Raw genomic sequence first — 71,678 nt, 5'->3', positions numbered from 1 at the left:
CGTCCAACCATCATTCCAACCAACGCAGCAACAGCGACGAAAATGGGCAGGGAAGAGGAAGAAAAAGTGGTGCACTACTTCTACAGTTAGGTTAAAAAGGGGATAAGGGACCGAATTAGGTTAAACACTTTCAATTGCCACATCATGTAACCGTTAGACACTCCAGTGTGGCAATCATTTGCCAAGTCACTCATGCCAGGAAGTCAGTTGAACGAAAAATTCAAGAGGGACCAACTTGGTGCATTTTTCCAATCTCGAAGACATAAATAGTGTAATTGAAAAGTCATAGACTAAATCGGTGCATTTCGTAAATGTCAGGAACTACTTTAGGGTTTAACTCGAATGAATTAAGATAATTTATTGTATTGGAGATTGTAATCCATTTAATTATAGTAAAAATTACATCATAATTTATGGTAGACACTATATATAAGTCTTATTATACATAAAAATTGAACTAAGATATATGGCTATATTATCTTTTTCTCTTATCTCTATTAATTTCGGATCGATACAAGACAAAACAAAATAATCTTTTATTTTATTGATTTACTATACTAACAATTTTAAAGTATCATTTTTTTACATTTTTACAACTTTTTGCTTTAATTTTTTAAATAAAAAAATATTTTTAAAAATTATTTAATTTTATTAATATTTTTTATGTGTTGTCAAAGTTGTATAATCACCATAATAATAATAATAATAATAATAATAATAATAATAATAATAATAATAATAATAATAAATAGAATTTCAATTTTTCTTAGTAACTCTAATTTTTTTAGCAACTCCAATTTTCTTTTGTTTTGCTGGATATAGTGAGAAGTATGCTTAGCAATTTCAATTTTTCTTTATTCTTGTGGAGTGAAATCCTTAAGATGGTTGCGTATATAGTAAATAGAGTTTCAACTAAGGTAGTTGCTAAAACATCATTTGAATTATGGAAAAGTTAAAAATCTAGTTTGAATTATATATGCATTTGGGATTGTCCTGTTGAAGTTCAGGTTTATAATCCACAAGAAAGAAAGTTAGACTCAAAGACAATAAGTGTTTATTTTATAGGTTATGCACAAAAATCTAAGGTTATAGATTTTATTGTCCCTTCCACTCAAGTAACATATTTGAATTTATAAATACAAGATTTTTAGACCATGATATAAAAAGTGGAAAAAATTATTCCCTTAAGGTTGTTGAGAATGATAATATTTGTCAAACTTTTTCATATACAAGATTGATTATTTAATACAATGTTCATACAGATAGGGTCAATGTAGAATAATCTATTACTGATGTTCCACATCATGAAGATAATGTTCTAGTAGATCATATGATGGAGGATCAAACTCTTTATAATGAAAATATTGTTCAAGAGCAATCTCAAAAAGAGAGAGAACCTATTATGCGACTACCTTTACAAGAGGTTGATGATGCAACATAACAAAGATCAACTAATAAGAAAACATGCAATTTCTAGTGATTATGTAGTGTATCTTGTTGAGTCTGACTATGATGTTTGTGATGAAAAAAATCTGACAATGTTTTCACAAGCAATAAAAAATTGTAATTTCAATTTATGGCTAGATACTTTGAAAGATGAAATGAAATTTATGGCGGATAACCAAGTTTAAAATATTGTAGAATTGCTTGATCGAAAAAATACCATTGGTTGTAAATGAATTTTTAAGACAAAAAAAGGATTCATAAGGCAATATTAAGCAATACAGGACTCAACTTATTGCCAAAAGGTTTATTTAAAGGGAAGGGGCTAATTATAGAAATTTTTTTTCTTATATTTCCAAAAAAGATTCTTTCCACATCATTATGACATTAGTAGTATACTTTAACATAGAATTACATCAAATGAATGAAAACAACATTCTTTAATGGAGATTTGGAAGAAGTTTATATGACTATATAAGACAACCCAAAAATTTTATTTTAAGCATCGATAAGAAGTTAGTTTGCAAGTTTAAGAGAGTAACGTATGGTCTTAAACAGATTTTTCGACAATGATATTTAAAATTTGTGTCCTTAATTCTAATCATCATAAAAGACACTTTAATTCTATTCTAATTTAACGATTCAAAAATTAAAAATTATTGACAATAACTAAAGATACATAAATTATTAATTTCATGAAATAACTAACCTTCTAATCTTTAGATTTTTCAATAGTTGTCCATAAGAGAAAAGTTTAATTCCACTGCATCAAGTTGTAAATTTCAAAAACATATTAATCAATTATAGACATTCTAAATATATTATTTAACTAATTAATCAATGTTTATTTGTAGCTAAATGAATTATATATTTGTATGTCCTTTATGGTAAATTTTTTGTTGGAGATTTTTAAGGACAACACGTATAAGTTTCACAAAAGGAGTAATAATTTTTAGACTAAATTTTGGGATAATAATATAGAGATAATTTTTTTTGTATATTTAGTTATTATTTACGTTTAACTCCGCCTATGTTACATTTGCGGTACATAGCCAGTCCCAAGCCCGGATGAAGGAGGAGGGTTGTGTTAGGTCTTCGACAACCAACATAAAAATATAACCCCCATGACATGAATCAAAGACATTATTACGCTAAAGCTAGGTCGTTGTTCGGAAGCAACGCGCTGTATGGCTCGAGTACGGTGTCAAATGAGTAAGAGCCGCTACATCGATGCCCAGATGTAGTGTTAAATGAGCAAGGGTTCTTGGGTTTTACTGAATGGACGAAGGTAAATAAGCTAGTTCACAAAGTAAAAGATAAAGGTCGGAGCGACAGAAGATTGAGATTTGGGATATGGAACATAGGCACTCTAACATGAAAATCCATGGAGGTGGTGGACACTATGACAAGGAGGAAGATTAACATTATGTGCCTACAAGAAACAAAATGGGTTGGTGCGAAGGCTAGGGAGTTGGATACTTCTGGTTTCAAACTTTGGTATACAGAAAAAGTGAAGAATAGAAATGGGGTTGGAATTATTGTGGATAAGTAGTGGAAGAAAGACGTAGTGGATGTCAAGAGGGTGGGAGATCGGATCATCTCTATCAAACTTGTGGTGGAGGGAGGTGCTTTCCATGTGATTAGCGCATATGCACCGCAAGTGGGTTCGGACGAATAACACAAGATAAGGTTTTGGGAGGATCTAGAGAGTTTAGTTTAAGACATACCTTTGGGAGATAAGATTTTCTTAGGAGGAGATTTAAATGGCCATGTTGGGAGAGAAGTGACTGGATATGGGAATATTCACGGAGGCTATGGTTTCGGGGTGATCAATGCTGAGGGTAAAACTATTTTGGACTTTTCTTCAACCTTTGATCTTCTCATCACAAATACATGTTTTAAAAAGAGAGACAAACATCCTATAACCTATAAGAGTGGCATGACAAGCTCTCAAATTGACTTCTTCCTGTTGAGGAAAGTCGACCGGAAATTTTACATTAATTATAAAATTATCCCGAGAGAGAGTTTGACAACACAACATAAGGTGCTCATCATGAATTCTCGCGTTGAGCAAAAGTTGAGGAAAAGACATCATACGAAGAATCCAAGGACAAGGTGGTGGCAGATGAAAGGTGAGGAACAAAGAAGTTTCCTAAGACGGGTAGGAGAATAGGCAAAGTGGGATGAGAATGGAAGCGCAGAAGAGATGTGGAGGGAGATGACAGAAGTTATTAGAAGAACAGCAAAAGAAAGCTTTGGTGAATCTAAAGGAATATGACCAAGAGACAAGGAGTCCTGGTGGTGGAATGCGAGTGTACAAGATAAGATAAAGATAAAAAGGGAGTGCTTTAAATAATGGTCTTTATGCTGCAACGCAGATAATTGGAAAAAATATAAGACGGCTAAGAAGGAGACAAAAGTGGCTGTAAGTGAAGCAAGAACAAGAGTATATGAGGGTCTCTACCAGTCTTTGGACACAAAAAAAGGAGAAAAAGGTACATATAGAATTGCAAAGAGCCGTGAAAGAAGAACGAGAGATTTGGATCAGGTTAAGTGCATAAAGGATAATGATGGAGATGTGTTGGCTTAAGAGGAGAAGATTAATGAAAGGTGGAAGATCTACTTCTACGAGTTATTTTATGAGGGACAGAAGATTCTTCCGAGCCTTGGTCGATTATGCACAAGGGAAGAAGCTCAAAATTTGACTACTATCGAATGATCCGAGACTTCGAGGTAAAAGCGGCTCTAAAGCAGATGAAAAATGGCAGGGCAGTAGGACCTGATAATATCCCGATTGAGGTTTGGAAGGGTCTTGGAGAAAAAGGCATCAACTGGTTAACCAAGCTTTTTTATGAGATTTTAAGGTTAAAGAAGATGCCTGATGAGTGGAGAAAGAGCACATTGGTACCTATCTACAAGAATAAGGGGGATATATAAAGTTGCGAAAACTATAGAGGGATCAAGCTTATGAGTCATACCATGAAGTTATGGGAAAGGGTGATAGAACGGAGGTTGAGAAAAGAGACACAAGTAACAGAGAACCAATTTGGATTTATGCCAGGCAGATCTACTACTGAAGCGATATAGCTATTATGAAGGATGATGGAGAGGTATAGTAGTAATAAAAGGGATCTACATATGGTGTTTATTGATTTGGAAAAAGCGTATGATAGAGTACCAAGAGAGGTCTTATAGAAGGTTTTAGAAAAGAGGAGAGTAAGGATCACATATATTCGTGCAATTAAAGACATGTATGATGGGGGCACAACTAGTGTGAAAACTCAAGGTGGTGTGATAAAAGAATTTCTCATTGGTATAGGATTACACCAGGGATCATCCTTAAGTCCATACCTTTTCACATTAGTCTTGGAAGTACTCACAAAACACATTCAAGAGCCTGTGCCATGGTGCATGCTTTTTGCCGATGATATCATCCTTATGGGAGAGTCAAGGGAAGACCTAAATAAGAAGTTGGAGTTATGGAGAGAAGCTCTAGAAGTATATGGTCTGCACATAAGCCGTAGCAAGACGGAATATATGAAATGTAAGTTCAGTCTGAGAAGGAAAAACCCTAATATAAAGGTGAAGATTGGAAAAAATATCCTACAAAAATTTAAAAGTTTTAAGTATCTTGGGTGCATCATACAGGATAATGGAGAGATTGAACAGGATGTAAATCATAGGATCCAAGCAGGTTGGTCAAAATAGCGGAGTGCATCTAGTTTTATATGCGACAAAAAAGTGCCTTTAAAACTTAAAGGTAAATTCTATCGCACCGCTATAAGACCGGCTATGCTTTTTGGTACGGAGTGTTGGGCGGCTAAAGGGGAGAACGAACATAAGCTGAGTGTGGCAGAGATGAAGATGTTGAGATGGATGAGTGGTCATACGCGATTGGATAAAATAAGAAATGAAGATATAAGGAAGAGAGTTGGAGTAGCACCCATTGTGAAAAAGATAGTTGAATCGCGTCTCAAGTGATTTGGACATGTGAAAAGAAGACCGATAGAACATCCAGTCAGGAGGGTGGATGAGATGGAAGATGGACAAGGGGCGAAAGGCAGAAGAAGACCTAAGAAGACCATCCATGAGGTGGTTAAACGAGATCTACATGTAAACGGTCTCTCTGTAGACATGATACATGACAGAGCACAATGGCATCGTTTGATTCATGTAGCTGACCCCACTTAGTGGGACAAGACTTTGTTGTTATTGTAGTTATTATTTACATTTGCGTTAGTAGGATAGTTAGAGTATGTATTCACACTCTCATTAATATAATTCATTTTTGTTAAAATTAGACCAATTTAATTAAATTTAGTTGCCAATAAAACAAATGTATAGCAACACTATAATTAAAAAGAGTTACAATACTAATATTACAATAATAAGCTAATAGTTCTTTTACAAATAGAAAACTTTAATTGTGTTGGACAAAATTTACCAAAAACCTATGAAGTACGGACACTTTCTTGATTTGTTGTGTTCACATGTCGGATACATTTTGGACACGACATCTATTGACACTCGTTCGACAGGCGTGTCTTCTGTGTCCAAAACGTGTCTTAATAAAAGATAAATTTTTTTCTTTGGACACATTTAGACACACCTAAATGCCATCACGTATCAGCGTGTCGATATATCTAACCTTATTCTTAATATATATTCTTGAAATGAGTTTAAAAATAGTATATATTATTAATTATTAAAATAAAATATTAAAAATAATTAAAAAATTAATTTATATTTTAATATCAATAAAATACTAAAATATAATTATAATTTATCTAAAAAATACTTTATATTTTATAAATATATCGTATTTCTGTGTCATTTAAAAATTTTAAATTTGTGTGTTCCTATATTCCGTATCTAAACGTATTCCGTATCCGTATTAGTGTCCGTACTTCACAGCCAAAAACTAACGTAAACACCACTCATAAATAGCACAAAACAGTAGCAGATCTTGGCAATGTCTAAGAACGTAGTACTAATAGTGGTAGTCATAAAAGACGATCCAAAAAATTATGTACACTACTAAAATTATCTCTTATTATTATTTCTGTTCCTGTTACTCGCTGTCTTTAAAGAGAAGGTAAAAATAAATTAGTAATTTCAAAAAATTTACAACTAATTAGTACATTAAAACATTTGTGTTTTGGATCAACCGGTGAGTCGGGATCGATATATGCCTTTGGTAGAATTTGCTTATAACAATAGCTATCATGCAAGTATTGGAATGGCTCCATGAGGCTTTGTATGGAAGAAAATGCCAGTCTCCATTATGTTGGTATGAGGCAGGAGAAAGGAGTTTGATAGGACCTGAAATGGTAAGTGAAACCACTGAGCAAATAAAGAGAATCTGGAGTCAAATGCTTGAAGCTCAAAGCCGTCAGAAGAGCTATGCAGACCGAAGACGGAAGCCTCTAGAATTTGAGGAAGGAAAGCACGTCTTCTTGAAGGTTACTCCAACCACTGGAATAGGGAGGTCCATCAAAACCAAGAAGTTAAATCCCCGTTACATTGGACCGTTTGAAATCCTGAAGAGAATTGGACCAGTGGCGTATAGGATCGCGTTACCACCACATCTTTCGAACCTGCATGATGTGTTCCACATATCGCAGCTTTGTAAATACACTTTTGATCCTAGTCATGTCCTAGAGTCGGAATCAGTCCAAGTGAGAGAAGATCTGACACTCCCAGTAACTCCGGTCAGGATTGACGATACAAGCATCAAGCGTTTACGCGGAAAGGAGGTTTCTTTGGTGAAAGTAGCTTGGAGTCGGGCTGGTATTGAAGAACATACCTGGGAGCTTGAACCAGAGATGTGGAAGGACTACCCACACCTCTTTTCAGGTAACTCACTCTGAATTTTGAGGACAAAATTCCTAATTAGGTGGGTAGGATGTAAACCCCGCAAAAATGGGTAAATTATTAGTTAATAAATTGAATTTTAATTAGGAAAGCTAAAAATACAAAACTAATATCAAAATAAGATAGAGCTCGTCGAAACGAAAATTTTGATACCAATTTCGAAAATTTGGCCCAAAAACGGACCGAAAAGGCCGAATCGGTTGAACCGGAGCCCAAACCGGGCCCGTGGGTCCAACCGGACCCAAACACTTAAATGAAGCAGCAGCTCTTTTCTTCCTCACAAGCTGCTGTGACGCCATTACAGCAAGGGGGGGGAGAGGAGATTCACAAACCCTCACCATTCCTTCCAACTACCATAACTTCCTCATCCGGGCTCCGATCGCCGCACCCCACGCGCTCAGCGCGTCGAGCTCTACCTTTCTATTCAAATAATTTTACTGGTAAGTCTTCTATTAAGTTCAGAATCTCTATCCCTCTTTCTTGGTAAACTTAAAAAACCTATGGTAAATCCTGCCCAAATTTTGTATTCTAGGTTCAAATTAGCTTCCGGAACTTGTGGGCTCAAGCTATTGAGTATATGGGTATGGTAAGAGCATCCTAATCCTAGCTCAATCTTGTAATTGTGATAGAAAACTGAATTGGAACATATATATATGTATTAGGTGTAGGTTAAGTGGGTGTTATGCATTGGAATTGAATTGGGATCACTTGGAGGTTTGTTGGTGACCAAGGCTTGCTTTGGGGCTGTTTGTTTGAGCTTGGAGGGGCTGTAGTTTTGTGTTGAGAGGCTGCCTTGGATGAATTAAGTAATCGGCCAAGGTATGGTTTAAGTTTCGCACGTTTAATATTTATGGTGTTGTGAAAACTTAGGTTAGAAGAACCATAGGATAAGTTGAATTGTTAATGGAATTTAATGAGTAGCTTGGTATTGTTGTTATTATAATTGTTGGTGAACATGTATTGGGAATAGGAGGCCTTGAGGTTATTAATTTTATACCCTTGGACTTGCTTATGATGGGTTGTGTTGGTGTTGGTATAGATTGATGATTATGGTTGAAGTTTGTTCTTAATATTTATGATGGGTTATTAATTTTATCGCATGAAGCCAAAAGGATGAATAGAATCGCAATTTAACAAGAATGCGCAATAACAATGAAATATTTCAGAAGGAGAGTCAATTTACATTGTTTTTTTTATTTTTTTTTCTAGAAAATCTGAATCAAAAAACTTCGATAAGAATCATAAGAAAAGTTAACATATTTAGCCGAAACAAAATTAGGCCGAATAAAGGACTTACAAAGTTTACAAAAGAGAAGATAACATAATTTAAGACAATGTTTACAAGTATTTGAAGAAATGGTTTGAGTCACCAACAAACAAGATTGAGACTGAGAGACAGAAACTAAGAGACAAATATTGAAATAAATTTCTATTCTGTTTGGTGCAAGATGGAAGACAGAAATTGAAATAAGAATGAAACTCTAATTTAATTTGTACAAAGAATAAAATTAAAATTAATTAATTAAAATGAGAATATTTTAGGTATAAAATGTTATTAAAATTTCAGTCTTCATCTCTAAAAATTTTAGTCCCTGTGTCCTTATTTTTTGGAGGTATTGAAATATCAAAATTTTGAAGACAGAAATAGAAATTTTAGTACTAACCTATAAACCAACAAATATAATATTAAATTTTAGTATCTCAATCTCTATCTCAATATCTCATAACAAATGCTATTTAACCGATTGATTGAATATTTAGATCATTTATTCAAAGAAAATATATTTTTTTAGAAAAAGATTTCAAACTTTTTACCTTTTAAGAAAAAACAATTAAAAGTCTGGCGGCATTTTCGTCAATTCAGTCACTTCCCAAACCCTATCTCAACCGTCCACATTGCACCCATCTGATAGTGTAAAAGCACGATCCGCGTCATTCAATTTGATTGGCCACAACTTCAGTCGCACACAACGTGCTATATATAAATGTCCCAACCGCCTAAACCTTCATTCATCCTCTAATATTCTCTCGCTAACCGTTCAAAGGATCACTCTCTTTCCGTTAAACCAAAGCATCAAATCTTCGTTAATGGCGGGTCGAGGCAAAACATTAGGATCTGGCAACGCCAAGAAGGCCACCTCTCGGAGCAGCAAGGCCGGTCTTCAATTCCCTGTTGGTCGTATTGCCCGGTTCCTGAAGGCTGGAAAATACGCCGAACGTGTCGGTGCCGGCGCCCCCGTTTACCTCGCCGCCGTCCTTGAATACCTAGCCGCCGAGGTAATTTTGCCTTTGCTTGGTTTCAATTAAGTCTTTAATTTCTTGGCTTACCTTGTTAATTTCTAGGGTTTTGAGATTTGTCGAAATTTCCAGGAATTTAAATATTGCAGATTTTCATCTTTTCAATTCTTTCCTGATCGGGTTTTTCCTTTGATTTTTCATATGTATTTGCAACTTCGATGTTAAATCTAGGGTTTCACGATTCAACGTTAATCTTCTAATTCCGGTTAAGACATTTCCTTTTAGGCAATGTTTAGCGTGTAGGATTTTTTTTTCCTAAAGAGTAACGTTTGAGAGTCAATTTTTTGGAGCTAAGTTGAGGTCATTTTTTTAGATTATTAACCATGTTGGTCAACTACAAGTTTGTTATATCTTAAGTTTACTTTTAAATTAGGCTTAATGTTTCAGATTTAGGACTGAGCTCGAATTTATGAATATTTGGGTTTCTGAAGTTGTTAGATGTTATTATGGCATTTTCAGGTTCTTGAGTTAGCTGGCAACGCTGCGAGAGATAACAAGAAGACTAGAATTGTGCCACGTCACATTCAGTTGGCGGTTAGAAATGACGAAGAGTTAAGCAAGCTTCTTGGAGATGTCACAATTGCCAACGGTGGTGTGATGCCCAACATCCACAACCTCTTGCTTCCTAAGAAGACCGGAACTTCGTCCAAGGCTGCTGGCGATGATGATTCTTAGAAACTTTTTTGTCGCATTGTGTTGTTGCTTAAAAGATTAAGTTCTATTTTCCCCTTATTACTTTTAAATAGGATTTTATGCCATATTCCTGGTGGTTGTTTCATTAGTTGTAGCATGTAGTTAGAATTTTGGTAGTTATGTGAATATTCATCATCTCTCACATGTTTCAATTTGATAATAGATTGTTGAAAACTTTAATTTCTTATGTGGCAGTCTTAAACTTTACCATAATTTTGTCACTTGTTACTGACAAACCACCACTATCTAGTGTTAGCTTCATCCGTGATGTTCTAGTGAAAAAAAAAAAAACAGTCTATTTTAGATCTTGGATTGTGTCTACACTAGCGTATGTAAGGTTTATCTGGGAGCAAAGGGTATGATAGATGCGGTTGTGATGTTTTATTTATTGCTTTGTTGTGTATGTGTGCGTGTGTTTTTTTTTTTTTTTTTATTTAAAGATTGTTGAAACAATACTAAAGTTCGAGAAAGCTTAGCTCAGGACATGCTCCAAGCGCCCTTCTTTGAAATGAGCATCCTATATTTGGCTTACTTGGATCATAACCACCAATTTGATGTCTTACTTTGTGGCGAAAGCAGGCTGGTTTTGCAGAGAGGAACACGTGTATGGAATCTGTTTCACCGATAACCGTTTTGCAACCATTTCCAAGTAAGTACAAGACTCCTAAACAAGAAGGAACGGAACCAGAATAATCCTTAACCTATATTCCCCTCAATCCCTCAGACACCCAAAGTCAACTATGTTTCGCGAAGGAAACACGGTAGCATTACAGTTAATTTTAACGATACTTGGAGGGGGTAGAATTCCAAATTCTTCCTGGGTTCTGAATTTGATAAAGACATCGGAGGTTGTTGAGGTTACACTGCTCGGAAATGGTGTTTGCATTAAGCGCCACTTTGGCATTCATTCCATTCATGAGAGGGGTTGAAGATCTCTTGGTTTCTTTGGTACCAAAATCACCAAATTCCTGCAAAAAGAGCAACTCTTCTCTCTCTTCATGAGCTCCCGGAACTAGTTCGCACTATTACATCATGTCGCCCTACGAATAACTTCAGGGTCTAGAAATCCTCAAATTTCTTGCGCCTTATTACACTCAATAAGACAGTGTAAGACCGTTTCTGGCTTCTTACATCTGAGGTAGAAGTTTGAGACAAAGAGCCTTCAGCTATGGCCAAAGAGCATCAGAAGGTAGGACTTCATGGAGACAGCCAAACTAGTAATTTGATTTTTTCTGGAATGTTAGTTTGCCAAATCCAATTCCAATTAGCATTTTGATTCCACAAATTTTCGCTCCAAAATCCACTATTAACCGTATCTATTAGAATACTGTTTCGATGAGGCTAAGTTCCACCTCCAACCGGGTTGGGAGCCATCTGAGTAGAAGGATTGAAACTAGAATTTTTCTTTCACCTCCCTGGTAATTGGGGTGGCCAGATTATCCAAATTCTAAGCTAAATTTTTAGACATGATTAACAGAAAAATCAATGTTAGATATGTGTATGTAAGGGATGTCATCACAGATTCTATTTTGGGGCATCCAAGAGTCATGCCAGAGAGATTGAGTTAAAGGTCCTATGTCACAAGGAAAAACCCTTAGTATTAATACTCCAGCAATTAGATGCATTTCTGGGAATAATCAGCTCCTGTACAATTGTGTAAATATTTATTCGCCAGTAACTGGACCCATAGCTTTTCCAGATGATTTAAAATTTGCCAAACCAATTTCCTAACGATAACAATATTAGCACAATTAGCATCTCCAATGCCAACAGCTCCAGCTTTCTTTGGAGAGTCCACGGTTTAATTTCCCATTTAAGAAGAGGAAGCCCTTTATCATTCTTTTCTCCTGTCCATTAAAATTGATAGCTGATAGAATTAATTTTGTCACGAACATAAAAGGGAAGAAGACAAATTTGCGTCTGATAGATGGGAATGGAAGAAATAACTGATTTAATTAAAAAATTCCGCCTGACTTTGTTCAACAAATGGCCCTTTCAACTGGCTAATCTGTTATACATTTTTTCAATAATCTCTTGAGCACCTCTTCTGGACACTCTGCCATGTCCTATATCCACCTTGAGATTTTTCCCAATATCGTTGGTGAAACGAATACTGGACACCCCTGTAAAGTGTAAAGGATAGTGTTAGTTGACTTAGATATTTTTGGTTGTTGACTTTCAGTTAGCATTGGCTAAGTCTGAGTCTTGCTGTATGTATATATGGGTTGTGCGCCAGACTTAGAGAAGTAATGCATAATTTCATTTTCTGTTTAGTCAATTTGTAATACAAGAAATCTCTCATTTTTCAGTTTTCAAATTCTGCTTCTCTTCCACTTTTCTGTTTTCCTTCTTTCTTTCTTTTCAATTCTGTTAGAAAGCTTTCATGGTATCAAGAGCTTAAAGCTAAAGATCCATGGCTTCCTCCAATGATGATTCTGACAATTCAATTGTCAATAACAATCTCTCTACCAACACTCAACCCAACATTCTTACATCAATTCCTGCGAATTTCTTTTAACAAAGACCCTTCAATCCAATTGGAGACAAACTTGGAGAAAACGATCACAAGACATGGCAGCAACAAGTAATTTTTGCAATCAAAGATCAGAATCTTGAAAACAATTGAATGACACAAGACCCTTTTTTTCATTTCTTTTACATAGCCACTGCCTTTACAACTTTCATCTTGGGTATCACCATTGCTCAGTTGTTTAAATGTTATCATTCAAAGTTTGCATATCATTTGAGTGCATTTCTAATCTTTCTGTTCTTGCTTGTCCTGCCTCTCTGCTGCCATAAGAGAGGATCTATTCTTATGGAAACTTGCTGAGAGTGAGAATCTCAATGTCATCATTGAGAATCAAGAGAACTATAATAATAACAACAATAATAAGAATAAGGCAGAGCCAGCATCATCAACAACAATGTATGCTTGTTTAAAAAGCATATTGAATAAGCCTGAAAGAGGAGAAGACCACACAATCTTACAAGCACTTTTAAGTGTTGACATGTTTCTGATATTCTTTGTTTCAGCATGTGGGCTTGGTGCTACTTTGGCAGCAATTGACAACCTTGGACAGCTTGGTGAATCTTTAGGGTACTCAAAGATTAAAACTCAGTATTTTGTATCTCTAGTAAGTGTATGGAACTTCTTTGAGAGATTTTTTTCTGGTTTTGCATCTGAGGCATTGTTAGGACTATACAAGTTACCAAGGCCATGGTTGGTAACAATTTCTCTATTCATCTCAGTATTTGGTCATGTGGCAATTGTGCTTCACAATGACAATGGACTATTGGACTATACATAGCAAGTTTCATAATTGGATTCTGCTTTGGTGCTCAAATTCCATTGATTTCAGTCACAATATCTGAGATTTTTGGCCTGAAATACTATGGTGCATTGCTGAATTATTGGCACCTAGGGAGCCCTATATGTTCTTATCTGATGAATGTTTTGGTTGGTGGGGCTTTATATGATGCAGAGGCTAAGAACCAACTCAAAAAAATTGATCATAGTGTTAGTTTGAATGAGGAGGTGGCAGAATTAGTATGCATTGGAATGAATTGTTATATTTTCACTTCTGTCATTTTTGCTACTATCATACTCTTTGGTGCTTTTGCTTCACTTGTTTTGGTGAAGAGAACAAGTGAGATCTATTAGGAAGATATATAAGAAGTTGAGAGAGAATCATAAACAAGACCTTGTATAGTTGTAGAATTTGTATTCTCATGGTAGCTAGCTTAGGTAGTTTGTATGTATGTATTTAGAACCTAGCTAGGAGTAAATTTCCATGAATATGCTACAACTTGGTTTTGTTGTGCTATCAAGATATCAAGATTCTTATGTTCATACAAATACAATTCCATGAACAAAGACAACAGATGGTAAAAGATTATGAAAATAACTTTTTTCTCCTTATTTTGATAGGTGTTCATACCCTGGCCCAATAACAAAGGTCCAGGCCCAAATAAAAGGCCTAGTCCAAAGGATTAAGCCTAGCTAAGTACCGGCCTTCACATAAGAAGTCGGTATCAACCACGACTTACTTTAAAGAAGTCGGGCATGAGATTAGCTGGCAGATAAACACTCATTCAAATGAGTAACCGCCCCTAAAATCTCTCTAACCGCTCCATAAAGCCATATCTTAACCTCCCTAAGATAATGGGACGGTTAACACCCTAAAGATACGGCACTACTCCAACGGTGGTTATTGGCTCACCACTATAAATACACTGACACCCCTCAGGTATCTCTAAGCCCAATACTCTCTAGACCTGCTCACACTCTTGCTAACTTAGGCATCGGAGTGTCTTTGCAGGTACCACCCCCCATTCACTCACGAGCACAAGTCGGACGGAGTCTCCCGAGTTGCACACTCACACGGAAACCTCCTCCTTCACACATACGGGCCAGCCAGCGCTATCCATTCAGACAATCTCTGGTTACCCACAGTAACAATAGGTATTAGAACTATAAAAAATATTTTTTTGTGTTTTATAGAGTTTAATTTTAATGCATTATCAGTATAAAATATTTTATATATTCATCTAATAACATTTATTTTTTATGATTATTCACACTATCAGTATAAAATTTAATTATTTTTACCTATATAACATTACATAATTTAATATATTTGTAAAATTATTTTACATTAACAGTATATTAAAAATTAAACGATACATTTTTTTAAAATTTTTTATAGTATAAAAGATAAATTTGTTTTATCTTTTCTTACTCTTATCAATTAGTTTTTAAACTAAAAATAATATATATATATATATATATATGTATATATATCATTCGTCTAAAGACTATATTATGAGAATACAATGAATACATATTGCTACATTATTCATTAAAAAAAACTAAAAAATATTTATGGGTTCGAAGTTGAATTTAATACTTAAATAGTCATTTGACTCATTTTTGCTTTTTGTCATAATTCTTAAAACCGGTCCGATGGGTGCTCCAAAAACGACGGCGTTTTATAATTAAAAAAAAAAGAATTTTAGTAACCCACTCTCACCTGAGAGAACTGAGAAGACTAGTAGCCCTAGCAGTAGCAGCAGCCATTCACCCCCACCTTCTCCATCACCGAACTGCTCACGTCGGCCATAGGGTCCCGTCGACGCCGGTGTCGTCAGAGAACCCTCACGTCGCCACCAAGCTCCCACCGCATCTGCTCTGTCGCGCTCCTCTTCCCTCTGTTGGCTGATTTTTTTACCTTTTTTCAATTTTGTGAAAAAAGAAACGGAAAAGGCAAAAGGGAAAAAGAAACAAAACAACACACAGTTTGTGTGCGTGTTTTTGTGTTCTGACTTTTCACTGCACTGGTCACCGCCGTTTGGAGACAATGGCCGGCAAAGCCGGAAGCGCTCCGGCGACGTACTCGCCGTCTCCGACTACTCAGAAGAAGAAAACTTCCCTTTTCCAAGAAGACTGGGTCCGACCTGATGGCCGCGGCTTCCACCAGTGCAGACCTGCTTGTAACCCCTGCCACCTTCCATTTCCGTTTATTTTTTTAATTATTATTATTATTTCAATCCAAACCTTAGTCTTTGAGAACATGTTTCGGTAATAATCTTTTGTTTTTCTTCATTAGGTGTAACTGAAAATGTTTAATGATATTCCTTTACAATGGATACATGCTGAATTGTAAGGTGTATTGTATTGTATTATATTGTATTGTGTGTTATGTTGAATAATTGAAGTGTTGATCATGGTATGATTAAAGTGAACATTACATTATCATAAAGAATGGTGTGTGCTGGTAGTGGAGCAGAAACAATTTGTAAATAAATATATGAGATGCACTCACTTGAGCTTATGGTAAACTACTTAACTGCCAATGTAGACTTCTGAGTTTTTGGAAATTTGAAATTTGATAATGTATGTCTCTTCAGAATCTTTTGCTTGGTTTTCATCTTTTCGATATCTCATTTGAAGCATTGTTTAACGGGCATCGGATGATTAATGTAGCTGATTCCCCCTAATGGGAAAATGCTTGCATGTTGCAGTTTTCAGGACTGGTGCTGTGAATGCTGCATCAGGATCAGCCTATGCAGAATTTGGAAATACCAAGGTCATTGTAGCTGTGTGAGTAATTCTCTTAATTGGATTGTGTTAATTACTAAATCAGCTGGCTGTGGTGTGTTTTTCCGCAGCTCTTGTTTGTTCCTTCATGTAACATGGATTTATTATTTGCATTTTGCTCTTCAGATTCGGGCCTAGAGAGAGCAAGAAGGCAATGATGTACAGTGATATAGGGCGTTTAAATTGCAATGTTAGCTATACAACGTTTGCAAGTCCAGTTCGTGGACAGGTATTTTAAAAAAATTATAGGAATTTGTTTTTCCCTTTGTTGCATATATTGCTATTAAGCATTTAATATCTTAAATCTCACAAAGTTAGGGTTCAGATCACAAAGAATACACTGCAATGCTTCATAAAGCTTTGGAGGGTGCAATAATATTAGAATCTTTCCCCAAGACCACTGTGGATGTTTTTGCTTTGGTGTTGGAATCTGGCGGCGGTAAGCTTTCATTTCATAATGTATTTCTGTTTGCTTGATAAGAGATGTTGTGTTCAATGGTTAGAAATTAAGGATGATGATTTTCTGAATAAGTTACCTAAAAGCAATATAAAAATGAAGTTACGTTAATTGTTCTTTCAGAACCAAGGTTTGAATTTCACTACCAGAGGCCAAAATATGTCAGATGCCTAAGAAGGATTAGCTTAGCCCCACACTTAAGTGTGGAGACACCTTGTGACTTGTGTGGGAAAAGATGTCATTTCTTATAGTTGAACCACTTTTTTCAATCAGAAGCTCTTCTGTGTGAGGCCTTAATTACTCAAGTAGATATGGGAATTGATGGCATATGCCTACTATACTGTCTTCCATAGTGATTAATGTAGTGCAAGTTTTCTTCAATTAAGACTGCTGTGTGCATATGGTTACCATGTCTTGTGTTTTATACAATTTACCATTTACTTGTGGACACATAAAATGTTAGTATTTAGTTATTTACTGGGTCAATCTGTTATTGTACTCAGGTTCTTGTTCTCTTGGGATGCAGCTTTCATAAGCACAAATCTTTGATTTGTATGATAAGAAATTGTGATGAATGATCCTATTTTAAACTTTGAAGACATCAGAGATGTAATTTAATTGAGATGATTGGACAAAATATGTTCTGTTTGCCGATTTTGAATCATCAATATTATTATTATTTATGAAGGTGATCTCCCAGTTGTCATATCATGTGCTAGCCTTGCCCTGGCTGATGCTGGAATAATGATGTATGATCTCGTTGCATCAGTTTCTGTGGTATGAATCTTTCTCACATTTGCAGTCTTCTGAATGCGTTTATACCTGCTTCATTGGTGGTTAAGCTGTGTCTATTATAAACTTTGTCTTGAAATTTTGATTTACTATCGAACTTGATCTTCTGCAATCTTTACTTAGTTTTGATTAGCCCCAAAATCACACGTTTCTTTATTTTTTTCAATGATTGCAGTCCTGTCTCAGTAAGAATCTTGTCATTGATCCTATTTTTGAGGAGGAAAATTCCCAAGATGGAAGCTTGATGATTACGTGCATGCCTTCTCGCTATGAAATTACTCAACTTACAGTTACTGGGGAATGGTCCACCCCAAAGATTAACGAGGTATGCCTATTTATGTTATTGTTCTGAAGAACAATACTTAGCAAATGCCTAGGTTTCCTGTTCAGAGGATTGATGCATTGCTGTTTTGTTTAGGCTCTAGTGGGAGAAACTTATATTAACATAATTATTAATTGCAACAGAACAAACTATCAGTGACATTCTAGTTTCTCGCATGCAGGGAATGCAACTTTGCCTCGACGCTTGTGCAAAGCTTGCAAAGATTATGAGGTCATGTTTGAAAGAAGCTGCTTCTGATTCTCAGGAATAGAATGTGAGTTCCAATTTTAGCACAAAAGTCACAAGATGTGCTGTTAAATTGTTTTGTTTTTTCTTTCTTTTTTTTATCCGCTTTTTTTTCTTTCTTTCTTATTTCTTTTTTATGCGTTTCCCATCCCAATCTTAAAGCTGTATGAGAATCATTATAATTTTTTGGTTGAAGGGGGGAAGTAGGATTAGATGCCTTGCATGTCCTGCAGTTTTGTGCCTATGAGCTTGTCAAATATAAGAGATTATTCCTACAATTCTTGGAAAAATATCTCTTGGACATAGCTATTATTATATTCTATCATTAAATGACAGATGGATGGTATGTTGACACGAAGTACGATGATGATTATGTTCTACTCTTATTCTTAAAGGAACAAAGCTTGCAATAGCCATTTTACCTTGATGTGCAAATTAATGTAGCTTATTGCCACGAATGACATCTTGTGGAGCAAAATGATTTTGGCTAGGTTTATGTAAATATAACTTGAAGTTGGTGTTATTTTTTCTGAAACATGCGTTCAGCCTTTGGATTTTCAACTGAACTCTGAAATAGTAATGAACTCTAATATTTAAGTTTTGGAGTTGTTGTTTTCTTAGTTTGTTTTGACGAGGAGAATATTATATGCATTATTTTTGTATATATTTATTTGTATATATTTCACTTTTGATATTAGAAGTGATTAATAAAAGGTAAAAGAAGATAATATTTTTTAAATTGTAAAAGAAAAAAACATGTGAAAAGATGCAAGTATCATTTCTTTTTAGAAAATGTATATTCTACTTTGTATAGTTGGTTTTAAAATTAACCTTTAAAATACATTGGACCACATCGTATAATATTGGGTTTGCTCTAATTAAAATTTTCTCTAAGAATCAACTCGAGAAATAAACAAACGAGCAAATAAAGCATGACCGAAAACAAAAAACAAACAAATAAAGATAACCTCATATAGTTTCATATTTAGGCTTTAAAATGTCATCAAACGCACTTTGATCCTGCCAGCTAGTTCTTTTTCGAAGATTACTTTCATAGTATTGATTTTGAGGTACTAACTAACTTGATACTATCTGAAATGAACATGTTGAAAGGCTAATATTTGATGCAATCGTGTGTGTCACAAAACACGTGCATTAGAACTCATGTTAAGTTTGCATAAAGTCACAAGTTGAAAAGTTGTTTTCCACGAGTTTGTGGTGTTTGAAATTTAAGGGGGAGAAAATGAAGTTTAGATGGTGAATTGGTGATTGAGTTTTGGAGCACGTAACCTAGTCATGTGTCTGCTGTTTTTCATTGTTTTTCAAGAACCAAAATTGCTTGCAGTTGATATTCTTATTGCTTGCAATTTGTTTACTCTGCCAGATATTTGCAATTATGTCACTGAGTGCTAAAAAAAGGATAATTTTGTTTCATTACAATTTTGTAGCTGAACTTGAATTTAATCAACTCAATTTAACTATTATGCTTTTGTATTCTTTTATTTATGTTCTATTTAACTGATGCTTTTGATTCTCTTTTGCTGATATCCTACGATCAAACTTCAAGCTGTTTTGGATTAGAATTGAAGTTCTCTAATTTGTATAAAGCATGTCTGCAGCATTCAATTTATTTGATATTACCTTTCGTTAAAATTAAATGATGATATAGAATTTCACTTACAATGACAATGTATATTTCTTCTTCAAGTCGAGGGCTTGTCAAGAGTATGCTGCGGAAAAATCCAAAGCTTAGGCAAGCGTATGTTTACTTGCTTGACTTCTTAACTGTTACTTTTTATCTTTTAAACTATGTATTAACTGGTGAAAAGTTGAAAATCAAAATCTACCCTTGCTGTTTGAAACTTTGAATTTGCTACTAGTTCATTGATAGGTTCAATTTATTTCCTCTCTTTTGCTGAACAGATCTGCTACATATACTATCATCTACTCCGAGGCATCCAAACCTCATTGAGCACACCAGTGAGAAAGCCAAGGAAGCTAAAGATATACAAGTGAGAAAGCTAGTGGATACATAGCTTATGCATCATAGAAACTCTTGGAAACAAAATGAACTACAGATTAAGTTATAGTGTTGTTTTATATTGTAGTAGGAGCATTTGTTTGTATTTGTGAACATGTTATAAAAGCAAGTATATGAATGAATTAGATTGGCTGGTTTGTTGACATTGAATTCTTGAAATTAGATTGGCTGTTTTGGAAAATTCTTCTCTTCTTTACTGAGTTACAAACAAAACAAATGCAAAATCTGATTCAACAAGGTTTTCAAAACAACTAAAACTGTATATTGTCATAATTTCATATAAAGCATTAATATAGATGGGAATAACAACTTGTTAATAAAATAAATGCTAGGAAACTACGAATTTGGCATATTGAAACATAGCATGGGTAAAAATTTTATGACAACTTGCTTGATTACTACATTTTTTATTAATATTCTTCCGTATCCCTTAGTTGAAGAACTTCTACAACGGTAAACCAACTGTCTCAAAGATAAATACTAGTAGTAGCAAATAGCAACACCGAATCTCAATCTTGTTCTTGTAAATAACCTAACTCTTTCATAAATCACATTTATAATTAAAGCTAGTATCACAATAAGTGAAGTTGGCTATAACATTGTAGTGTCCAATCATAAATCATATTCACATCTAACCATATATCCATCTGAACTCCTCTCCCCATTACTAGAAACAAAACCCAATTTTCATAAATAAATGACTTAACTCACCATGTTAATGTCTCTTAGCTGCAATTCCAAAGCCTCTGAACATTCATGGTGGTTTTTGAACAAACAAGCTACTAGTAATATTGCATCATATATAGATAATGTCATACGTTATTCAAAATAGCATCAAACAAATTAAGATATGAAAATTTATATTTTTTTTAGTTATTGATTCTCGTTAGCGCTGAAAAGTAAACAACAAATTAAGATATGAAGTTGCGTGAGAAAAATATTTAATAATCACATTAAGTAAAATTATTAAAATTTGAAGAAGAACAAAAAAAATGTATTCAATTAAATTAAATTATTTACTAAAATAGAAAAAAAAAACCTTAAAAAACAATAAAGTCTAAATCACTTTTGGTTCCTAATTAAAATGGAAACGGTCTTGAAGGATCTAATCAACATGAGTTATCCACCTTGGCATTAGCTTCTTCGCTTGCAGACTTGACAAATTTCTTCCAATAAGAATGGTTTTGCCACACAACAGACATCTCTTCAATGGGAACTCCCTTAGTCTCGGGAAGAAACTTATGAATAAAACCGCTCATGAGCAAAACAAAGAAAGCAAAGAAGATGAAGAGGCCAAACTTCATGTGGCAGAGCATGGAGGTGAATACTTGAGCAATTGCAAATGTGAAAATCATATTGACCGACACATTAATACTCTGAGCTGCAGATCTGACTTCAAGGGGAAATATCTCGCTAGGAACCAACCATCCAAGAGGACCCCATGACCATGCAAATCCCATGACATAGATGCATATAAATCCCACCACAAGGAACGCATACCATTTTGGCAAGATTCCGGGGTTTCCATCCACTCCAAATTTACTTGCTATCGCGGCGGTTATCACAATCTGACAGATAAACATCTGAGCACCCCCTTCGAGAAAGAGCTTGCGCCTTCCAACTTTGTCAACGGTAAAAATTGAAACAAAGGTAGCAAGCGCATTAAACCCACCGGTGATCATGGAAGACATAAGAGAAGCGTTGCTGCCAAAACCAATGGTTCTGAACAAAACAGGAGCATAGAAAGTGATGACGTTCATGCCAGTGAGTTGCTGGAAGAAAGGAATGGCTATGGCCATCACGAGCTGAGGCCTGTAATGCCTCTTCAACAGAGTGGCCCATGGGTGTTTCACTGCCATGGACGATTGACTCGCCTCAACAAGGTCCTTGAACTCTTCGTCCACGTCACTGGTTCCTCTAATCTTGATCAGCTCTTGCTTGGCTTTCTCATCTTTGCCACGCTCGATCAAGGAGCTCGGCGAGTCGGGGAGAAACATTGCGCCGATGATGATCATGACGGCGGGGACAGCCGCTAAACCCAAGCTGTAGCGCCAGCCTTCACCGTTCTTCATCTTGGCGAAGAAATAGTTGAGGACATTGGCCACAAAGATTCCAATGGTGATGGCCAATTGGAACATCATGTTAAGGGCTCCTCTGTATTTGTAAGGAGCAACCTCCGATACATAGATTGGAACAGACTGATTGGCACATCCAATTCCGAAGCCAAGCAACATGCGACCAACAATGAGCATCCACACTTTCTGAGCAAAGGCATTGAAACCGGCACCGACAAGAAACAGAATACCGCCGGACAACATGGTAAGACGCCTTCCAAAGATTCGAGTGATGGAAGACGCACAGAGTGATGCCACGAGAGCAGCCAGATACAGGGAGGATGTAAAGAGTGTCAAAACCTGGCTGTCAAACCTGCAATACTGATTGTCAGATGGCTTCATATTCATCTCCTTTGCATACACATCCGGGAAAAATTTCTTCAGAAAAGGATCCATCGATGTAACTCCACCTGAGATGCCAAGATCATATCCAAAAATTAGTCCTCCAAATGCAGCAACCATGCACGTCACGAAAACCCGGAAAGTGAGTTTTCCCGGATATTGCTTTCCATTGCCAAACCCCTTTCCAATGAGTCCACCGGCCATTGTTATATTTGATTGATTAATAGGATGGAAACAAGGGAGAAGAGAAAAAGAATCACTGATGATGAGGGAGAGATATGCCTAAGAGAAGAGAAAGGGAAGAGAAAAGAAAAGAAAGGACTATGTGTTTGGTTTGTAGTTGAGTTGAGATCACACCAAAGAAACAACTCACAGACTACAATATTTATATATCTTTTGAAACTGTTTTAAATATTAAATCAATAGGCAGCTTAAAATAAATCTTATCTTTAAACATTTTAAAATGAAATTTATCTATATCTATATCTATATATAAATAGATAATATTAAATTAAATTTAAAATAAAACAAAAAAACAAAATTCAAGTTATCTAATAATAAATCAAAATTTAATTTTAAAAAATAAGATAAAAGATGGTTAAATGTGTTTTATCCTATTAAAAATTTTGAAACACTATTATATATAGAGGTTAACATCAAACGAACCCACTGTTAATTTATTAATGAAAGATAATACTAATTAAAAAACAAAGCGAAGGAAAAGTAAATCTTTAAAGAGTAATGTTAGGAAGTGAAATAGTATAGATAATAAATAAAGATATATGATTTATAATATTTGTGTTTATAAAAGAGTGTAAATTATTTTCCTAATTTAATTGATACAATTAATTTTTTTGTAATTAACTATCTTTTCTCATTTAATTATATTAAAAATTAATTCCAAATTTAATGTGAATCAAATTCTAAAAATTTCTCTCTCATTATTGCTACATGCATTTAGAATTTTATAATTTTTTTTTTCAAATAAAAATTTTAAATTCTTATATTTTTAATTTTTTAAAAATCTCAAATTACCTCAACACATTTTATAAAAAATAAAAACATCTTAAATTTGATCGATTTCTATTTATTGAAAATTATAAACATTTAAAATTGTTGGTTTATGACCTGCAAAATAAAATAATAAATAATAATAAATTAACACCAATTTATTGATTATGGATATCATGTATATAAAATTCTAAATATTATACTATAAAATTATGAATGTTAAATTAGAAAATTTAACAACTTTTGTTATACAACTCATATTTTACATATAGATTATTATAAAATAAAAAATAGAAAATAAAATATAAATAAAATTAAGAAATAAAATTTTAAAAATAATTACTAACTCGTCATATTAAAATCAATAAATAAGCATACGTATGAATAGTAAATAAAAAAAATTAAAATTATGACCCTTTGGTATACATGTAAGATAATTTGAAATATATAACAAGACACATAGTTTAAATTTAGTAATATTAATTATAAAAATTTGTTAATTATGGATATTATATATATATATATATATATATATATATATATAATTATAAATGTTATGAGTATGAAATTATGGATGTTATGTGTACCTTACTAAACTATAGATATTATGTGTATAAACTTATAGATGTTATGAGTAAATATGTTAATTGAATAAATTAAGTATTTGACATTCTTTTTTAAAACCTAATTATAGTAAAATTTAAAAATATATGTAAATCATAATAAATCATTTCATTTTGAAAAATATGAAACAAATTTTTAAATTATCAATCGAAGACGATGATTCAAAAAATTATACGTTGACTTAAATGTATAATGTCTTCAAAAAGAAAAATTAAAATATTCTGAATCATGATTTATTAGTGCATATGTGAAATAATTTGAAATATATAATAAAATATAGTTTAGAATTACATAATATTAATTGTAAAAATATATTAATTATAAAAATTATGTGTATGAATATATAGATATTACATAATAAATAAAAAATGTGTTTTTTTATTATAATATAAATTAAATACCATAAATATAAATTATGTATATTTATTTAATAAGAATGTAAATTAATAAAGTATGTGCTTATAATATGCTATTTAATATATGCAATTAAGGTTTTAAATATAATAAATATTACAGTAAAATAAATAGGCGTGAAAGGATTGTAATTAAATTTTGTTCATCTCATTAAATAAAGTTAAAAAATAGAAGATTTTGGTTGATTTTAGTCCCTAAGTTTGGTTACCAAACTTTTTTCATCTTTAAATTGGCTAGGAAGAATAAAGATGCATTGCCATCCAACATCTATGAACGGAAGCTATAAGCAGAGTTTAAAAAAAGACAAAAAAAAAAAGTCCAAACGAAAATGATTACAACAACTCTTATAGAGAGACGAAGTTAATAACAGCATTCTTAAATCACCGAATCAACGTGGATTCAAAGAAAAAGAGAGTGGTTGGAACAGAAGATGGATTGATCTCTTCTCTACTTCTTCGAGTGAACTTGAGACTCTGGCCATATCGAAAATTACTTATGATGATGAGGGTTCCCACTTCTATGGGCAAAAGTACCTTGCAGTGTACAATCCTATGAAAAAATTCAATAATAATTAAGATAAGTCTATCAAGAATAGAATACACAACTGGTTTCAGATCAAAAAATCAAAGAAGCAACATACACTACTTCTGAGTTTAACAACAATAATAAATCATCTCTTTCTAAATCTGTGGACAGTGCTAGTTCTTTCAAAGTGTTCTTTTGTTACTTCAATGTGTAGTAGAGCAATAACATAAATTAGTTTAGAGATAAATTCTTCAATCTCTTCAAGTTTAGTTTAATTTCAATAAAAATTTGCTAATTTTTTAATGTTCATTGGGTTGTCCGTTGCCAAAGACAAAGCGGTTTTAAAATCGGACATCAGCCTTAATTCATTAGATTGTCTTAATTCTTGAATGGATAAAAATTTTTATTCTAACAATAAACTCGTAAAATATAGATTTTTTTTAGTCGGTACATTCTTTAATCTACAACAAAAACACGAGCTGCCAATTTAAATAATTTTGTTTAGAACAGTTTTTTAAGAGTTTAATAGGATGTTTAAGCAAAAATAATACAATAGTTAAATGAAAATATTAAATAAATAAATATAGAATAGACTCCTCAAACATACACAAATTATCTTAAATTTTAACAAAATAGAAATCAGCACCTAACTAAAGAACTATTTTATGCTCTATTATCTCCATTTTCTTCCTTTTTCTCTCATTTCTCTGCTATCTTTTCTTCCATGATGATGTCTTCCTTCACCACTGCTACTTAGAGCCAGTTTGGTTAAACTTCTTAAATAAGTTCTTTTGAAAAAGGAACTTAAAATATAAGGACTTTTATTAATAATAATTTTTAAATAAGTTATTTTGAGTTTGGATAATTATTATAGAAGTCCTTGTTTTAAAGTTGTGCATTAAATAAGAGTGACAAAATAGATTTTGAAAATAAGAAAAGTCACATTTTTTAACTTCTTCAAGAGCTCTTAAATAACTTTTTAAAAAGTTAAAAATTTATCTAAAAAATTATACCAAACACATTAATGTAACTTTCTATAAGTCAAAAATTGAAAAAAGTAACTTTTTGATATTTTCCAAACGGAACTTGATGCCTTGTTCTGATAAGATATTATTTACATCTCTTTTGGCTGGAAGAATATGATCGATACACTTTCAAAAACTGATCTTCAGCGGTGTTATCTTCCCCAGCGAGGAAGCACAAATAATTATGGTGCCATAGACTATTTTGCCGAATTTTTTTCTTTTATTATATTTAATTTTTACTGTTAAATGAGATGAGATGATAATACTGAAATTTTGTTATATTTATCTATCTTTTGTTTAAAATAAAAAAATTTTTGTCCTAATTTAAACAATGTTAACTCTCTAAAAAAAGATGGAATATAAAATTAAGATAACCAAGTTTTAGATAAAAATTAAAAGATATAAATTAGAGGACATTAAAGTATGATCAATATAAAGATAATGTATAAATATGGGATATATAAGTTAAAAATTTAAATAACAGAGGAGCTAATAAGAAACCTGACAGAACAATTAACTTAAATAATTATCACTATTTTTTATCTATTTAAATTAAAAATGATTTAATTTAAAAATAATAAACTATCTATGAGTGAAGCTAAGTTTTCTTTTTCATAAAATCAAATATTTGTAAAAGTAAATTAAATAATAGTTTAATTTAATACACTGAATATTGTATTTATCTTTAAATTCATGCATTTAAATAACTATTTCATATATTTTACTTTTACGATTTGATATTTGTAAAAAAATTTTATACTATGTATGAAAATTAAACCTTAAAAAAAGGTCACCTAAATAAAATGAATTGACCTTAATATTACCTGAATGTTATAAATTTGTTATAATTTTTTTTTGTTTTATTGTGTGCAAGTTGTAATGATTTAAATTTTATGTAAATCGTCTTACAACGATTCAGTAGGTAAAGTTATTAGAGTAGTAAATCGTAAGCAGCAGAGATAATCATTATCTAAACACATACTAAATCGTGGCACTCTGCACTCAGTTGAACTTTGTGATAAATAGTAGCATGCTACAGGGATTTAAGACACGAGTAATAAATAGTTACATTTTACAACGAATGCAACTGAAATAATGAGTCAGTGCAAATATAGAGTCCTACTAAAACAGAATCAAACTAAAATAGAGTATAATTAAAAAATAAATTCAACTAAAACAACGATTGAGTACAAAGCATGTATGACGAAGGCTAGCACTTGCATGAAGTTAAGGAGCTTGTTTTACTCTTTTAAATAGACTATAGTGATAACTCATATTGAAATCGTACCGTATTATCCCATAGTAATTGTTATTAGTTTTTAAAAATACATTAATTTATTATCAATTTAAAGTGAGATAATATGATGTTAAATTTAGGTTGACTTTGACCTATTGATTTACATTGCTTTAAATAAAAAATTTTTGACTATAATATTATTAGGTCTATTTACTGTCATATAAATCATATATCTGACAACAACATTATTAGCATGTTGATCCACTAATATCACTTTTTTTTAATTAAGTGTAACAGTAATTCTAAACAATAAAACATTTTATATAACCAAATCATAATACATATGCGTTTTTTTTGTTTGTTTTCTTTTTCTTTTTTTATTCTTTCTCTTCATTGTTCCTTCTTTTTTTAGTTGATTATTTTTTCTTTTTTTTTTCTCCTCCTCTTTCTCTTTTAATTTCTCCTCTTCATTTATCATTATCATTATCATCTTTGATTTTTCGTCATTGTTATCATGATTGATATTGTTTTCTTTTTCTTCTTATACTTTTTTTTCTTATTCTTATTTATCTTCTTTGTTTGTTTATTTATTTGTATATTTTAAAAATATTTTATGAAGAAAAATAATAAAAAAGAAAAATAGAATACAAAAAATTACGATGAGGATGAAAAAGAAGAAAAATGACACCAAAATTTCTTATATAAAACACAAAATAAAATAGAAATAACATCAAAATTTGTTATATAAAACACAAAAATATTACCATAATAAACACAAATTTAAATTTGTCTCTCCATCATATTTTAAGACAATTTGTTACTTAAAACTTAGGAATATACAATTCAATTTTAGAAAAATTTTGTTTAGATAAAATCCTCTATCTTTTGAAGTAAAACATAAGATATATATATATATATATATATATAACAAAACAAAAAAAAAGGAGAAAATATGTTTGGAGGAAAATAAAAGACAAAACATGAAGAAAAAGTAGAAGAATAAGAAATATTGGGAGAAATTTTGGTATCATGTTTGAGAAATTTCAATGATATTTTTAAAAAATTTTGGTACTATTTTTGTTTCTGATAATTTTTAATTAGTTAAAAAATTTTCTGTGTCACTATTAAAAAATTTTGGTGTCAAAATTCAAAAATTTCTTGTGTTAAATTTAAAAAATTTCAATGTTATTTTTTTGATAAATTTAGCACAATTTAAAATTTTTCTTTTTCTCTCCTTTATCATCATCGTCATCTTTTTTTTTCTTCCTCTTCTCTTTCTTGCTTTTTTTTATAATTTTTCTTTTTTTGAATAAGAATAAAAATAAAAAAAACATCAAACAAAAATAAATAATAAAAAATACTACAATAATATCATAAAGAAGAGAAGAAAAAAAATTCGCAACAACAATAATAAAAAAAAAACAAAAAAGAAAAAATATGCGAAAGAATGCAAAAAAGAAATGTATGATTCACACACACTTTATGAGATTAATAATTTTTTTATGAGATGATAATTATAATTTTATTAAAAAAATACAGTATTCATATTTCAACTCATACATAAAATAAAGAAAAAATATAAAGTTACGTATTATTCTTTGGTCTACTTACAAAACTTATTTTTTAAGGATTTTTAAATCTAATGTCAATCTAAATCAACGCTAATTCAAGCATAATAGAAAAAATAGCTTTTTTATTTAAATAAAATAAAAAGAGCTCAATATTACCAGATTTCTTAAACCAATGTTTAAAACATGAATTTTCTATTCTTATTAATATATAAATCATCCCAAGGCTATATGTATTAGATAATATATTAAACGCTACATCCTAAAATGATTTATGCATGAAAATCTTCAAAAAAAAAATACACATAAATCGTCTCGATGTACTGAATTTTTCAAAATGAACATAAATCGTCCCAAAGGTAAGCAGATTTATATGTTTTTGCCCTAAAATATATTAGGGTAGGATGATTTATGTGCATCCACAATACACAACATCCTAGTACGATTTATGTGCAACAAGCTAATGCACAATAGATTGTGACGATTTATGCGTATAATCAAATGCTGAATAACTTTCCATGAGTAACATTTGCCAAAGAGAACCCCCATTGACAGCGAGAAAGGTCTTGGAGGGAAGGAAAGTTAGGAAAGAAGACGGTCCACGACGAAGGAGGAAGAAGAATCCTTGGGGTCAATGGCAGAACAAGGCACGACCAAGTGGGTACCGGTGCATGGCGCAGCCCAAGGCGAAGGACGGCAACGGTAGTTGCAAATTGTGGTGGTGGAAGCGTCAGTGGGCGGCGAAGAGGGAAGTTTGCGGCAGGGCTGGGGATAAGCAGTTTTGGTGAAAGATGGCAGGGAACGAGGGAGACATGTACTGATTGAACGGTATTGTGCACTGAAGGTTCCAGAAGGCTTAGAGAAGGAAGTGTTGAATCTATGACCTTTTTTAACTTTGATTAATTAAGTCTTAAAAACAGAAATTAAAAACTTGGCTTTTATTTGGTCTGCGCAGCCGATTATGCAGGAGATAATTTTATTTTGTCTCATAAAACCCAGAAAAAACAGAACTAAAGCAGAGAGGAAGAAGGTGACACAACTATATATCTTGGTTCAGTTGCCTTAAGCAATGCAACCTACATCCAATCTTCACCACAACGTTGGTGAAATTTACACTATCTTTTAAGTATTATATACACCAATTCTCTAGGACTCAACATAATCCTATCTGAGACACATCAAGTTTCAACATAAACTTGATTTGGTAATGCAACTAACATAAGTAGACACATCCATATCAAGACACTTCCATCAGAAGACACTTCCATTTTCCGACACTTACAAACAATACATGACTAATACACGACTAACATAAGTAGACACATCCAGAAATAACACCTTGAAACCTCAACATGTTTCACCACTGAAAATAAAAACACTTCAAAACGTAGCAATCCTGTGCAAAAATAGACAAACCAATATCTAAAAGACAAGATTCACATCCACATTACATGCATTCTCGTTGAATTGACCAACAAAGTTCAACAAAGTTCACAGAACAAGTAACCACTAACAACACAAGAATCCAAAACATACAGTGAATATGTGTAAGACAATATCAAGTCCCAACAAAACATAGATAAACATGTGAGTGTATCCCTGGCCTAGATAAACAAGAATGTAATAGACATCTCTTTTTTTCGAAGTTTAGCTCCTTTTGATGGGCTTTTTCTTTGGCAATTCTGCAGCTTTCCGAAGCATGCTCTTTGTGCCAGGTACTGTGAATGATGTCCTAACCTCCTTATCTTTGTACCTTGATTGGTTCCGGCGGCATTCAAAGTATCTCCAATGGCTAAATTTTTATGACATAGAAGGATGTCAAGCATTATTTCCAACCTATATAACTTGATGGTGTCTTGCATGTGAAAATCAATGTTGAGTCACTGCATTTAGGAACAGAAGTGATGTGTGTTTAAATAATCAGTTAGTTAGCTATAGAATTTGGAAGCTCACATAATCCCAGTTATTCAGATTTCCGCCTTCGGCCTAGTACTCCATAAATTTTATGGCGCATACACCACAATCAATACTATCTGAATGGAAACAACGGGCTGTATTAAAAGAACTGGTATGTATCTCAATGAAACTTACCAACTAAGATATTGCAAGAATTTGAGGGAGACTCACCCATTTAGTTGTATTGAAACAGAGGAATATGTGCAAGACATGCCTTTTTGATCGGGCTTATAAGTGAGGATGGCTACCTTTGCGTTGTCTTCAATGAGCCTTCCCAGAAACACATTCAAAATTTAATCGGAATTCAATAATAAGGGTTAAATAGAGCAATAGAGTCATGAGATATTGTGGTACCGCATATGCATCTTGTAATACCCTCACTATTAGAATGTCATGCTTCCAGCTGCGTCACTCTGATAGTTTGGATATTACGACGACTCTAATAATATTTAATACTAAAATAGGAGCCTGTTTAAAACTTAAAATACGTATAACCTTTCGAAAGACTTTTTCGTTGAAAATACATATCTACATACTTACAAAGAATACATATATACACATAGTATCAATATACAAACTTTACATATCATAAATCCGATCCCTCTTACAAAATTGGTAAAAATAAAGGTGGGGGAAAAATATAACATCTAAAACAGTACAGAAATATCGTATAACAAAACTAGAAATAAAATTTTCATAACTTCTTCGTCCATGTCTTGAAAAAGGAAAAACCTGTAGGGGAGTGAGAACATCATTCTCGCTGGTTCTCACTATAGGGTTACATAATTGTTATGATAAGATACGTAAAATAAAACTGTTTTCAGAGTATAGTGATTGTTGCTCGCCTTATATATCTTTTCAGAAACCAAATGTTCACATTCAAAAATCCAAAAAAAAAAACTTTTTAAAAGAGAACTTAGTTAATTCCTCAAAATCCAAAACATTTTTCCTTTCTTGTAAAATCTTAAAAATTTTTCTAGACAGTATAAATGACCAACCTGTTCCAAATATAGGTTCATTAAGTCTATGCTAAACCAGTTTGAATTTTCATACAAAACTAGATCTCAAACACAAACCAATCATGGCCTCAGGCCCAAACAACTCAATCAAGATCCAATCCACCACAATTAAACCAATTTCTATCACAAACACAAGTAAAGAGAATCAAACACAATCAAAGCAGTTACATCAAGTATAGCAATTAGCAGTTAAACATAATTATTCACATAGGCAAACCAATTATAATATGATGAATGTCTGTCCTACTGACTGTGATATCACATTGTCAGTTCAACTGTCAACCTGACACATTCCCCTGGGAATGTTGCCTTTCGGTCACGAATAAAATGGGTACCCCCAAGAATATCGTGCCCAGCACACGGTCTAGGGATATAGTGCCCGCGCACACTCTTGTGATTTTGAAAGGATGTGAGCGGGATAATCTGCCTCCGACCTCACATAACCTACGGATATAGTGTCAGACACACTCTTACAGTAGAAGATCTGTCACGCCAGGAATATAGTACCTTTCACACTCTTTCAATAACCAACAAGTTCCTCATTCATCTCCAAGTTTCAAAACTCATAATCAATTTCTAATTTCTCAAATCAATTTCCTTTAAAACCAAAACCCATTTTTTTGGTAACATTTTCCAAAAATTCTAAACATTTCAAAATCATATCAATTGTAATTCTCTTCCAAAAGTCATAAAAAATCGTTCATTCTAAATCAAGATTTGGTGATAAAATTTCTCAGCAGAGTCTCAAGATTTTAGAAGAGAATAACCTATCTCATTTTCTTAAATTCATTAAAAATCTCTAAAATCTTAGCTTCTTGATTTGAATAAATAAAAATAAAATTTAAACCAAAACCAAGTTATTTAAACTGAAAGCCAAAGATTATTACTGGGATACTAATTAACAAGATTATTTAGATTATAAAATAATATTTTAGTTTAACCACTTTAATTTATAAAAATCAAATTAAAGATTATTTAGATCAGTTTAACCTTTGAATGAAAAGTAATTTTAATGGTATCAATGAGGTCCAAAATGATCTTGAAGATGAAATCTCACTAGACTTTATTATTGGGACACTAATTCCAACAAGTGTATTAAAGTCTCACCAGAGTTAGATCCAAAGGTATATGTTGGGAATAATACACTATTCCCCCTTGAGAAAACACCTTTGACAGAGAAATAAAATAGATACAATTACAACACAAGAATTTAACGTGGAAACTCCAATTATCGGAGAAAAAACCACGACCGTTGTCAAATGACAACCAGAGAGTATCACTATATGAAAATTGTTACAACACATAGACTTCTTTCTCTCTAACACCGGCACCCCAGTACACCCACACTCTCTCAAAGCAAATATCTAACTACACCTCACAAAACTCTCTAATCAAAGAGTACAGAGGAAAAGAAAAATCAGATACAAGCTTAAAGTGTTTCTGACTGGTGCAAAAACAAATGGAGAACTTAGCCTCATATTTATAGCTTAGGCCACCCACTCCATTTGCTATCCTAAGCAATGTGGGACTAATTCAACCAAATCCTAACAATCTCCACCTTGATTGAAATAGTCACACATCTTCAGCTTCCATTGTCAACACCGACAATTCTTTGCTGCCATTGTCTATACCGACAATCATAGTTCAGAGAACTATCATACTCCACCATGAAAGTATACTCACTTGGAATTAGACCACTCCAAGCATTTCACCTTGGTACAGATCGAAACCTTGCTGAAAATTCATGGTGCAACTTCCAAATTGGCTTTTCCTGGAAGTTCTTCAGCCATCGACCTAACTCTGCCACACACCTTGCATCTCAACGCCAACCAATGCCCGTGTGCAATTGTGGACCCGATTGCCACAACTTATCCTTATCCATGGCAGTGCGGCAATACCATGAGGATACTTCTTGTCTTCTAGAGAACATCATCTTCTCTCATAGAGAGAGCAACCAGAGATCTTCTCCTTCAACGCCTTGTGCAAACCTGATTGTATCAACACATCCTTGACTTGTATTTGCCACAAGCCAAAATTGATTCTTCCATCAAATTTCTCTATTTCAAGCTTCACAGCACTTGAATATCCTGACATTGTTGCAACCGTATACTGGAATAGTATAACTCAACTGTAGACCGTGCACTAGAAAGGGTCTCCAAGAAAGAGAGGTGGGTCACAATGGACACACTTAAATACCAGGTCTTTCCTTAGCCAGAACCTTTCCAAACTGCACTCTCACAGTGTCACACTGCCTTCTAGCAACAACAACAGCAACCAAAGATCAACCTCAAGCCACAGGACAAAATTCTTTTCTGATGTGGAAGGTCAGACTAGGCTGCAACCACAGAGCATACTAAGAATAAATCCCACCGAACCGAAACTCTGATACCACTTGTTGGGAATAATACACCATTCCCCCTTGAGAAAACACCTTTGACAGAGAAATAAAATAGATACAATCACAACACAAGAATTTAACGTGGAAACTCCAATTATCGGAGAAAAAACCACGGCCGTTGTCAAATGACAACCAGAGAATATCACTATGTGAAAATTGTTACAACACATAGACTTCTTTCTCTCTAACACCGGCACCCCAGTACACCCACACTCTCTCAAAGCAAATATCTAACTACACCTCACAACACTCTCTAATCAAAGAGTACAGAGGAAAAGAAAAATCAGATACAAGCTTAAAGTGTTTCTGACTGGTGCAAAAACAAATGGAGAACTTAGCCTCATATTTATAGCCTAGGCCACCCACTCCATTTGCTATCCTAAGCAATGTGGGACTAATTCAACCAAATCCTAACAGTATAATCCTCCTCCTTCAAATTAATCTAATGAATCAAATGATGCATATGATCCGAGACCAGTAAATCACACAGGCCATGAATGAAAATAAAGTTCAAAATTATTAAAAAGTGATATATTTTGTGAAAGTGTATAAAGCAAATATCAACTCAGGAATAAAAATTTGCAACACTCAACTACTAATTTTTGCTTAATCAACACAATCAAAGTTCGAATGATTAATTGGATTTCTACATGTAATCATTTCAAAGCAACATCTATTAACCATATTCACATCAATAACACCTAACATATCAAAACAAAGACCAATCAGTGACAATCATACATATTAGTTGAATCAAGGAAGGGTCCATGAAAATTAACTCTTACTCAACAATACAAATCATCACACTCCATCACTCTGAAGACACATATAAAGTAATGTTCAATAGCTGCGATTAAAACTACTATTTTTCATTTTTCTTTTAACTCAGCAATACAAAACACCACTCCTAATAATTTACAGTGTGGTAACTACCAAAAATTATCATGACCCAATTATACGTTGATCACATTCAAATCATTTTCAACCCGGACATATAGACACATACGAATTAATTCACCGTTTTTCCTTTTCTAAAAGAATCCACACACTCAAGAAACCATGTTGTGTCACTCATAAACCCTATAAAATACTGACATCCAATACCAGCAATTAATGAAAATCTTGAAGAACCACTTACCTGTTAGTGCAGCGCCGGCACCCGAAGGAAGACACGTTGCGCGGCAGGCTCAGACGCGAGACAGGGAGCGGCGGTGGGTGGGGATGCAGAGGCCAATCAGCAACGAGCTTGCTAGTGACTCCAAAATGCCGGAGGAGTTCAGCCGTGGCATGTGTTGAGGCGGAGCAAGGAGGCGGTGTCGGGTTGGAGGCCAGACGATTGGATGCGTCTTCAAAGAGGGGCCGGCGGTGACATGCAGTAGAGGCGGCGACGCTTGGGCGACTACGAGAAGGTACTCGCGAGTGGCGTTGTCTGGTTTTCCAGCAGTGTTGACTCCTGTTGACAGTGGCAACTGTCGAAGATTGCAAGGAGGATGGGCTGTGCGGTGCTGAAAGTGGAGAGGGAGGGGGTAGTGGCTGCACGGTAACAAGATGTGGGTAAAGAATAAATTAGGTTTACAATAGTAAATTAGTGACATTAGGATTAACCTAGGTTAATTGGGGATTAGACTTTTTGAATGAAATATGTTTTGGGGTCTAGGCAAATGAAAGTTGGCAGAAGTTGGCAGAACCACTGTTGGTAATGTAGCGAAATTGTTATTATTATTATTAACCAAAGGGAATGTGGAAACAGAAATCAATTCCGACATTTACAAGAAGATACATATGCAATTATGTATGACATTTTTAATAATAATAATAATAAAGTAAAATTTACGTAACTCTTTCTAAAATAAAGGATAAATTACCTCTTGTAATATGACTAATATTTATTGGATAAAATTAGTTAGTTTATTATGTAATAATAAACTAGACAAATAAGAAATATGATAAATTTAGAAAAAAAATATTTAATAGTCAATAAATATGTATTTTGGTAAGTTTTTTTTAGTTATTGACTGAAATCTATCATTTCTTACTAAATAGAACCATATAAATGAAAAAATAAAAATCACATTATCAAATAATGAGAAAAAGGTAGGTATTTAGATACTTCTTTTGGATTAAAATCATATTATCAAAATTTAAGTTAGACAATAATTCGTTTATAAAATATATAAGAATGACTTTATCAAATGATGTACTTTGATATAAGAATGACTTTATGCTCCACATTCACATGTTCTTCAACCTCATTCTCCTCATTTGTATCCTTTCCACTTGCATCTTCCACATTTTCTTTCTTATGTTTCTTTGACTTCCTTGATTTCTTAATCCTCATAACAACATGCTCACAATCACACCTGACTCTCTTTTGATCATTCTCTATATATCTTATATTTCTCTCTTCATATATAACATAGTCCTTCAAAGTATTATTGAATGTTTCAATGATTGAAAATTTCATCCCCAACTCAAAATAAACTTTACCAAACTCAACCCCCTCATTAATGCAGGTTCTTCTATCTCCTCATCTTTTTCATTATTTTCATCAACATTAATGCCAATAGCTCCAAAATATGGTTCATCCAGACCAACCAGGCTTAGCAGATCTTGTTGTTGCATTTGTAGGCCCTACGACACTAATAGGTCCGGCAACAACACTAAACCTAACAACACCACTTAGGCCATAACCTATTGTCCCATCTTTATTCCTCATATATATGTTGGCCGGTGACAAACCCCATTTATAGGGTTTATCTTGTGCTTGATTTAAGGGATTTTATGACCTTTTACCCACATTTATTCAATGAAATAGCATGGTTTTGTATATTCTCCTTCAATTGTGCTTAAGAGTGAAAACATGCTTTTTAGGACTTAAAATAGCTAAATCTAATTCTCCTTGATTCCATTAGATGCCTTGATATGTTTGTTAGTGATTTCAGATTGAAAAGGCTAGGAATGGATCAAAGGAGTGAAGAGGGAAAGCATGCAAAGTGGAGAAATCATGAAAAGTCAAAGAAGTTGAACTCGCCCATGGACGCGCGCGCACACCTGGCGCTTGCGCGCACCTGCCAATTACCCCATGGACGCGTACGCGTGCTGTGCGCGTACGCGTCAGTGCCGTTTTATGATTTTTTAATGAAAACGTGGCCAACGAATTCTGAAGGGTTGTGGGGCCCAATTACAACCAACTTTGGCGCCAAAGATGCTATTTAAAGCCAAGGATTGAAGAGCAAAAGGGGAGATCACACATTAATTCATTACACACTCATTAGGATTAGTTTAGAGTAGTTTCTAGAGAGAGAAGCTCTCACTTCTCTCTAGAATTAGGATTAGGATTAGGATTAGTTCTTAGATCTAGGTTTTAATCATTGCCTTCTTCTACTTCTACATTTCAATTCCTTGTTGTTAGATTCATTCTTCTTCCATTCCTTTGTTGTAATTTCCTTTATGTTGTTCTTACATTTTGTTATAGATCTAGTATTGATTCTTCTACATTCTTCCAATTCAATAAGAGGTAATCCATAATAATTGTTCTTCTTTGCTTTTCTATTGTTGATCTCTTGTTTTTGCAGTTATAGATTCCTTTAATTCTTGCATTTAATAATGTTTACTTCTATTGCACTTTATGTGTTTGTTGAAATGTCTCTTTTAGTTTTAGTGTAGAATTTGTTCCTCTTGGCCTAGGTAGAGTAATTAGTGACACTTGAGTTATCTAATTCCTTTGTTGATTGATAATTGGAGAGATTGCTAATTGGTTTGGAGTGCACTAAAGCTAGTCTTTCCTTGGGAGTTGGCTAGGACTTGTGGCTCAAGTCAATTCATCCACTTGACTTTCCTTTATTAGCAAGGGTTAACTAAGTGGTAGCAATGAACAATTCTCATCACAATTGAGAAGGATAACTAGGATAGAACTTCTAGTTCTCATACCTTACCAAGAGCCTTTTATAGTTGTTAGTTTATTTTCATTGCCATTTACTTTTATGTCTCTTATCCAAAACCCCAAAAAAACATCACAACCAATAACAAGACACTTTATTGTAATTCATAGGGAGAACGACCCGAGGTTTGAATACTTCGGTTTATAAAATTAGGGGTTTGTTACTTGTGACAAACAATCTTTTGTATGAAAGGATTATTGTTTGGTTTAGAAACTGTACTTCGACGAGAATTTATTTGAGAAATTCTAAACCGTCAAAAATCCAATCGTCAGCCGGCCAACCTTCTTGCTACTCAATGGAGTTTTCCTTGTTGTGGTACTACTTTTAAATTTCTTATTTAACTTCTTTAACACATTTCATTGAGTTTTTATTTTTTTATCACTCCTAATAATCTTTTTCTTCATCATCACACATTCATCTTCACTACTATCATCACTAATCTTACGGGGACTATACGACTCATCCTCTATAATCTCATAGTCAACATCACTAGAAAATCAAACTCTTGATCATCAAGTAGAGCTAACATTATTTGGTGATCAAAGTACAGATCAAATTTTGGAGTCTCTTTGTTCTTTTCTTTGTATGCACGTAACTCATTGATCTCAGCATCTCCATAGCATGTAGTCCAAACTCGAGGTTAGAAGCTGTAAAATCAAACTAGTACATAGCTTTGTAATCATGATACCCAAGTCCTTTGAACATAGTTTTCAAATCAAAGAAACACAGCAAATCAATGTCCATTTTGAAAAACTTGTACACTTTTTTATCAATATGCATCACATCCTTATTATTTCGCACAAAATGATCTCCATAATGAAAAACAGAAACCGCAAAATACTCCATCTACTAATAGAATTAAAATAAACTATAATCAACAAAATCGAAACCAAGAAAAACAAAAATCCAATGAATTTGTTCATTAAAGCTAGAAGATGCTATATTCTTCCAACTACTTTAAAATCCACATACATATAATACTATTACAAGTCACAATTTTTGACCGTCACTAAACCATAACCATCTACCAAATTAAATTGATTAACCAACATACTCACCTGCTATTTGTGCGAGTATTCAGTGAAAATATTGTTGCTAATGTCGCATCCACCTCCACGCTTCATGTGATTTGAAGATAATGACAGTGACTGATGGGCGTCACGATGATGAACAGAGTTCTGACGTTGACGGTGACAGTAGTTATGTGGGAGATGAGGTTGTAGTAGTATAAGGTTTCAATGTAAAAATGAGTGAATTGTGGAGTTTGGTGTCTTTTTGAACTTAGTTTCGTTGATATAAAGGAAAACTAGTGAGTGTTAAACGTACCCGTTCATACAAATCCATGAATTATTTTGTCCTTTTGAATATGTAGACACTTAACTGTCACGTGTGCAAATTTATGTGCAACTTAGTATTTTTTATTAATGAGTTACACTAGAAAATAGAGAGAAGACTATTATGTCTGATGAAAAAAAAACTAGAGATTAAAATCTAATGTTTTAAAATATCTAATTTTTGTTATAAAATAAATAAATAAAGAAGAAGAAATAAATATAAAATAAAAAATATAAATAAAAAATTTTAGTATTAATTATTATTAATATATTTATTTTAATATAATAAAAATGAATCATATATATTTACTAATATTATATATGTTGCGGCTTATACTCAGAGAAAGAAAAAGAATTTATTGTAGCATATAAAAAGAAAGAAGAATATTTTTGGTATACATCATTTGTCTCAGACCTCCTCATTATTTATACACACAATGTTTACTTTTTTAATTTTATTTAAATTCAGTTTAATTTGAAAACTTCATTCTCTTATCATAGAAAAACTGAATCGCTTATATAATGAATTGAAGTCACATATCAATATATCATTAATTGAATAGACATCCATGTTCATATCACTCTAATTTTAAAATTTTTAGGATTATTCTATATTTTTTCAAAAAAATTTAAAAGTTTGGCGGCATTTTCGTCAATTCAGTCACTGCCCAAAACGAACGTAAGTCATAAGTCGTAACACGGATCTATGATTCCAACCCTATCCCGACCGTCCACGTTGCACCCATCTGACAGTGAAAAAGCACGATCCGCGTCGTTAAATTTGATTGGCCACAAGTTTAGTCTACAACATGCTATATATAAATGTCGCAACCGCCTAAGCCTTCATTCATCCATTAATATTCTCTCGCTAAGCGCTCAAAGGATCACTCTCTCTCCATTAAACCGAAGCATTAAACATTCGTCAATGGCGGGTCGAGGCAAAACATTAGGATCTGGCAACGCCAAGAAGGCCACCTCTCGGAGCAGCAAGGCCGGTCTTCAATTCCCCGTTGGTCGTATTGCCCGGTTCCTCAAGGCTGGAAAATACGCTGAACGGGTCGGTGCCGGCGCCCCCGTTTACCTCGCCGCCGTCCTTGAATACCTAGCCGCCGAGGTAATTTTTCCTTTGCTTGGTTTCAATTAAGTCCTTAATTTCTTGGCTTTCCTTTTTGTTAATTTCTAGGGTTTTGAGATTTGTCGAAATTTCCAGTGTATTGGATTTCCGTTGATATGAATTTAAGAATTGTAGATTTTTATCTTTTCAATTCTTTCTGATCGGGTTTTTCCTTTTATTTCATGTGTTTGCATCTTCGATGTTGAATCTAGGGTTTCATGATTCAATGTTAATATTCTAATTGGGGTTAAGGCATTTTCATCTCCGCATTGTTTAACGTGTAGGATTTTTTTTTAGTTGTCAATTTTTTTGGGCTAAGATAAGGTTACCCTTTTTTTTTTATAAATTATAAACAATGTTGTACAATTGCAATTTTAGGCGTAATGCTAAATATTAATTTTACTTTTGAATTAGGATTAATGTTTCAGATTTAGGACTCAGCTCGAATTTATGTATATTTGGGTTTCTGAAGTTGTTAAAATTATGGCATTTTCAGGTTCTTGAGTTAGCTGGCAACGCTGCGAGAGATAACAAGAAGACCAGAATTGTGCCACGTCACATTCAATTGGCGGTTAGAAATGACGAAGAGTTAAGCAAGCTTCTTGGAGATGTTACAATTGCCAATGGTGGTGTGATGCCCAACATTCACAACCTCTTGCTTCCTAAGAAGACCGGAACCTCGTCCAAGGCTTCTGGCGATGATGATTCTTAGAAACATTTTTGTTGCATTGTGTTATTTCTTAAAAGATTAAGTTCTATGTTCCACCTATTTTTACTTTAAAATAGGATTTTAAGGCATATTCCTGGTGGTTGTTTCATTAGTTGTAGCATGTAGTTAGATTTTTGGTAGGTATGTGAATATTTATCATCTCTCACATGTTTCAATTTGATAATAGATTGTTGAAAATTTAAATTCTTATGTGGCAGTCTTAAACTTTACCATAAATGTTGTTACTTGTTGCTTACGAACCACTAGTGTTAGCTTCATCCGTGAAGTTGCAGTGAAGTAATCACTATCTATCTCATATCTTGGAGCGTGTTTACACTATCGTATGTACGGTTTATCCGGGAGCCATTGTGGTTGTGATGTTTATTTATTGCTTTTTTGAATATTGTGTCAAAAAAAACAAGAGTTGGACAAAGCTCAGCTCAGGACATGCTCCAAGCGCCTTTCCTTGAAATGAGCTTCCTATCTTTGACTTATGACTTAACCACCAAATTGATGTCTTAATTTGTGGCGAAAGCAGTCTGGTTTTGCACAAAGAGAAACACGTGTGTGGAATTTCAGGGTGACACCAGTTTCTTTAAATAGTGGTTTAGTGATTCTCAAGAATATGCAACTATTTAGGTTTTTATGCTTAGTGAGCAAGATTGTTATAGGCTGCAATTTTTCAATGATCTAGACAGTCCAATTTCTGATTTGGGAGTAAGCTTCGGACTCTGGAGGATGCTATATGACTGGGAGCTCTCTTATGTGTTGTTGAGCTATGTCATTCAGTTAAGGAGTATGGATTAACATTGACAACTCCCGCATTTGTTATTGAAAATGGCAGTAACCATTGGGTTCTTGACATTGAGGACCTGCAACTCACTTAAAAATAAGTGATTGTTATGATGCCTACAAATATTTGACTAACTTCCTAAAAAAGTTAAAAATTAATATTTAATTTTAAAAGTATAAAAATAAAAATTATTAAATATTCAAAATTTACTATATTAAGTAAATTAGGCAAAAGTTAGGCACTATACTATAAATATCATAGAATTCACCTAAAAAATAAATATGCTGTAATACTGCACTCCTTTAGTAACTCTCATAAGATGATGAAGCCATTAATAAAATCTTTAACATGTTTGCTAAAAATTTAAAGGCAAATAATAATGAAAGTCTTTAGTAACTCTCATAAGATGATGAAGCCATTAATAAAATCTTTAACATGTTTGCTAAAAATTTAAAGGCAAATAATAATGAAAGTCTGTCGAAAGCTGTTTGTAAACTCAAATATAAACTTGGTCACTGAATAAGAGAGTCAAAGACGAGTTAATACTCAAAATGAACCCTAAAATTTGATCTCCAACTCAATTTAGCCCTTGAATTATCAATTGATTCAAATTGTACCTTGAAATTTTAAAACGTGGCTCAAGTTGGCCCTTCCGTTTATTTCCATCACCAGAAAGCTGACGTGGCACATGTAATTGACACCTGGCAGCCTCAACGGTTGTCTAACGTGGCAAAATTCTCATATGCATTGGTTTAGCCTTCAATAATTTGAAAAAAAAAACCTGCATAAGTCTTTTTATCAGACTTCACCTCTTCTTTTATAAACCTTGTACAATTCAACTTCACCCCCTCCACTATGCCTCGGATCCCTCCTACCTTTTCTGTCACCACCACCATCTTCTTCACCATAACTACCATTTTCTTCTTCACACCCATCTCTCCTCCGCCTCTCATATCTATCCTAACTCTTATCCCTACCCTATCATTCTCTCTATCCCTTCCCCTTCTCCTAGAATCCCCTTTTTCATCATCATAATCATCATTATCTCTATCTCTATCTCTATTCCTATCTCTATGCCTTTCATCTCTATCATATTTATCATATTTGTCCCTTCTATCTCTTCTATCCTTTCTATCTCTGTCTCTTTCTTTTTGTCCATCTTCACCTTGTATTTCTCTGTCTCTATCACCACTATGTTTCTCTTTGGCTTCAGCTTTAATCTCCTTCTGCAGCTCCTTAACCCTATCCCTATCATCTGCAATAGCCAGTGCCTTGAACTTCCCCTTCGAACCACCACTGTCCTGCTTCGAACCCTTGACGTCGCTGTTCCCAGACCCCTTCTTCGGAGGGAGAATAGCGTGGATTATCGTGAGAAGTGTACGGACAAATTGGGAAGCTTATGGAGTTCTCCACCCCCATGGCTCTGATGAAGAACCGAAGCGCGAATGACGAATTAGCGTGAATTCGTGGAGTTACCTAAGGTTTAGTTGCTGCTTCCCAACTCAACAGAAACGACTATGATTTGTGAGAAATGGGGATTGCTAGGTTTTTTTTTTTAAAATTATTAGGGGCTAAATTGATGCATACAAGAATTTTGCCACGTCATACAACTGTTGAGGCTGCCAGGTGTTAACTACATGTGCTACTTTAGTTTTTCGGTGACCGAAATAGACGGAAGGGCCAACTTGAGTTACATCTTAAAATTTTAGGGTACAATTTAAGTCAATTAGTAATTCAAGAACTAAATTGAGTTGAAGGTCAAATTTTAGAGGTCATTTTGAGTATTAACTCGTCAAAGAGAATCATGAAACAACCATTGAAGTATATTATAAAAGAAATTTGTCATATCCAAAAAACAACCAATGAAACAACCATTGAAGTATATTATAAAAGAACTTTGTCATATCCAAAAAACAACCAATTCAAGTGTTATAAAACAATTGTCATAGAAAAAAAAACCAGTTACTACGTTGTAATTCATAGACAAAATGTTGTTAAATGAATAATCTAATGTATGATAATTTCTTTCAACTTAAGAGTATTAAGCTTTAGCAATTTTCAACCCAAAAAATACATTAACATTTTCCTAAACCCATCGTCATTAGCCAAAAAATAAGTTTCTCTACTCTTGTGAAAGGTGCGGCAGGTGAGCAAGCTATCCGATCCAGCCTGATGGCACTTCCCAGCAGCTCAGTCCACTTGAAGTGTGTCAGCCACCTTCTCCAAACAGCCGTAGAGGCCATTGCAGAACCTCATCACATGCTTCACATCGTAAGTATTTCCCCCAAACAGCTCTTTTACAAGCACCAAGAACTCCTCCAAGCTTTTCGGAAGAACACCCCAAGTCAGAATCTTCACCAAATATCCAATATCATAAGCACCATGGAATGTGACCCATGTCAGTGATTTGTTGAACAGCAGCCCAGATGCTGCTGCCAACTTCGCAAAATGCAGCGAAGAAACTCCAGCCACTGCATTGCGTGCAAAGTCGATGCCCTGGCTGCGTAGGAGTGCCACAGAGTCCTTTGCGTAGATGTCACGCATGAGGTTGAAGTCTGGGAAATTGAACTGCCAGATGTAGTGAGTTCTGTTGTTGGTTCCTAGATCAGGGAGGTTGCCGTGCTCATAGAGTGAGTCCAAGCTGAATGATTTTGAGCGCGTCCACATTGGCCTTCATGACTTGGTAAGTTTCCTCTGGGACAAGATTCTGGTTGTTCTTGTTGCGGGGCAGGATGACTACACCCGGCAATTCAGTGTCAATGGAGACAAATCGGTATTTGCTGCTTATGATTCGGAACTTAGAATCAGCGTTGGCAGCCCAATACACTTGCCTGATCACAATCGAACTGTTGGACTAGGCTCTAGAAGAGGCACCACAAACCTTGGCTGAGCAGCGATAAAATGGTGGAAAACCAATAACCATGGGCAATGGCATCAGAAAAACTCTCAGTGGTTGTTGAAGTCGTTCTCGTTCATCATCGATCCTCGTCATTCTTGTATATATGTAATCGTGCTCTTTGTAACTTAACCCTGGAAAGCAACTCTGTTAAATTCTTAGAAACTGAAGAAAAAGATAGAATAAAGGAATGCAAATTGTGTGCTGTGTATGGGTGAACTAGAAACGGTGCACTACCTTTTCTTGGGTGGGTATGAGTAAGAAAAGGAGTTTCTTGCCGTGATGTAGTTTGTGTGGAAGGGTAGGAATGAGATGATTTTCAACAATGTTATGTTTGATGAAGAAAGAATGAAACTTGAATCTTGATATAGCTGTTTCCGGTTTGTGCTTCAAACTGGAACCGGGAGAGGGAACAAAGAAGAACAGATGCAGTACTAAGTTTCTACGTTATTCAATGATGAATTTAAGTTTTTGATTTTGTGTTACTATGGTTTCTTTAGGTGCTGCATTCTACAGTTCTACTAGTTCTAGTTTAGGATTTTGCTATGCGCCTGGAACGTTGTATTCATTTAAGGGTGATCAATTAATGGTCCAGTTAAGTAGAGTCAATTAGGATAAAAATAGTTCCAAAAATAAAAACTACTGTAATGGACATTATACTGCAGATGCACCAAGGTCAATTGTTTACTGTGATCAATGACAATATTAAATATTTAGATTTATTAATTGTAAATTGATTTTTTTAGATTTTATAGTTACTAGATTTAATTTGTTCTCATTTAATTTAACACAAATATAATTATTTAATCTATTCTATTATTAAAAATGATTATGGAAAAATATGAGTGATTATTTATTAAATTTAAGTTAAAATAAAAATTTATTTTTACGCAACAGATTCATGAACGACTTCTCCTAAATTTTAAAGTGTATGACTTTGACGCCACCATCTAAATTGTAAAATAAAAAAGAAAATAAGTTTTTTAATATATATTAATTAATAAATATAATTTAAAATAAAGGTCTATTTTATTTCACTAAATAAGATCAGGAACTCAAAAGACAAAAGTATCAATCTATTTTATTTATCAGCCCCACTAGCCCCTTTTTGTATCTTGCTGAAAGTTTCTGAGAAATCTTGTTGTAGAGTGATGCTTTTTTCTCTTTAGCTAGCAAGTTTTTTATACTATTGTATGCAGCATCACGCCATCAAGTGCCTCTTCAAAGGGTAGTGGTTATGGTTTTGCTGATAAGGTTTGACACTATCACTACTAAGATTATGTTGTTATGTGTGGCTGAGTAACATCTACCATTAGTATTTTACTAGTTATCTGATGCTTGTAGTTGTTAAACTTTACAATGGATGTACACAGTTGAAAATGGAAATGAAGACAGAAAACTATTGTTTAACAGAGTTGGTAAATTTGAATTGATTCACTTCATGCTTTAGCTGGACTCCACATTTTTCTATCTTTCTCCATCCTTTCAACTTTAACATTGTTGCTGTTGATTGTTGAGAGATCCTTATGCAGCATAAAAATAAAGATCTATGAAGAGATACTAGTTTAGGATATGGATTAATAGTTTGTTGCAAATAGAAATCATGTCTGATGTGCATGTTCAATTTGAATGTTCCTCATTGCCACTGACTGTGGACTTCCATCAGATTTCATGGAAGATGGAGTAGGGAGTAGTGGAGTAACATACAGAGATAAGCAACCCTGGGTTGCGTCTTTTCAACCTCATTGGCAACACGGAGGATGGGAGCTATCTCCACAAGAGAGGAGGGTACCACCTCACTGTAGAATATCGACTCCCCGAGTTTCCCCGCCGTCTGTGTCCGCATGATCCGCCTCGGTGGCGCCTCCGAGGAGGGCCCCGCCCCTCGGGACGATATCCTACTCCTCTGATCTCCTCTCCTATTTTCTCTTCTTCACTTCACAAACAATGAGCCTAGAGATTCCAGCAGAATCTGCAGTGCAGAGGACAGTGTGTGAGAAACTTAACTGAAATGACATTGAATGCTTGTGGAAAAGACAAGAGCTGGATGGTTACCTTATGAAGCACAAGAGAGAAACCCTAGAAGAGCAAAACACACAGAAGAAGAGAGAATGTGCCGTTTGGGTGAGGATGGGGATTCAAAGAGAGCAAGCTAAAGCTACTTCGAAGCAAAGGAAAAGGGGAAAAAGAAACTACATCACACACACAGCTTTATATTATAGTAAAAATAAAAATTTTCAAATAAACAGGGGAGATGTAAATTTGAAGGCCCAGGTTTCAATTGCCTTAACTTTTCCCACCTTTGAGAAAATCAGTTTTCAGAAGCTTGTCTTTGGACAAAGCTCTTCTATTATTCTAGCTTTTTGAGTCGTCTTTGAATTTGAATCATGACAGTGATCTACTGAAGCTGCTGGGCACTCTCTTGTCTCAGTTGTTGTGGACCATATATTTATTTGCATCAAAGATTCTGGTATATCTGCAACCTTTTACATTATTTAATTGTAATCTCCTTTACTGATGATCAAATATCATAGAATTAATAGTTTATGCATATACATGGCATACAAAATGATCATACAATTGCCATTAATTTGCAGAGTTCCAGCTTGAACTATTAATGCAGTCCCTTTTTTTCTCTTGGGTAATTTCCTTATTATATTCTTTTTTGTGTCTTTATTTGTGAATCATTCTTCCCTTCCTGGTACCGTTTGCGTCACCTGTTGATGCCATAGAATTTGTGTAGAGAAAGGAGGATTTATAACATGCATGGAATGATCTAAGTGTTTAAAAGTTAAACAAAAATCAACCAAATATATATATCAAGAATCGGATCAGGTGCTGGTGTAGTCTTATGAGTACGAGCTAAAATCTGCATGCAAAATAAAATTCCTAACCCTAATTAAAGTAATAAACATAGTACAATTGCAAATAACAAATAACAAAGTCCTTCCTTAATGACATTCCATATTATATTCTGAAGATTATCGTGAGATACATTAAATATGCAGGATATATTGAATTTTTTCTGAGATATTCCGACATTATTCTTCACGATTGATGCTACATTACTCTTATATCTAGTAGGTACAATATAATCAACTAGAAAAAGTTCCTCTAAAAGGAGAATGTAAGGGTGTATCCCCCGCTGAATCATTTTGTGAGTTATGATTACAATACTTTTGTTGATCTAGACTTACATAAACATAAACCCTTGCCTTCATATTTGAAAAGCAAGCTGACTCTAGAGTAATGGTTAATACATAAGGGCATATTTGTCTTGCATGTTCATGCAATTTATACTGGAACTATTACACAGTAAATTTGGAAAATGTATTTGAATATGGCTTGATGAGGTTAAAAATGTTTTATCTCAGTATTCAAATCCCAGAGATGAGAAACTCCCTCTACATGTTTATCTTGGATGATCTTATTCAGCATTTGCTGATTTTAAATACATTAATGAAAAATGTTTATCTAGTTCTCTCTGCATTGGCAAGTTGCTGTGTCTATTGGTCCTTTGATGTGCCATAATATTTCTGGCATCCCCTGGGGAACAATTAATTGTGTATATATTTTCCTTGCAGGCAAGTCTTTCGGAGGGAGAAAATGACAGTAGTTTGACCAAGATTACCATTGCAGGTCTATGTTTAAGGTTTGTGTTATATGCTCTGCCCGAATAACTACTATTGAAAGGATTAAGTAATTAACTAATCTTGTTTGCTCATGGGTCTTTCATATTACTTATAGGTGTTAATAGGACTTTAAGTTGAGTGGAAAATATATACAAACTAATCTAAAAGGATTTAAATTAATATAGGGTGTTTTGGTTTTAGTCTCTCAAAAAACATGTCTTGGCGTTTGTAGCAGGCTTTTCCAATATTTGGTTCTTAGTCCTGCTGTTCTAAACTTTGATCATTGTAAGTCTAAACTCTCGAATGTTTAGTCCTTACATATGTTGGAAGTTTCTTTTTTGGTCCTTGTAAATATTTTATAAACCTTCTTTTGGATTTTATAATATCACCGCTTAATAGTGCTGGTCTAATAATAGAGACCAAAAACATAATGTTGGAACAAAACTCAGACCCAAAGAAAGAAAAGATTGAGGGACAAAGACCAAAATGACTTATGGATATTAAAAATATCTTTAAGCCATCTGGGACAGGGTTGGGTGTCTTGCTTCTACTTGGTGCATCTTGGAGAGATTGGAAAGTTTTTATTGTTCTAAAGAACATGTTGTCATGCTAATCTTTGTATTGAGGATCTCTTGTCCTCCTCCTTGTTTGCATTATCCTTCTTCCCTGACATTAATGTTTCTTCCTTTAACAAGGAAAAAAACGAAAGAGAAAAGGAAAAACATATTAGCCAATGTGAAAAATATTGGGAATGGGTGGTGGCCTGTGTGGCACCTATAACTTTTGTTGTTAGATATCCTTGGTTGGCTCTTGAGCAAATAATTTCATTCAGAATGGGAAACAAGAAAGCAAACTATTAGCAATGTGCCCTACTTGGTTGTTTTAGTCTGCTCTAGTCATAATGATGGTTTGGTTTTTCCATGCTGACTGTTGAAATAGTTTCCACTATTACTAAATTGCATGTTTCTTGAAATGCAGTGACAAGTTTTCACACCTGCCATGTACGTTAGTGCAGCCATCTATGCATTATGTTAAAAGAGAGTATTTTCATGTGCCAGAATTTGGTAATGCTTTATTAATTTAATTTTGCAATACTGGTAAGGATAATTTTGTTTCGGTGTTGTCCAGTAATGTGTTGTAAATTTATTGAAAAAGTTAGACAATGATGGCATAACATTTATTTAATATTACATACCTTCACATTAACGATAACAACGACGACAACAACAACAACAACAAAGCTTTGTCCTACTAAATAGGGATTACTACAAGGATCAAATGACACCATTGTGCCTGTCACAAATGATGCCTGAACATAGCCATATATTCCTTGCTTGATTAAATTTATTCAACCTCATTTTCTCCCTCTTGCAGCTAGAAGCTTTTGCCATCCAATATATCCACTTGGAGAACAGCAGTGGCAATTGATTGAGGGAACTCCTCTAATCTGCCTCCATTCCCTTCAGATTGTGCCTTCTCCACTTCTACCATTTTTTGCTTCTCAAACTGTTATTAACTGTCAGCCTCTTATGGTATGTGCAATTTATTTCAACAAGTAACTTGCCTGCTATGCCTATATATTTGCTATGGTCATAGATTATGTTCTTTATTGATCTTTAATTATTTTCCAGATTCATCTTCAGGAAGAAGCTTGCCTTAGAATATCTTCTTTCTTAGCTGATAGAATTGTTGTCAATTCTGGTGATATTTTACCAGATTCCTCAGTAAACTCTCTTTTCTTCACTTTCAGTGGACTGGATCTTATGGTTCCTTTGGACAAGGCCCAGTTGGATATTTCTAAAAGCAACTAAGAATCGTCAAACCTCCTTTGCTGGTGCAAGGATTCACCCTCAATGAAACTAAGAATACTGAAACTGGATAAGGATCCTGCTTGTTTCTGTCTATAGGAAGGTCAACCAATTGATGCTAGCCAGAGAAAGTGGAGTGCCAAAGCAGCCCAGATTACTTTATCTCTGGAAGCATGTACTGGCCCACCTGCACTTCACAATTCTCTTGCAGCCCTGATTACTTTAATAAATTTCTGTTTCTGTCTTTTTACGTGTATTTTGGGAGAGTTGGTGAGAAAATAGCAGTGGCTGGAAAAAGTAAACAATTGGAGGGAATTAAGAGCAAATCTTCTAGCGAAAAGTTAATGGACATAACTCCTAGTGACAGTGCTGCAAGTTTGGCAGTTAAAGACCCTTCAACTTCGATTTCTTGAGTCTTCACCATTGAATGTTGAGGGAATGCCTCTAGTTTAGTTTGTTGGAAATGATTTGTTCATTAGTGCCACTCATAGAACCTTTGGTCCACCGCACGCTGGGAGTGTTCAGATAGATTGCGTAGATGCTGAGAAGCACATAGCAGGAGAGAATGGCTCATTCTTAAGTTCTGGAGAAAATATTCCTTCAAGCAGTGATAATGGAAACCGTCAACTGAGAACTGTATTGAACATTCCGTCGCCAGAAGGTATTAAAGAATTATGGTGATCTAGAGTCTAAAGTGGTGATAGTTGGGAAAATAAGGTGCCTTCAGCTTTCATCTTCTTTCTTTAGATGAAAAACAGAACTTCAACTATAATGGGGGATCAGAGTTCCAATTATGTGTAAGACATGGTCATGGATGTTAAGCTTTCATCCCTTGTAGCGCAGTAACCACTTTTTCAAGCTGAAACTGAAAAAGTAATCATATGGGGTTGGTTTAACCATGGAAACTTGGGATACATGAGAACCCAATCAAACCATTCTGAATCTGATGCAAGCTAAGCATGGACAATATCAGCATGATTTGACGTAACTAAATTAACAAGAAATGCACCACCCTTCTGACGAGCATTTCTTAACCAAGACATAAAAATTATCTTAGAAAGAGAACTCAAGCCTCTCGTTTTTCTTTCTTTTTTGTTACTTTCGTTTTCGTCTTTGCCACAGAGGAAAGACCAGAGTATGTTTCTTGACAGGCTTTGATGATAGCAGATACCTCGCTGTCATCTTTCGGAATTTTACTTAGCATAAAGTTAGCAGATCTATAATCTCCCGATGCCAAAAGTGCTTGATACATCCTACAACCACAGAAGTCGTTAGTCATTAATAGCCCCAGCAATGAAGCAGATGGAGTTATAGCACTGGAAACTTTTAAAAAACGTACCTCAAATAACTTAGCACGTTGTATGGAAATCCAGCAACCTCATATTCTCTCCAAATCAAACGAGCATTACTCAAATCTCCAGCATTGGTGCAGGCACTTAGAAGAAAATCAAGACATTGCCGTGAAGGCACGAGACCAAGCTCGTTCTTGACTGCCCAAAGCAAGTCTAAACCAATCTGCAAATTTGAGGACTCGGATGTTGCAATTGCAGCAAACACCTATATATACATGAACAAATTTGATGTGACTGGCTCCAAAAAGAGCAATTGTCAAGACGAGGTTTAGGACCAAACCCCTCATTTTACAATACTGCCATGATCCATCACAAGGTAGCCAAAAAGAGTTTCAACTTTTTCAGAATTGAATTAATAGCCAATGGATCCATTTTTCAAATATTGAAAGCAACCTTATACAAATTATGTTGGGAGGGAACAAGAACTCACTTCATCAAAGAGAACTTCCAATAATAGTTCATCACTTTCAAACTTATCCTTGAGTTTCTTGAACAAGTCAATAGCAGAACTGATGCAAAATGCGGTCACGTATAAATATAAGCGCATTACACATTGCAATTTAATTACAAAACGAATGAGAAATCAAATAGATGCTGAAGGGGAAATAAATTAAATCTTAGATGCTTGTGAACACAATATATGATAACCATCCAACTCTCCTTTGAATTTGGTGAACTCTTCCTAATATGTCCCTAAATTAGTTAAAGAGCTAAAGAAAGATATAGCAATATTGTGTTTTCAGAACCTACGAGATAAGACTTATAACAGCTTTTGGTTCCAAATTGTATCCAGCTTTATTAATCTCCTCATATACTAAAAGTGCCTCGAACAACTGCCCATGTGATGCAAGAGCTGAGACAAGGACGCTCTTGATTTCATTTAAGCTTTTCGCTTGTATGTTTGGATCCAAAATGACCTACAATGTAAAACAAATTTTGTTTAGTTGGATATTCGAAATTGTATCAAATATTTTAATCATTTCAATTTCTCAAAGCGTTGTTTCCATTCAACTCTTTTTTCTCTTTGCTCTCTAACTCTCTTTCTCCTAATTTAAAAATTGTTCAAATATCTAATGCTGTCATCCGTTTCTTCTCTTGAATGTTGCTTTTTCCACTGACGGTGTGAATGTGTGATTGTTACCTCCATTTCTAAGAGTAATATCTTCCGTTCAAATATATTATGGTGGAAATTCAAGTGCAACTAACTTCACATAAGTTGATAATTGAGAATTATTTGATGAAAATTTAGTCAAATAAATCAAATCATTTAATCGCTCTCAACTGCACCTGAGTTTTTATCATATATTAACTTCACTCTACCAACTCTGATTCATCTTTTTACATAATTTTATTTAAGATCTTCTTAATCAAGTGAGAGTTAGTTCATATATGTGAAAAAATTAAACTCTTATGCCCTATTGCATGTTTTTTTTCCTTATTCATGTGATTAATTTTACTACAAAATAAAAAAAAAAACAAATTATAGCCAAAGTAGTAGTGTGTTTGTGTATATATGGTTTTCCTACTACTTTTACTAGCGATTTTTTTATTTTGTTTCATGAATTGATTTTAAAATTGTATTTGATTAGTGAATTTTAATTTTAATTTTAATTTTATTTTATATCTGCTCAGACACTTATTATAGTACATATCCGTCCACTGTTCAACTAGCATGTGTACAGTGTACCACTTCTTTTTGCCAAAATCAGTAAACTGGGCAAAAACGGTTTTAAATCATTTCGGATGCACATCGGTCATTTTATAGATATGGAAAATGGAAAAGTTTGTTTGTCCCAGGTAAAATATACGCAAACTCACGGGCACGGACCAATTAGATTTATATAACATCCACAGTGACTCAAGTTTCAATTATCTTGAAAACATAAAAGTAAAAACATAGGTCAAGGACTTCCGTTTCAGACATGTTGAAAGATGGGAAAACTATACTTTATAGATAATTTTTTCTTTTGCTTTGCTTTTGGAAAGGGATCTCTTATCACTCAATCTAGTCTTTCCCTTTCCTCCTCTTGATGAAATTTAAAAAAAAAAAAGGGAAAAGACCCATGAAGGACATTACCAGAAGCATTCATGAGAAGTTCGTCACCGCTAAATTTGGAACGCTAACAGCATAATCAGCAATGAAGCCTGAAATATCATCTTCATCAAAATCTGCATTACATAAAAAATGAATAACTCTAATTACTTATAAAAGACCACCATTAAGGACAACTTTGTAGAGCAAAACACAACTCCCTAGATAAACAAAAGTATAGCGCCAGAACTCAACAGATTCAACATCAACTCGTTCTTTCCGATTGGAAACAGATTTCTAATGTCTTAATTTATTTTGGCTCAAACCTATTTGGTGTTTAGAATTTAACTCATAATTGGAATTGAGCTTCTGAATCCAAATACTTGAAATGCATATTAGAAATGGTGTGCCTTTCTAATGTTTGGAGTTGGTGCTCTAAAAACATGCTGCCTTTGGTCAATCCATCAATCTAGTTGCCTACATGGATAATATTGCCATTACATGTAATGATTGTAAAGGCCAAAAGAGATAGAAAGTAAACAATAGAACTAGAAGAGCTGGGGCAGGAATGAACTAGTGTGAAATCACCCCTTCCCCAGTTATAGAATTATACTGGAAATGTAGAGCAGAAAAATATGGTAGTGTTACATAGACTCCCATGCTCCGTTCCCAATTCTGTCTTAGTTCCTACCTTCTCATTATCCCTTTTTCCTCTATAGAGCAAGAATCTCTCTCTCATCCCTAACAGAATCGGCCCAGGATCACACACCCATCCACTAACTCTTGCACATGGCCTAATTAGTTACACAAGTGGTTCCCCACCATTTGCACTTTTATGTCTCCTATTCATGCTAGTAACGGAGGAATTCTATTGGCCCCCTGTTGCTGCCTCAATAGAATCTTCTTTCTTGCTCCCACCGTATTAGAATCATACAACAGGAATAGGTGCAATATGTTTCACAGGATTGAAGCAGCTCAATCAAAAACCAATTAGTGGCACAGATAGCACACTACTGCAAAGATTTGGCTTCCTTCCTCCTCCCAAAACCAACTTACCTAGTCAACAAGAACTGCTCCAGAGATCTAGAACACCCAACACATAAATATATAGAATTAGCCATAAAACAATTATTCAACTGATTCTAAACTAGCACTGTACATAATATATGTATCATGGAAAATAGTCTTTAATGTCTTCAAACCCATAATGCATCATTAGTGTTAATCTGTTAAGCACAACTGCCCAAATAAGCCATTTAATCTTTAAGGAGCTTTGGACTTCCAATGAATGTATCAAGGCAAAAAAGAATTTAGTTCAAAGAATGGGCTAGGAAATTGAAAGTAAGATATCAGACTGTGAAGTACCTACTCCTAAGGGAAACCAAACATTAAGAGCTAGCTGTTACGAGGAAAGAGCTAATCTCCTTAAATACAACATCAAGCATCCCATACTACCCAATTGGGCACTCCATAATACCCAAGAACCTAACACAGACACAAGAGACAAAGACCTATTACCTAGACAAGGAGACAGGATGACAAAGTTAAAGAGACCCAAGACTAGGTGATTCCTAAACATGATAAAAACTCTGGATTGAGAAGTTGTGAATAGAAGATATCTCTAAGGATGTGGAAAAGGCTAACTAAATGAGAAGTCTCACTACATAGAAAAGGATTTTGAATCTGTCTCTACATAGATGCAAATGTATGTAAAGAAGTGCCTAAGGTTAACTCAAGTTATAATTACATGAAGACTACGTGATTAGCATAGTATGATCTATACCCTCAATGTGTTGTATATTTTGTCACTATCAACATAATAACTACTTAAGCAAGTGCAATAGTTGGATTATACTTGATCAGCAGTGGATCCGTATACTATATATTAGTACAAGAGAATCCAAAACACAAAAAGTTGTTAATTGCAGTACAATGACAAAGCACACCCATCACAATGCATGTTACACAATCCCAAATCAAATGAAGAAGGATTTCTTGTAAAAAGCATCAGCATAGTCTCTACATTAAAATAAAGCAAATTATGAATGTCCCACATGGTACTGCTAAAGAACTTAGTGATTCACAGGAAAAGATCAATGCCTTAACCAGTGATTTTGGTATTTGAGAGTCCTCTGGGCAGCAACTTACCATTGCTAAAGAACTCAGTCAAAAGATTGAATCAATGGAGGGTTTATTGAAGCAATTACGGAATAAAACTTAGTCCCATTCATATTTGTATCTAATTAGAATATAAGATTGTCCTTTTTCTTTATTGATATTTTTTACATAGGTCACAATTCTTTTTGTATATAGCAAAGATCATATTGCCAAGTGTTGCATAAAATAGTTAGAAATTAGGATTCTTTATTATTGTAAGAAAAATTTTGTTCGGTTGAGCCGGTACTGCTGCGAAATAACAATTTTGGTAGCTTGCCTTTATCTCATGAAATTTTCTTTTGGGTGTTTTAATTTGTTCATGTGTAATACAGTATTCAGGAAATGTTTAATTAATATTTATCAAAAATTGCTGTAGATAATGGATAGCATGTTCATTGTGTTCAGTTATATTGTGTGAATATGTGCCCTACAATAATACAGAGGACTCTAGTTTTCGGTAAGTACGTGCCAATTTTGAGTTTTGTGTCACTGTAAGAAATAAAGAATATGCTGTAATACTGCACTCCTTTACTGAGTCTAGTAAGATGATGAAGCCAATAATAAAATTAACATGTTTGCTAAGACTTCAAAGGTAAATAATAATCAAAGGCAAATAATAATGGAAGTCCGTTAAAAGCTGTTTCTAAACTCAAATATAAACTTGGTCACTGGAAAACAGATTCAAAGATAAAACCATGAAACAACCATTGAAGTGTTATAAAACAACTTTGTCATATCCAAAAAACAACCAATTCAAGTGTTGTAAACAATTGTCATATCCAAAAAATAACCCGTTGATACTACTTTGTAATTCACAAACAAAATGTTGTTACATGAATAATCTAATGTATGATGATTTCTTTCAACTTAAGAGTATTAAGCTTTTGCAATTTCTAACCCAAAAAATACATTAACATATTCCCTAAATCCATCCTCATTAGCCAAAAAATAAGTTTCTCTAATCTTGTGAAAGGTGTGGCAGGTGAGCAAGCTGTCAGACCCAGCCTGATGGCACTTCCCAGCAACTCGGTCCACGTGAAGTGTGTCAGCCACCTTCTCCAAACCGCCATAGAGGCCATTGCAGAACCTCATCACATGCTTCACATCGTAAGTATTTCCCCCAAACAGCTCTTTTACAAGCACCAAGAACTCCTCCAAGCTTTTCGGAAGAACACCCCAAGTCAGAATCTTCACCAAATATCCAATATCATAAGCACCATGGAATGTGACCCATGTCAGTGATTTGTTGAACAGCAGCCCAGATACTGCTGCCAACTTCGCAAAATGCAGCGAAGAAACTCCAGCCACTGCATTGCGTGCAAAGTCGATGCCCTGGCTGCGTAGGAGTGCCACAGAGTCCTTTGCGTGGATGTCACGCATGAGGTTGAAGTCTCGGAAATTGAACTGCCAGATGTAGTGAGTTCTGTTGTTGGTTCCTAGGTCAGGGAGGTTGCCGTGCTCGTCTGATAGAGTGAGTCCAAGCTGAATGATTTTGAGCGCGTCCACATTGGCCTTCATGACTTGGTAAGTTTCCTCTGGGACAAGATTCCGGTAGTTCTTGTTGCGGGGAAGGATGACTGCACGGGGAAACTCAGTGTCAATGGAGACAAATCGATATTTGTCAATGAGGCTGCTTATGATTTGGAACTCGGAATCAGCGTTGGCAGCCCACACTTGCCTGATGACAACTGAACTATTGGGACTAGGCTCTAGAAGCGGCAGTCGCTCCGCAAACCTTGGCTGAACAGCACAATAAAATGGCGGAAAACTAACAACAATGGGCGGTGTCATAAAAAAAGCTCTCGGTAGTTGTTGAAGTCGTTCTCGTTCATCATCGATGCTCGTCATTCTTGTATACATGGTCGTCATGCTCTTCCTGAAAAGCAATTCTGTTAAATTCTTAGAAACTGAAGAAAAAGATAGAATAAAGGAATGCAAATTGTGTGCTATGTATGGGTGAGCTGGGAATTTCTTTGGACGGGTTCCTCTAAAGAATGCTTTGAGGCTTGGGTGGATAGGGATATGAGTAAGAAAAGGAGTTTCTTGAAGTGATGTGGTTTGTGTGAAAAGGTAGGAATGAGATGATCTTCAACAATGTTATGTTTGATGAAAACAGAATGAAACTTGATATAGTTGTTTCCTGTTTGTGCTTCAAACTGGAACGCGGGGAGAGGGAGCAAAGAACCTTTCATGCAGGTGTGGACGTTGTTGTTTATGTGCTGCCTTCTACTAGTTGTTATTTAGGAATTAGGATTCTGTACGCGCGTGAAATGAAACTAAAATTTGAGAATCAATTCAAAGACAACCAAATGTGAAGATAGATTAAAGGGTGCGTTTTGGTCTTTAGTCTTTAGTGTTTACCTACTCCTGTGTCAAAGATATGTATGATTTATAGGGGAATATATATACTTTTACTTTGAAAAAAAAATATATAAAATAAATTAGCAACACATCACTTAATAATTAAATCCTAACCTCTTATACGCCCAATCTTAATTATAAACCCATACTTAATTGAGAAATCAAACATTCGCAAGGAAGATATAGGATTTAATATGAATTTATTGAATGAATGAATGAATAATATTGAACATACATCTTATGAAAAGACTTGGCAACTCATGTTACCGCGAGTGGTTGACTTAGAAGTCTAGAAATAAGAAGACCAACTAAATCAAGCTCCAATTGTTGAATGTGAACAATGACAACAATAAATATTCAAATTTATTAATTGCAAACGGAATCTTTTAGATTTTATAGTTAAAAGATTCATAGTTACTAGACTTGATTTGTTCTGATTTAATTTAACATCAATATAATTATTTGATCTATTCTATTATTAAAAACCATTGTGTAAAAATATTTGAGTGATTATTATTCTATTTTTTAAATTTAATTTCATTGCAAGAGATTTATGCATGACTTCTCCTAATTTTTTAAAGTGTACTAGTGTATATTTTGGTACTCTGTACGTAGAGGTGGCAAACAGGCCTAAATCCGACAGGTCGGCCCGCGTAACCTGCCAAAAAAGGCGAAATGGACTGGAAAATTGGGACCGTCAAATAGCAAAAGTTCGCCTAATCCGCAACGTTTAAACTGCCGGTTTTGGCGGGACAGGGCGGGCTTCCCCGTCTGGCGTAGTGTTCTTTTAGTGAGGGGGTATTTTTACAATTTTTTTGTCAAGACCTAACATCCTCCAACCTAACTTACTAGAGTATGAAGATAAAAATTGAGTGGTTTGGATTATGTTTATATTACTTTGGAAACAATATTTATAATTATGTTTTAAATTATGTTTCTTTTGCTTTGGAAAGAATATTTATACTTATGTTTTGGATGAAACTTGGTTTATAATTATGTTTATTAGATATTTATAATTACAAAGATTTTAATGTTTATGAATATAAAAAATATAATTTTTTATGCTTTTAGAAATTATAAATTTATTAATATGATTGTGAAATTATATATATTATTTAGTAGTTAGTGGTAAAAAAAGGAGCTTTGGCGGGCTTAGCCCGCCAGTCTGCTAGCCCGCAGTTAGACGGAGCGGGCTAGGATTTTAGAATTGCCTCACTAGGTGGGGTAGGGCGGGTCAGCCCGCCAAAGGGTGGGCTTCTGGCGGGGCGGGGCGGGCTTCCCCGCTTGCCACCCCTACCTGTACGGGATAATACATAAAATTATATAAAAAATTTTATTAAAAAATTAAATAATATATATAGTCATTATTATTATAAATATTTTACAAAGTTATAATTAAAATCAAACTCTCAGAATTTTTAATATTAAAATATTAAAAATAATTAGTATTTGTCTTAATCAATTTGAATTTGTTAAGTGATCATCTCATTCGTCCGCTTAAACAATTATTAGGAGTTAGAATCTCGCCTTGTGTATATAGCAATCCATTGGCTAGCAATAAATCCTTAATAAATGGAGTATCAATACGTGGTTAGACTTGGCAGAAGTTTTCGAATACGCGGGTACTCAACCCATCCATACTCGGATGGAGAGGGTAATAACTTGACCTGAGTCGAGGCAGATTTTGCTCAGGATAGGACATGGTCGGGTTTAATGTATACCTGCCTCGGATATATACATATAAACACTTTTTAGGAATTAGGATTTGCCTCACATCACAGATTCAGTGGTTCATAGCTTCAGTCTATACTCTATAGTCATGCAAGATAAATTCAGTCATTCTCACCCAAAATCTTCTTCTTCTCGACTTCTTCACAAAAAATCGCACAGCTTCCGTCATCGTTGTTGCTGAGTCCATCGCTGCCTACCCTTTCACAACTCCCATCTTCCTTCACAGCCAGGGACGGACCCACGTTTAATACAGAGGGGGCATCTCCCCCCTCCCCCCGCCGCACAAATTTTTTTTAAAAATGTTAATACTTATATACATATATACCACTTATTATATTATATTGTTTCAAAATAAAATATAAATAATTTTTTTGTATTTTATGTTAAAAAATATTTTGTTAAACTTAACACATAATAATAATTATATTGTTAAATTTGATTTAGTATGAAAAATAAATAAATAAACTCAAAAAATAGTGATAATTAATTTTAATATATTAGTAATTAATTAATAATTAAATTAAAAAATTAGTTTTCTAATTAAATATAACTTAAATTATTAGTGATTTTTTAAAAATTGTTTAAGATAAAAAAATATATTATCTATATATTAATATACTATAATTATTTTAGTTAAAAAATTTATTTATACTATAAAAATTATAATAAGTAGATTTGACAATTAAATATGAGATAATAAAAAGTAAAATAATTATTTAAAAATATATATAAAAATATAATATTTAGTCATGTTAAAAATAAAAAAAGTCCTTATAAATATTTTTTTCGTTATTTTAAATGTTATACTATATGTATGAAATTATATTTTATTATTTTAAATATTATAATAATGATTGTGTGTATATTTCTAGTTCTTATCAATATGTATTAGATAGTTCTAATTTTAAATTTTGAATATATCTAAACCAATTTGGATTGGTCAAGTGATCAACTTAGTCGTCCGCTTAAGTAAGTATTGAGGGTTCGAATTTCGTCTCGTATGTATAGCAATTCGTTGCCGGCCAATTGTAGATTCTTAAATGGAATTCAAATTCATAACGGATTAGTCCTTAACTTGTTGAGTATCGTGGGAAGCAAAAAAAAATCTATACCTAAATTTTATTATATTTTTGCCTCCATTACTAAATTTTTCTGGCTCCGTCACTGTTCACTGCTCATGTCATCATCGCTGCTCATCTCATTACCATCACTGTTGAGTTCGTCGCCACCTTTCTCCTGCCGAGTTCCTTTTCTCTAGGTAAATTTTCCCCTCTCTCTCTCTCTCTTTCTCTCTCTCTCATTGTGAGTCTGTTAAGTTCTTCTCTTCTTCTTCTACAGATTCATCACTTTGTCGCCGTCGCTATGAGCCCCGACGTTGCCGTTGCATTTTCATCTGAGTCTGTCACCGAATAAAATAGAATTTTCATTAAAGTTAAAAATAGACATGCATGAGATAATTTTCGCATGTAATTTCTGAATTTTCTCATCCAAATTTGATCTATGTGGTTGAGTATTTTAGTATGGGATCATCGTGGTTTTGTTGCGACACTAATGTGATAAAAGTTTCGGTAATTTTATAACTAATATATGAGATAGATCAGATTATTAAAGTAATAACAGAAATAACGTTCAGATTTGCGCGTAAAATTTATAAGAGGTGATTATTTCAGAAAAATTTATATTTATAACCCAAGTAGAGGATTGATAGAAAATTATTATTTCTTAATATATTTATGGACAATACATATATTAATTATAATCGCAAATTAAGTAATTTCTCGTTAAATGACTTATATAACGGTGATCTCATTTATTGTCATAAATGTTGAATTAAATAAGTCATTATTATTTTTGATTTGGATAAATGAGATTATAATCATAGATACTATTTTTATTTGATTTTTAGGGTTTAATGAGTGTCACACTCAAATATAAATAATAACTTCAGGATTTTGGTCTCCAACACATCAAACTCGCCTTCATAGCTCTTTTTCCACATAAAATTGTGATTCAGCCCTATCAGAAATACAGAAAGTTTTGGTTGACGAAGATCAAAGAATCACAAGAGGCAAGTTCTTTGATCTCAATCATACTCTCGAATGAAGAGACGCTTTCGCGCTCTTAGTTATAGTTTTTAATGATTTAACATGATTGATCTTGAGTTTGAAAAATCCTAAAATTTTCAGCTAAAATAGAAATTTTATTCAATCAAATTATAATAAATAATTTTATTAAATTAAATTATATTAATGTAATCATTGGATGACAAAGAATGCTAGAAAAATAAATAATATTTTAAGAGTATAGAAATATTAAATTGTCATTTTAATTTATTTTTTTAATCAACAATAATAAATATCTTAAATTAATTAAAATTTTTCAAAAATTATACATCTAAAATCATTTTATTTTTTCAAAAATCTTTTGAAAATACAATGGTTCAATGAGGTTGACTATTGAGAATTGAATATAACATTTTTAAATTCGTATTTTTAACAAAAAGATGTTCTTAGTTCTATCCATCCTAAATAATTCTATATTCACTATTACTTATCCATCTAAATAATTCTAACATCCATAGAATATTATTTTTAGATGCAAAAAATTGAAAATATATTTATTCTATTTCAAAAATTAATATTCATATTTAACTTAGAATTTCAATAAATATGACAAAAAAATATTATATTTTTTAGTTAAAAAATTAAAGTAAAATATCTATAAATATATTTTTGTGCTTTAGCTTTAGATTTTTCAAAAAAAATTTGGCAAGTTAATGGAATCAAATTATATTTCTATAACATATATAAGAATGTATATTACACAAATAAAAAAAATTAGGTATAGTAAGAACAAATACATAAATTAAAATAAAATTTTAAAAAATAAGAATCAATAAAATATTGAAGAAAAGAAATATAAATAGAAGAGAAACAAAATTATTAGACGGAAGAGAAATAATTTAATGAATTTTATGTGTATATAAAAGAAGAATAAAAAGAAGATATACAGTCCCTTATTTAATTTAGCATGATTTATGGGAATAAATATATAGAATAAGAAAATAAAAAATAATAATAAAAAGAAGCTAAATATCTGAATTAATATCAAAAAACAAAAATAATAAAATAATGATAATTTATCATAATCTTAATCTCTTAATATAATTAATTAATAACAATATAATTAGTCTAACATAATCTTAATCTAATCTTTTAATATAATTAATTTTAATTAAATAATCAAATAAATTGAATATAAATATGTCTAACCTAATCATATAAAGAAATAATAAATTTTCTACAATTAGACATATTATATATATATATATATTGGGAATAAAATATCATTTTAAAATGAGATTATTATTATTATTATTAATGATATATAAATATTAAAATTATATTAATATATTAATAGAAATATATTATTATAATAAAAAGTTGCAAGAATTAAAATAACTAAAATAAGAAAGAAATGATTAATCAGATTAAATAAATTAAAAAATTTTACTGAACAAAGTAAATGTCACAATAATTATATTACTAATTGAGAAAATAATAATTTAATTAATTTAAATTTTTATTGAAAATAAACAATTAAAGATCATCAATGAATAAAAATAAATAGAATATAATAGATTAAAAAATAATTTTGGTAGTATAAATAATAAAATTAAATTATTATATACAATCTTTATTTTTTACCTTATTATGATTGAAGTTAACATTAATGGTAAAAAAACTAATTTTAAATAGTCCTAATTTATATTTTACAACATAATTAAAGCACAATTCATAATTTTTTATTTTGTGATTAATCAACATTTTTTAAATTTTTTGGTTAAGTCTTCTATATTTTATGATTGATAAATTTTTTCTATAAAATACAAATTTATGATGAATTATTACAATTATAATTAATTAAAAAAATCAAGAAAAAATTATAAAAAAATTAAATAAAAGATAAAAAATAGAGTAAATATTTATTTTGAAACTAAAAATTTGTTAATTGTGCTAGAAATTCTAAAAATTTGTATCTTATTATATAATCAATTTTGTTACTCGCTTTAACTTTATTATTCATTTATTGTATCAGAAAAAGTATATAATGTCACAGTTATTTTATTTTAAACTCTTCAAATATACGGTGTAATATATAATTTAAAAATAATAAAATAAAAATATCTAGAATTTTATAATAGAATTTGAAATTTTCAATGACGATAATACAAAGTGTTTAAATCGACCAAATGGATTCAATTATTATCCTTTACACATCTTATTTAAATTTGAATTTTAAAATTTAATTTGTATCTTTTTTTCCTAATACAAATTATTTTTGACAAAAAATAGAGAAAAAATTTATTAGACCAAAAAATATCCTATTAAAAAATTATTATAAGGAGATTTATAATTAGAAAAGAATAGAATAAAAGTATTAATAATAATTAAGAAAAAGAAATGAAGCTTGTATTAAAGAATGTTAAAAAAGAAATAATAAAGTTCATATTCATAATAATAATGCTGAGAAATGATGTTGCTGCTTTAGGCTTCTAACCTTCGTTTTTGGCCATTTTTTTTTCTTTTTTTTTTGTTTTTTTTAATTATTAAGTCATAAAAAAATAAAGAACAATTTAAGAAAACGAAAACAGCAAGATCGAAAACAGTAAGATCAATAGTAACTATACAAATCAAAATACATAGGAGAAAAATAAACTATTATATGATAGAATTAACATGAGTATATTTCATCATTAAATAAACAAAGTTAACGCACAACAAAATTACATGTAAAGAGAAAAAAAAAGAAAAAAGAGTTAAAATATCTAAAGTGATAAAAAGATTATTTTATAGAAGACTATAAAGTAATGAACTTCTAACAAAATTAAATTGTATTTATTATTATTAAAAAGGGTAAGAGAGAGCAGTAGAGAAAATGTTTGTGTGTATTCAAGTTGTGTAGAATGATACTATATATAAGGATATTTATAGGTGCTAAGAGAATTGAAATAATAAAGACGTAATATCCTATAATAAATATTCAGATATGTTAAATAATGCTAATTGATCTAATTGATCCTAACTATACTCTAACAATTATATTCAATTAATTGATATACATAATAATAATATTAAATTGTGTGATACTTAAATATCTAATCAAATCAATTAGTTGATATAATTAATCCACAGTAATGAATTGTATTTTATGAGTTAAAAGAAATAAATTATGAAACATTCTAAGAAGCATGCCACGTCAACTTTATCATTAAGTTCGAAAATTCGATTTTTATATAATAGATTATATTAGATTAGATTAGATAGAATAGATAGATATCTCATTATTTGTTATTTTAACTTATCTATTATATATTTTTGTTTTATATTTACCACTCAATATATTGAAATACAATTTATATCTAGATAGGAATTACATAGATATTTAATTAAAAGAGCATTTAATTTTTTAAAAAATATAATAACATGTTTAATTTCTTTAATTTTTTTTACAGTTTTTTTGTGTTTTTAAAAAAAAAAGACAAGCCTATAGCAAAAATAGGAAGAGATGATAGTATTTATTGGAGAGAAAAAAATAAATATAATTAAAATCTGTACATTCAAAATATGTTTAAACTTTGAAAAATGAGATGAGACATGAGAACACACAGACACTTGGTTTTAATGAATCTGTTTACACTATTCAACTCAGTGTTCTTTAACTTTCTGTTTTCTTCTTTTCTATTTCATATGAATTTATCAGTGCCAAACATGCATCACATAGAGTATTTTTTAACTCCATCCTAATCCATATATTGTCTTTGCTAAACAAAATATAAAAGAAAAAAAGACAATAAATAAATTAAAGTTATTATTATTTAAAGAGAAAATGATAGATTAGTATTTTTGTATTTTAAATTAATTAAGATCTAAATAAAAGATAACGTTAATTTAAAAAAATTAAATTAAAATTAACTCAAACATTGATATTTAAATTATAAAAAAAATTAATTTTCATATTTTATAAAATATCATAATGGCGGTAATTGTAAACATGACGCTACTTAAAATTAAATAAAGTAACACAGATAAAACAAATAAAAAATAGAAAATAACTTAATCTTGTATAAAATTTACCTATAAAATTTTGCACCAAAAAATAAATTTAATTTTAGTATATTAATAATATAAAATATTTTATATAATCATTCAATTCAATTAGATTTATCTATTTAGATCATTATTAAAAAATAAATTTAAGATACCGACATACAATTACTTTAAATTAAGCAACAATTATCAATACTATATAAGGGACATAGTATTCCACTAAAAGTAATTGTCATAAGAAATATTTTTTCAATTTTCTATACTAATATTGAAAAGTTTATATAATAATATATAATAATATTATCATTATCAATATTATATGATAAAAAAAAAAATCACCGTACTAATATAATATTATCAATATTATATAAATCATCTTTGTATTTATTTTTTTTATGCATATATAATATTTAATTAGCACATTAAGACATATATAATATTTTATTGAATATTATAAATTAGAGTGATTTATAAATTATTATTAATTCATATATAATGTATAATTAAATTTAATGAATTCAATTAGAATAAATAATAATTTATTTATTTTATTTCAGACTTTATAAATGAATAAATTAATTAACTAATATAACAAATTACAATTAATGAAGTAAAATTAATTAAGTAATATATTATAATAAATTATATTGATATTTAAATATCTAATCAAATTAATTAACTGATATAATTAAGTCATGGTAATAAATTGTATTGAATGAGTTAAAATAATTAAATCAGGAAACACTCTCCAGAATATGACACGTCAGCTCTACATTAAGTGTAGAAATCCAATTTTTATATAATAGAATAGGAGAATGCTAGGGGAACAATGACTTTGTTGAACAATATGAACAACGGGCCCTAGAAATTAGCCCAATTAGATTACTAACATAGGTATACCCGTAAATACCCCTCTTCAGTAAATCATAGTTTTAATTATCTTAATTACCACCATCATAATCATTGCATCCACTTAAAACCTTTTCCCTTCCCTACTTTTCAAATAACGTTCAGTAAACATTAGCCTTCCCTCACCGCCATTTGAAACGGAAATGACAATGGAGGATCTTCCACATTAGCCGCTTCTTTTCTGCAGCAACCTGGCGTCCATCCTGCCACTCGCCGAATGGAGCATCTCCTGGCCCCTCCATTGTGAAGACGAGCAGCAGCAGGCGAACATCCCTGGCCCCGTCGTGTAGAACTCGCCCAAAAATCACCGGCGTTGTCCTTTAAACGCAATCTCCCTAAGTTGTAGCCGTTGCATGTTCGCGTCGCTTGGAGTCATCCTTGGATACAACAAGAGAAGTCGTGGGATGTATTTCCCATCCCAGATTGAAGGTCAGTAACATAATAACCGTTTATTCAAGGTTTAGATGTTCATAGAAACTTTTATGTTCTGTTTGCATAGAAGAGTTTTGCTGATTGCGGAAATTTATGAGCCTGTTTGATTTCTCCAAGTGTTTGTGAACATAAGGAAGTTGAAAGGAACAATGACCTGTACATGTTTCTAAGCATCCGGTTTTTCGCGTCTTATTTTTTAATGATTTACTGTATTTGGGTTTGTGTTGCCTCCGGGTATTAGTAAGTCGGCAATTCGTGTGAAGCACGTGTCATTTTTATTCATTAACGGATGGTTGAATTTGCAAGTTAATTGGTCCTTTTGATTTAATTAATACTTGGGCCGTAAAAAATTATACTAGATGAATGTTTAAAGTTGGGCGTTGTGACATGATATAAAGCATTTAAGAAGCAATTTCTATTAATACTAATATCTAAAGCCTATAAAGCTGATTATATTATGACTTGTGTTGGTGACTTTCATAATAAGAAGTTCAATTTTGACTGTCATGCTTCCAGGGACCTTGTGTTACTTGTTTTTTTTGTTATCTGCCTGTGTTCTCATAATGCGCACCATTGTTGGTGTTCTGCTGGTGATATGCATATTTTTTTTTGAAATTACAGCAAAGATAGTAAAATCACATGGTTAATGGATGGTTGGACTAAAGCGAACTGTATGAAATTTGATGGAGTTTGGACTTGATATTTTAGAGGTCTTTTCTTTATATGTTTCTGGTTCATGTGATTGAGTTTTAAATTCAACGAATTAGGAATGTTCAATTTTGTAAGAAACAATTGATGAAAAAAAAGGTGGCTTGTAGTGGTGGCTTAACTAGATATAAGTTAAATTGGTTGTCAATGCTATACTTGCATAATGTTTGACATCTACATATATATGATTTTTTTTATTTTCGATCATAGATGTTATAAAGACTCATGCTAAACTTTTTAAAATAATTCATAGTTATATAGAATATGACACAGCAGATCAAAATAAATAGTGCATTGCCTTGACATTGCAAATTAATTGGTCCTTTTAATTTTATTAATACTTGCAGCGGAAAAAATTATATTAGATGAATGTTTAAAGTTTAGACTTGTGACATGATATAAAGCATTTAGGAAGCAATTTCTATTGTTACTAATATCTGGAGTCAATCAAGCTGATTATATTATGACTTGTGTTGGTGATGTTCGTAATAAGGAGTTCAATTTTGATTGCTACGCTTCTAAGGACCTTGTTTTACTTGATTTTTTGTTATCTGCCTGTTTACTCATATTGCGCACGGCTGTGGGTGTTCTGCGGTTGATTTTCATATTTTTTTTGAAATTTCAGCAAAGATAGTAATATCATATGGTTTATGGATGCTTGGATTAAAGCGAACGGTATGAAATTTGATGGAGTTTGGACTTCATATCTTAGAATTCTTTTCTTTATATGTTTCAGGTTAACTTTTAATTTCTATGAATTACGGATGTTTAATTTTGTAAGAAACGATGGATGCAAAAAAGAGATGGCTTTTAGTGGTGGCTTAACTAGATATGAGTTAAATTGGTTGTAAATACTATACTTGCATAATGTTTGATGTCTACGTATTTATGACTTTATTATTTTCGATCATGGATGTTGTAAAGACTCGTGTTAAAATTTTAAGAATAATACATAGTTATACAGAAATAATATTTTTTATGCGTGTGAAATTTTCTTTTCTAAATAATACGAGCAGATTATTGATGAACCTGTGAGGAAGAACCGAGAAAGCAATAGATGTACCTAGAGCCCATTTGGGAAGCAACAGAAGCTACTTTTTTTTTTACTTTTAAATTATGAAAAGTCACAATAAAAAAAACTAAAAAATAGCAACAAAATATACATTGACATACATTTCATATTCATTTTTTATTTTCACCTACTATATCATGCACAATAAAACAACAAGTACTAACTATACAATAATTTCTTTTGCATTGCCATCAAGATTATTATGAATTAAAATTTTAATATCCATTCTCTTGTGTAAAAAAAATGTATTTTTTTAGTTGTTTATCCAAACACTTCAACTTTAAAATAAGTACTTTTATAACTAAAAATCAACACAAAATAACTTATTTATAAGTTGTTATTAATAAAAGTCCTTCTACTTTAAGCTATTTTTTCAAAAGAGCTTATTTAAGTTGTTAACCCAAATTGGACCTTAGTCTTAAGACCACAAATACCTTTTTCACATTGTTTACGTGTTTTCGTGGTGAAATTTTGTTATAACAGAAATGATAAATTTCCATGGTGAATAACATATTTAGTTCTCTAACTACTTTGATTCTGTTTCAAGATATTAGCGAAGCGTAAAAGTTTAGTTAAGAACAACCATCTGGTACCAACAAAAATAACCATCCACTATCATATGGAATCGAACATCCAGTCTTTACTATTTGTAACTATTTACACACTACACCAAGACTCTTCTAAATAACCATTTGGGTGACAATAGAGATAACCATCTGTTAGCCTATAGAATCGAACATCCAACCTTTATTACTTGTAACTGACCACATAATCTACACTAAGACTATTACGAATAATCATTTGGGTACCAGTAAAAATAACCATCCGCTACCCTATTAAATCGAACATCCATATTAAAATACTTGTAACTAATCAAACACACTACACCCAGATTATTCGAAATAACCATCTGGGTAACAAAAGAAATAACCATTCGCTTTCCTATTAAATCGAACATCCAGTTTATAATACTTTTAACGAATCACACACACTACACCCAAACTATTCAAAATAACCATCTGACTAACAATAGAAATAAACATCTGCTATCCTATTAAATCGAATATTCAGTTTAACATAATTGTAACTAATTATACACACCACACCAAGGGTATTACAAAATAACCATTTGGGTACCAAATAACCATCTGCTATGCTATTGAATCGAAGCCGACTTTCTTTGCATATGTTGCATAAAAATTCTAAGCCAGCTTCAAATGCTCAAATCGCATCCCAACTCTTGGTATTTCGTCTTCGACAAGGCAACTATGATCCAGTAACTGCGAATCAGTTCAAAACATACATCATTCGATGAACATGAGGATTAATGATCGATTCAAATATGCAGTTCACAAAAAAACAACAATATACTAGAGACCAAACCTCATCAACAAGATCCGTGTCATCACTTTCAGTAATGTCCGTACATTCTATGACTTACAATCAAACATACACAAACTAATTAGATACCGTACTATTAAACAAGTTTCAACTAAAAAGATTTTTTTAATATTTTTTTCAAAAATATCATTAAAAATTTATTACTATACATAACTTACAAGAAATAATAACAATGAAAAGTGTACTCATAAAAAATCTCACCTAATTAGTTAGGCTTATATTAAGTATTTATATAGAGCATGTGTTACGACCTGGCCCAAAGGAAACTTGGGCCGACCCGACCCACTTACCACCCGACCTGAACGGTCGGATGATGCGCCCATATCCGACCCGAACACGCGTCCGGGACAGCTGGCCGCCACAGCTGTACAAGGAAACTTCGAAGAAGGCGGGTTCTGCCCTCGTGGGACCCACATCTGACATAGTATATAAGGGGAGGGTCCTACCCTTCCCCCAAGGTACGTCACACATTCCACCTAACCAATTTCTCACCTGCACACTAACTGACTAGAGCGTCGGAGTGTCTTTGCAGGTAACACCCCCTCCTTCCTTCCACAACGAGAGCTCGGCCACCCGGTAGACCCGATCCCAGCACAATCGCGATCGAAGCATTCCCACCCCCTCAAATATCCACCCGAACCGTCCGGTAACCGTTCAATTGAACATTGGCGCCGTCTGTGGGAACGCCTA

General features: G+C 32.8%; 7 protein-coding genes and 1 pseudogene across 12 annotated transcripts; 4 read left to right on the top strand and 4 right to left on the bottom strand.

The window, feature by feature from the left end:
* The first annotated feature begins 9,271 nt into the window (after window positions 1-9,271).
* LOC112789965 (probable histone H2A.1) lies at window positions 9,272-10,495 on the top strand. The gene is made up of 2 exons (XM_025832155.2): window positions 9,272-9,594; window positions 10,075-10,495. Exons 1-2 carry the CDS (start codon window positions 9,406-9,408, stop codon window positions 10,288-10,290), a joined length of 405 nt encoding a protein of 134 aa, XP_025687940.1. The 5' UTR covers window positions 9,272-9,405; the 3' UTR covers window positions 10,291-10,495.
* Window positions 10,496-14,585: 4,090 nt separating this feature from the next.
* LOC112789963 (exosome complex component RRP41-like) lies at window positions 14,586-20,444 on the top strand. 5 transcript variants are annotated; one of them, XM_072232647.1, is made up of 9 exons: window positions 14,586-14,770; window positions 15,317-15,798; window positions 16,330-16,408; window positions 16,532-16,634; window positions 16,724-16,844; window positions 17,551-17,639; window positions 17,830-17,979; window positions 18,158-18,250; window positions 20,146-20,444. In XM_072232647.1, exons 2-8 carry the CDS (start codon window positions 15,666-15,668, stop codon window positions 18,245-18,247), a joined length of 765 nt encoding a protein of 254 aa, XP_072088748.1. In that variant the 5' UTR covers window positions 14,586-14,770; window positions 15,317-15,665; the 3' UTR covers window positions 18,248-18,250; window positions 20,146-20,444. The 5 variants fall into 5 exon arrangements, 4 of the variants coding, with proteins under 4 accessions (XP_072088748.1, XP_025687938.1, XP_025687939.1 ...); XR_003196460.3 differs by lacking the exon at window positions 14,586-14,770 and adding an exon at window positions 19,931-19,981 and having other exon boundaries at window positions 15,287-15,798; XM_025832153.3 differs by lacking the exon at window positions 14,586-14,770 and having other exon boundaries at window positions 15,287-15,798.
* Window positions 20,445-21,194: 750 nt separating this feature from the next.
* On the bottom strand, window positions 21,195-23,421 carry LOC112789962 (sugar carrier protein C-like). Its single transcript, XM_025832151.3, has one exon. The coding sequence runs from the start codon at window positions 22,921-22,923 to the stop codon at window positions 21,373-21,375; it is 1,551 nt and encodes a 516-aa protein (XP_025687936.1). The 5' UTR covers window positions 22,924-23,421; the 3' UTR covers window positions 21,195-21,372.
* Window positions 23,422-40,580: 17,159 nt separating this feature from the next.
* Window positions 40,581-41,804, top strand: LOC112789961 (probable histone H2A.1). Its single transcript, XM_025832150.2, has 2 exons — window positions 40,581-40,885; window positions 41,382-41,804. The coding sequence occupies exons 1-2, from the start codon at window positions 40,697-40,699 to the stop codon at window positions 41,595-41,597; spliced, it is 405 nt and encodes a 134-aa protein (XP_025687935.1). The 5' UTR covers window positions 40,581-40,696; the 3' UTR covers window positions 41,598-41,804.
* Window positions 41,805-44,328: 2,524 nt separating this feature from the next.
* LOC112775178 (probable CCR4-associated factor 1 homolog 11) lies at window positions 44,329-45,216 on the bottom strand (annotated as a pseudogene).
* A 2,203-nt stretch (window positions 45,217-47,419) lies between these two features.
* Window positions 47,420-51,128, top strand: LOC112789959 (uncharacterized). Of its 2 annotated transcripts, XM_025832148.3 has the most exons (7): window positions 47,420-47,557; window positions 47,678-47,753; window positions 47,881-47,924; window positions 48,868-48,935; window positions 49,894-49,979; window positions 50,290-50,447; window positions 50,666-51,128. In XM_025832148.3, the coding sequence occupies exons 3-7, from the start codon at window positions 47,901-47,903 to the stop codon at window positions 50,714-50,716; spliced, it is 387 nt and encodes a 128-aa protein (XP_025687933.1). In that variant the 5' UTR covers window positions 47,420-47,557; window positions 47,678-47,753; window positions 47,881-47,900; the 3' UTR covers window positions 50,717-51,128. The 2 variants fall into 2 exon arrangements, with proteins under 2 accessions (XP_025687933.1, XP_072088747.1); XM_072232646.1 differs by lacking the exon at window positions 47,420-47,557 and having other exon boundaries at window positions 47,614-47,753.
* Window positions 51,129-51,638: 510 nt separating this feature from the next.
* On the bottom strand, window positions 51,639-54,846 carry LOC112775169 (pentatricopeptide repeat-containing protein At4g04790, mitochondrial). Its single transcript, XM_072231755.1, has 6 exons — window positions 54,756-54,846; window positions 54,180-54,244; window positions 52,826-52,992; window positions 52,506-52,629; window positions 52,063-52,280; window positions 51,639-51,976 (listed from the first exon to the last, which is right to left on the bottom strand). The coding sequence occupies exons 1-6, from the start codon at window positions 54,844-54,846 to the stop codon at window positions 51,790-51,792; spliced, it is 852 nt and encodes a 283-aa protein (XP_072087856.1). The 3' UTR covers window positions 51,639-51,789.
* A 2,294-nt stretch (window positions 54,847-57,140) lies between these two features.
* LOC112769962 (probable CCR4-associated factor 1 homolog 11) lies at window positions 57,141-58,460 on the bottom strand. The gene has a single exon (XM_025814405.3). The coding sequence runs from the start codon at window positions 58,131-58,133 to the stop codon at window positions 57,141-57,143; it is 993 nt and encodes a 330-aa protein (XP_025670190.1). The 5' UTR covers window positions 58,134-58,460.
* Window positions 58,461-71,678: the final 13,218 nt, after the last annotated feature.

This window comes from Arachis hypogaea, chromosome 3, assembly GCF_003086295.3.
Source record: "Arachis hypogaea cultivar Tifrunner chromosome 3, arahy.Tifrunner.gnm2.J5K5, whole genome shotgun sequence".
In the NCBI taxonomy this organism is placed as follows: Eukaryota; Viridiplantae; Streptophyta; class Magnoliopsida; order Fabales; family Fabaceae; genus Arachis; species Arachis hypogaea.
Note: the sequence above shows the minus strand (reverse complement) of the source record. Positions and strands in the feature narration are given on the sequence as shown.

Bases quoted from the DNA above. Each gene is read 5' to 3' on its own strand.
- LOC112789959 (XM_025832148.3), top strand. From the start codon at position 47,901: ATGCAGTCCCTTTTTTTCTCTTGG. The intron at 49,980-50,289 runs GTAATGCTTTAT...TCCCTCTTGCAG, and splicing joins TTTTCATGTGCCAGAATTTG to CTAGAAGCTTTTGCCATCCA. The intron at 50,448-50,665 runs GTATGTGCAATT...CTTCACTTTCAG, and splicing joins TTAACTGTCAGCCTCTTATG to TGGACTGGATCTTATGGTTC.
- LOC112789965 (XM_025832155.2), top strand. From the start codon at position 9,406: ATGGCGGGTCGAGGCAAAACATTAGGATCTGGCAACGCCAAGAAGGCC. The intron at 9,595-10,074 runs GTAATTTTGCCT...TGGCATTTTCAG, and splicing joins TTGAATACCTAGCCGCCGAG to GTTCTTGAGTTAGCTGGCAA.
- LOC112789963 (XM_072232647.1), top strand. From the start codon at position 15,666: ATGGCCGGCAAAGCCGGAAGCGCTCCGGCGACGTACTCGCCGTCTCCG. The intron at 16,845-17,550 runs GTAAGCTTTCAT...TTATTTATGAAG, and splicing joins GGTGTTGGAATCTGGCGGCG to GTGATCTCCCAGTTGTCATA. The intron at 17,980-18,157 runs GTATGCCTATTT...TCTCGCATGCAG, and splicing joins CCACCCCAAAGATTAACGAG to GGAATGCAACTTTGCCTCGA.
- LOC112789961 (XM_025832150.2), top strand. From the start codon at position 40,697: ATGGCGGGTCGAGGCAAAACATTAGGATCTGGCAACGCCAAGAAGGCC. The intron at 40,886-41,381 runs GTAATTTTTCCT...TGGCATTTTCAG, and splicing joins TTGAATACCTAGCCGCCGAG to GTTCTTGAGTTAGCTGGCAA.
- LOC112769962 (XM_025814405.3), bottom strand. From the start codon at position 58,133: ATGACGACCATGTATACAAGAATGACGAGCATCGATGATGAACGAGAA.
- LOC112789962 (XM_025832151.3), bottom strand. From the start codon at position 22,923: ATGGCCGGTGGACTCATTGGAAAGGGGTTTGGCAATGGAAAGCAATAT.
- LOC112775169 (XM_072231755.1), bottom strand. From the start codon at position 54,846: ATGAGAGAGAGATTCTTGCTCTATAGAGGAAAAAGGGATAATGAGAAG. The intron at 52,993-54,179 runs GTGACGAACTTC...TTTACATTGTAG, and splicing joins TTAGCGTTCCAAATTTAGCG to GTCATTTTGGATCCAAACAT. The intron at 52,630-52,825 runs GTAGGTTCTGAA...AATTAAATTGCA, and splicing joins GCTGTTATAAGTCTTATCTC to ATGTGTAATGCGCTTATATT.